Below are 58,432 nucleotides of genomic sequence, written 5' to 3'. Positions count from 1 at the left end.
CGCATTTCCAAGTCCACCCTATGATCGCCATTGATGCCGCAGTGCCCAGGTATTCACTGTTAAATAAATTCGTGCTCTTTATTATTGATGTAATGTTGAAGCTCATGGATTTCCGCTACCATCTGCTGTTGGGAGCCCCGGCGAAGAGTATTTTGTAAGCCCTGGAGCGCTGCTTTTTAGTCACTGAAAAAAGGCAGGGGTGACTTCTAATATAAAAGCAGCGAGAACAGTAACGCTCATTGTCAAAAATGCAGATCTCATAATACATCAGATTAAATATATAAATGGCCCTACTGGTCACGTAAAAGTGCTAAGTGCATTCGCCGCATAAAGTGACATTCCCGACTTATGCCATTCAATTATCTGAACCATTCCAATCACTCTACTGCACAGCAATAGGATACATAATCACTTGCAAAAAATGATTGCATTCATCGAAGCTCAGTAGTAAAAATGCATTCTAATTCACACCAGAAGTACCCGCACAACACACGTGAAAATTCAAGCTCGGTGAAACATACTGTCGCCCTGCCTATTTAACCTATATGCTGAGTGCATCATCAGGAAGGCCGGTCTAGACGAGTCTTCAGCTGGAGTGAAGATTGCTGGGAAACGTATCAACAACCTTAGATATGCGGATGATACCACTTTAATGGCAGAAAGTGAAGTGAAACTCAAGAAACTTCAGATGCGCGTACAAGAAGAGAGTGAGAAGTTTGGGCTTAAACTGAACATTAAAAAGACAAAGATCATGGCGTCTTGCCCTATCAAGTCCTGTAGCATCAAGGGAAAACAAGTGGAAGGTGTGATAGATTTTCTCTTCTTGGGCTCCAAGATTACCCCGGGAGGAGACTGCAGCCATAAAATTAGGAGACGCCTGCTTCTGGGAAAGCCAGCCATGGCTAGCCTTGACCGCCTAGTAAAGAGCAGAGACATATACACTGCCAACTAAGATCCGTATAAGTCGTTGCAGTTGTGCAGTTGTGGTGTATGGATGCGAAATTTGGACTGGGAAGAAGGCTGACCGCCGAAGAATTGACGCGTTTGAATTGTGGTGCTGGCGGAGACTCTTCAGAATTCCTTGGACTGCCAGAAGATCAAATCAGTCGATATTGTCGACAATAAACCCTGACTGCTCATTGGAGGGTCAAATTCTAAAGTAAAGCTCAGCTACTTTGGACATCTGATGAGAAGCGAGGAGTCGCAGGAAAAAGATATGATGTTGGGAAAGGTTGAGGGTCACCGGAGAAGGGGTAGGCAGCAGAGGTGGGCATTTGACCTCAAAAACCTCGACCTCACCTCAAACTCGAAAATTATTTGGCGACCTCACTCAACCTCAACCTCATCAGTTGAGGTTGAGGTCCCCCAGGCGACCTCACCTCACTTTTCAGGTGACTATTGGCGACCTCACTCAACCTCACCTCAAACTCAAAATGTGAGGTTGAGGTCGGGCGCTCGACCTCAAAAAAAAAAAATAGAATCATTAAATTAAACCGTAATTTAAAGCAAATATACATTTCTCGGTAATCCTGGGGTATATATATATATATATATAGGCTAGCCAGAATTTTGTCGTATGAAGGCTGTATTTTACTCCTAATTTTATACTACAATTAATATCCTGGATAAAAGCAGAGAAACTATGGACACTGCATGTCCAACTCTGCACTAAAGTGGCAATCCTCTCCCCCTCCTCGCCTAAACTTTTGTGGTCGGTTTCAATCTAAGGCCTAAATGGGTACCACGTTACTACGCATAGGCCCATAATGCAATACAAAGAGTTTATCCCATCTGACCCACGTGAATAAGATTCGTATTAGAAATAAAACAAGCCAGTTCTTACTATAAACTGAAATGACAAATGCTGTCGACCCTAGTGACGACAACAACAATGACGATATGCTCTTTTTCTTTTCTTGCCACATAGCGCTAAACAGACAGGGACACAGCGAGACACACGGGACGGGCGCTTTTTTTTATCGCCCGTCCCGTATGTCTGGCTGTGTGTCCCTGTCTGTTTAGCGCTATGAGGCAAGAAAACCGACACCAACGCGCCCAAGCTTTCATCCTTGCTCTTTTTCTTAATTAAAAAAAAAATTTGATGATTGCCGAGCTTTTTTTAATACACTGTACATTTTTTTGCGACACAATACATTAAATTAAGAAAAAATAGGAATACAGTCGTGCCTCGTTAGTATGGACGCTTTGGTTTCCGACCAAAACTGTCCATAAAGCGAGTCATCTATAATAACGAGTCATGAATAAAAACGAAAGGTATATATCGAGAAAAAAATTTATAATTAATGGCTGCTGTTTTAATTAATTTGGGTATATAAACACAGCCGAGATGTCGATGCTACCCTCTTCTCCATAAATCCGTCGACCCGAAACGTCATGTCTGTTATTAAACCTTGTCAGCCATCCTCTTTAGTAGCTGAAGTCAGTAACGCCTAGACAGAGCGTAGAATAATATAATATTTCTCAGTAAACATCTCCCTGTTTTACAGAATAAAAATTCCGTAAGTCATCACTGGTAAAACCTATCAAGACGGAGGAGAAGAAGCACCCATAATGTTGCCGAGGCAGCGAGCCTTCTCTTGAAGCATTTCGTCGCTCACGACAGCACCATTCGCGTGCACATTCCCGAACCACATTAACAAGGCTGACTCCATTTCTTCGAACTGTGCTGGGCGTTGTCGGACTGTGGCTTACGCTGTGATGCCGACGTTGAGCCATTTATCGGAGTCCGGTAGTATATATAGATGGTATACCGTCGACCTGACGAGGCTGAGGCCTAGTTGAACTTGGGTCCAGTCTTTCACGGCTTGGATTGACTGAGATTACTCTTGCTGCTTGTATTCACAGATTTCCCGCTTCGCGCCTAAGTTCAGCTCCATTCTTTTGCGTTTAACTCCCACCATGCCAAAAGTCAGACTAAAGTTGAGAATTGCAGGCTCCTGCTTCTTTGCACTTTTTTTTCCCTAGTTACCCTCCCTGACTTTCCGTTCTTCTGATTCTCTTTCTTGTCTTGTACTGTTTTTGTAAGGAAGCAAGGGAGTCAAGTTGGCAGGCTACTATACAGAGGGCTATCAAACAGCCCTTTTCTGTTCCGTTTGTATGTGTTCCTATGAAACAAACACTGCAAGCTGAAGTACAGTTTAGAATGACGGCTAGCTGACTACGAAGAGCTCAGACCTTGTCAAGGCCGCATTGTTGACTCAAGGCGAAGCCGACATGCGGATCGCTGTAGTGCAAAAAGTGGTAGTTCGGCAGCGCTACAGTGACGAAAACCAGGAGCATGAGAAGGAAGGGCGTCCAGGACGGGACTCCCGGTCCTGGTTGCGTGGTCGTCGCGTTTCTTTTGTCGCTCTACTTCGTGATTGTGTCTTAACCCTGACCGAAAAGCGTTAACGGCTTCATGGAACACACTTTGTGTTCTGGGATAGAAAAACTTCAGGTCCCACCCCCAACTTTGGCGCTTGTCTTTCCTCTTATTGTTTCTTTCTTGCGCTTTTACCGGCCTCTCTTCTGTTCACGTTCAGCAGAATTTATTGCGACCACATGTTTCTGTTTTCCCGACTGCGGCTTCTAGTTGCGGCGCTGCCGCTGCACCCAGAAATCTTCCGGTTCCCTCCTTTTGGGGTCTTTCTTAGTTAGCTGACCCTTGGTTTGCTGTGTACGATCCCTGTCATCCACCCTTTTTTTCTCCTCCTCCTCCCTTCCTTCCCCCCCCCCCCTTTTCCCTCCTAAAACGACGACACGCCCGCTTTGGTTCTTTCCAACTCCACAGGACTCGTTCAGGCATCCGACCGTATCGGCTGCCGCATAGGTTCCCGGCCTGCGCACCCTTCTTTAACTTGCGTTCGGACCCCCCTGCTTTTTTCAAACGATGTCCATATTAACGAGACAAAAATACATGGGCCGAATAGGCTGTGTGCATTCATCCTATCTCCATTGTTCAGAGAGCGAGTTTCTATATTAACGAGACATAAATACATTGAAAAATCTTCGCCCCTTGAAAAACGGTCCATAATTCGAGTCCTCCATATTAACGGATGTCATATTAACGGGGCACAAATTTTCCATAATAGCCACTCATGAAACGACTTGTGAAGACTAAACTAAACAAACAAAAAAGGAAAAGACAGCAAAACACCAATTAACCATAAAACTCGGCCAACGCCGAAAAAACCTTCAGAAAATTTCGAAGAGGAATGGTGTTTATCTTATGAGGTCCCAACCGGCCACTTCTGGGCGTTAGTTTATAATTCTGTGATCCCGTGTCGTATTACAAGAATTGGCGAAATTGCTTCTTCGAACACCACGCTTACATTAAAAAATTTCAAGTGTCGAAACTGCTAGGAATAAGGGTTAAACTTGAACCACTTTGCTGTCGCGAACATCGGCTCACCCGTCAAATTTCGCCGGAGCAAAATGTCCAACTCCCACTCGACTAAAAAACACACACACACACAATATAAATACTTGTACGTCCGAACCGAATACTGGATGCCATTTCGCCAACAATTCTAAGACGAGCTTCTTTGTGGTATTCACTTGTTTTCCTTTGAAGACTGAACTAATAAATTGCACGGTGGTGTCTCCGAAGCTGCTTCGCCGCAAGCACCGTAGGTTAATCTAGACAAACCGTTTCCCCGTTAGTGTCGTATAGTTACAGCACATAAACGTAAAATAAAGACAAGAACAACAGAAAGGAGGCGAGCAAGCAGCCCGGAGGGACCGCGCCCCCCGCTGTGCACGCGCTCCTCCCTTCGCCGTTCGTCTGTAGGCATCTGGTTTTGCTCATGCGGTGAATGCCGAACTGTCACCAATACACACCAAACGGCAGTGGCGCATGTGTGCCAGCTCCGCTTTCAGAGACTAGATCGCGATTTCCAGTATTTGCAAAAGAAAAAAAAAAAAAACTAAATGACCGCGCGGGTAAGTGGAAAGGAGGGTCGGGCTATGTGCCTCTGAAAAGATGCCAAAGAAAGAGCCTAATGTGAGGGAAGAAGCCTGTTCTCTTTTCGGTAGTGTACGAACTTAATTGACATACAAGAAAATATATATAAATAAATACCATGTTGACGAAAGTAATAACAAATATCGCACACTAAAACCAGAAGAGAACTGCGCTTCCCAGAGCGTATAGAAGGTTTGAGACATCGACTTAATACTGCATTCCTCAGTGCTAGCATGTAATTGGCTTCATATCACGTACATCTAAATTGATTTTTAAAGAAAAAAAACAAATATCTGAAAAAATTATTCCGACATCTGGCCACAAAAATTTTCATCCGATTGATGTGTCCGTCTCAAGCAGACGGGAGCACAAAACAGACATGCACGTTCAGTTCGCCACACCAATTCGTCCGTCTAGACACCAAAATGTCGACCCAGAAACCATCTCAATACTTTCTAGCTCATAAAAACATGTAGGAGAACGCTTTTCTCTTTTTTTTTTCCTGCGCCTGAATAAGAGATTTCAAGATAAACCTAATATTATGAAGTTAAGAATCCCTTACTCTCCTCCTTCCTCCTGCATTGCTTGATTTCACTAGAATTTGAGAGAGAAATAAAGGGCCTTAGCGGAGCGAAATCATTTTGTTTTTTTCATTGCGCTTGACTGCATACAAGCCCCATATATTTTTTTGTCTCTTCTATCTCGGCAAATGGTTAACATGCGCAGGCTTTTTAATGTATACTAGTTGCGTCCATTTCATCCTGTTGCATGTTTTACCGCTACACTAGCACCTTCATCCCATTGCAGTTGTTCGGGGCCACCTGTGAATCTGTTAGAACAAGAGCACAAGACCAAAGAGAGGTTGTTCTGGAGAATGCAAGAATATAATTTACAGGACCGGAATATCGAACGATGACGTACAATTCGAAAGGGAGGACTGCGAAAAAATGCCCAGATGGTATTGTGCCGGTTTTTCTGGTTTGTTCATGTTTTTGTTTTTTTTTATCTGTCAGTATCACGTCCCCTAACAATTTCGCTGCACCATTTTCTGTTAAGTTTCCGTGTAATGTACAGCGGGGTCCTTTATCGAGTGTAAGGCAGCAGCCGTGACGTTAGCGCCTGGAAACGGGCATGCACAAGACACAGTTCTGCTCCGCGCCGTCTGCGCAAAGACAATTTGCTTCGCTTTTTAGTTTGCTGGTTTCTTCGCGGCATCCGACAAAAGCACCGCAGGTCAACGTGAGTTATGTGCTTTGCGCGCTCCTGGGTGTTTGAGCCTGCGGCAAGCATCGGCACAAACAAGTCAGAGGAAACGGGGGTAGCTGGTGGGGGGCATGAGGAGTTCGTGAAGTAAAAAAAAAATATATCTCCTTCCAAGTAGACCAGAGGGAAGCGTCCTCGGGCTGCGGAAATTACGGTGGAATGCCGAAAGCTGGGCAGGGGCTGCGGCTTCCGGTCGTCCGACTGGGGGGTAACCAAACACCAAGAGTCGGCGGGCACACCGCGGCAGTACGCTTGAGCTCCGCGTCAAAAGGGGCGCTCTTCGAAGAAAGCCGCGGCAACAGCAAAAAGCCTGGACCTCACAATTTCGACCTCACACAATGACGACCTCACTCAACCTCAAACTCACGCGTGAGGTTGAGGTCCAATTTCGTGACCTCACTCAAAAAATTTCGAGCTGTCACCGACCTCACCTCAACCTCACCTCACTCCGTGAGGTTGAGGTCATTTTGAGGTTGAGGTCGACCTCATGAGGTCGAAACCTCATGAGGTTGCCCACCTCTGGTAGGCAGCGAACGAGGTCGTTAGATGGCATCCTCGAGGCACTACAGATGAAGTTATGTGATTTTAGGAAGATAGTGAGAGACCGGAAAGCGTGGCGTGATATAGTCCATAGGGTCACGAAGAGTCGGACACGACTGAACGACTGAACTGAACTGAACTGAAGTAACGATGATATGTGACTCAGAAGATGACGTACACATTCGTTGGACATTCCATGCCCTTTCGGGAACACGGCTTCCGGCGACCATTCTGCGGACCCTTCTGGCGACGGCCTTCCTTTCTTCTCGTAAGACATACGAGGCTTCCACCTCAATGAAGATTGCGCTGATAGACCACCCAGAAGCATTTCTGTTGCTGTCATCGTTTTTTGCTTTTCGGGCCTTTTTACTTCTACCAGGCGTGCTCTGTGCTCTCCATCACCATCGATCTTCTTCTAAGAGCCGCCAGACATTTGCGAACTTGTCTGCTTTGCCCGCGCGACAAAGTTCTATGAGCGTCTCATACAGGTCAAAATAACAAGATGGTTCGCACTAAAACTTTCAAAGTGTTTCTGCTTTGCATGACAGCTTTGCAATTAGCGGCGTTTTCGTTCAGCTCCAGCATCGCGAAAGAATACGCAGGTTTTTTCTTGCATGGTACTGTTTTTAGTCGGGCTAACCGTGTCTCAGGTTTCATGATTAGCATTCGCATGAACTGTCTTAATGGAAGAAAGTTTTTAACCCTTTTACTCACGTAGCGAACACATTTTCTTTTACATTGTCAATCCAAATTTGACCGTAGCCCTAATTAAAAGAGTTAAAATGTTCAGAATAAGGTTTTGAAGGGCACTTAGGCAGGTTACGTGCTTATAGTGCTAATGCATGACTGATGGTCCGTGAATTTGTTTGCTTTCTCTACTGTTTGTTTTTTCTTAAAACCTTTGTATTTTACCTCTGTATTTTGTATATAATTTATTTTTCATTTATTTTATATTTTGTTTTATGTTAATTGCATTTTATATCTATAGGTCAACTGCTAGCTTCAATGCCCAAACGCCGAGGTGGTTCGAGTGGCCTAGTTGGTTTAGACTTTAGTTCGCAGCCGAAGTGCCGTTTGTAAAAATGCAGCCTTTAAAATGAAAATTTCCTTCAAGTAAAATCAATTACATTAGGAAGGCAAATTAGTTCCAACTTGCAGCAAAAATAACTGGCACTGCGTGTCTAGTTTCAATCATTTTCATTGCACGCTTCCCGTGGAATTAAAGCCCTTACAAGTTTTATGCCGGTTGCCGATTGGTCGCTATGGTGATGACGTCACAATCCTGCTTGACCACTTTGCGGTTTTCTGAACACCGACGCCGCAGGACTTCGTGCTAATATGGCATAGAAGCTACTCGCTTTGCAAACAATCCAAGCCGTAAAAAGTGAAAAAAGAAGCACGCTGGTTCTAGCAAACTCTTCATCTGGCACCACAAACTTCCTAAATAACGAAAAATACATCCTTAATCAGAGTGTTCATGTCTGAGAAAATAGTCAACAACTTTTATCTCGAACCAGTATGTATAACTAGCTTAATGGAAAATATTGCTTTCAGTATGGAGAAACAGTGCAATTCTCCCTATCAAGAGTCACAACAATTAGGCCGCAGCCCAAGTGCAATAAGCCGCCCCAGCCATTAATTTGCCACGTCAGGCAACCAAATCCTGTTGCAGCCTTTCCTTCTGTTCCGGTTCTTGATGGAACTTTCTTCGTTGCTCGTCTCGCGGACTAATGCGCAGTAGTCATAATTCTTGTCAGGCACAGTAAAGGGTACGAGTCGCGCATATGCTAATATCTCGCGCTCGTCCTGTACCCTGCCATGTGCCTTGGTTCTTTCGCGAACCTAATTAGGTCTGCCGAATTACACTATCTAACCCTACATGTTCAACTCAACTCTTGTTATTCCACTGGTCATGCTTTTTAGCATTGCTTAGTGGTTTTCGTATTCAAAAATGACTCGATCTAATATTCGTTATCATCAGCAATACACCGTGTGGCAAAGGAAACGGGTAAGTTTATTACTAGAAGAAAATCATGCTCCACTCTGTAAAAGGAAAAGCAGAGGAACAGCATTCATTATGCCTGCGCGTAAATTATACGGCTGAATGGTTTAACTACCGCGAGTAATTTTTCCAATTGTTTGTGTTATTATGATGCGGTTTATTTTAGCAGTCGTTTTCGTCATTGTATTCCTGTTCATTGTGCAGCAGGAAAGGTGTGCGTGCTAGATAATGTAATTGCACTTTCAATTGCCCTAGGTCGCAATGTATGAAACGAATGAAGTTTGAGTCAGCTTCCTGTACGTCCAACTTTTTGGTCACGTTTTCAACCTGTTTTACACAAGAAACAGACGAGTGTAAGGCCGCGCTTTGCACAGCGCCAGTGCGTCCGACAGCGGCAGACATCCGAGAAAAGTAGCAGAAGACTTGAAACACTTCCCCTGAAGCCTTGTTTGCATGTGCTACTGAGCTTTTATGTGCGGCCGCACAGAAGGTATTGGCGGTCCGAAGTGCGCAGGCGCGTACTTCATTTTCTCTCTACGCGTGACAAAACTCAATAGATTTTTATGTGAAAGTATCGCACGTCGCCAACGAAACCAAGGGTCGTGCACAAAAAGTAGCGCCCAGAAGTCCGTTGATGTCACCAGTGCTCATTAGATAATTCATGGGTTCACTATAGTTCTGAATAAAGAAAGTAACAAAATGCCCATAAAGAAAGATGTCAGGCAAGGGGACACGTTCGCTCCAGTACTATTCACAGCTTGCTTACAGAAGTATTCAGAGGCTTGGAATGGGAGCATTTAGGGATAAGAGTAGATGGAGAATACCTCTGTAATCTGCGATTCGCTGATATGACATTGTCCTGCTAATTAACTCAGGAGATTAACTGCACAGATTGGTGGATGACCTAGATAGGAAGAGCAGAAAAGTAGACTTGAAAATCAATATGCAGAAAACTAAGGCAAATGTTCAACAGCCTCGGGAAGAAACAGCAGCTCACAATAAGTAGCGAAGCATTGGAAGTGGTAGGCGAATATGTCTTCTTTTTCCAAAAAAACAGCGCGAACAAACGGGGACGAAAGGAAGAAACCACAGGAACAGGCGCTGACTCTCAACTAAAGTTTAATCACAGGAAACCTGGATCTGGATTGGATATCACATAAAAACACGTGCGTTCTGGTATTGATGTTTTATTGTTTTCCGTTTCCTTATATAAGCGTGGTTCCTGTGATTAAACTTTAGTTGAGAGTCAGCGCTTGTTCCTGTGGTTTCTTCCTTTTGTCCCCGTTTGTTCACGCTGTTTTTTGGAAAATGTATCACCAACTCGCCCGCTTAGCTATCCTGTTGAATGTGTCTTCTTTGGACCGGTAGTAAACACAGATCCAGACCATGAAAGGGAAACACCTATGAGAATAAGATTAAGATAGGGCGCTTTCGGCAAGTATTCGCAGATTATGACTAGCAGCTTTCCGGTATCGCTCAAGAGGAAAGTTACAACAGTTGCATCCTAACTGTAGTCATCTATGGTGATGTAATGTGGAGTCTAACAAAAAGAGTCCTACTTAAAATGAGAACAACGCAGATGGCTATGGAACGAAAAATGGTAGGTGTAACGTTTAAAGATAGGAAGCACGCAGTGGGTCAGAGAAATAACTCGAGTTAATGAGGTTCTAGTGGAAATCAAGAAGAAATTGGCATGGGCAGGGTGTGTAGTGCGTAGAAAGGAGAACCGATGGTCGCTGAGGGGAACAAGCTGGATTCCAAGGGTTGGAAAGCGTAGCAGGGGGCGACAGAAAGTTAGGTGGGCGGATGAGGTTAAGAAGTTCGCAGGGGTCAAGTGGATGCAGCTAGAACAGGACTGGGTTAAGTGAAGGAGTATGGGAGGGGCCTTCGCCCTGCGGTGGGCATACTCGGGCTGATTACAATGAATCAATAACTATAGATAATCATAATGAGAGTAGATGCTACTAAAAGGACGCGACTAAATAATCATGAGGGCCTTTTATTATACGAGCTTTGTTTTTCAACTGGAATGTTTAGAAGTTTATTGAAATGGGCTTCAATTACATTAGAAAAGTACAAAAAGGAGATCCCGAAGTTAGCCTAATGACCTCATGTCAAAATATACATGATATGCATAACGTATTATCAACAGCGAAGTGACAAGGCAGGAAATAAAAGTCACACAAGTTTTCATGAACGAACACAGGGCCTTATGATAAGGCCGTTTTGGTTGAAGGCCTTCAGGGCACAATATTTTTAGTTCAAGGCTTCTGTTTCTATAAAAATTAGGCTGAAGGCCTTTACTTGTTCAAAGGCCTTTAAGTCCAATGTCTTTAGTATGAAAGAATTCAGCACGAAAGTCTTTAAGCAAAGTTCTTTAGAATTAACGTTTTTAGAGTAAATGCTTCAGGGCAAACATTTTGGTCGAAGGCCTTTAGTAAAAAACAAATCTTAAATGGGTCTCGCAACAAAACTCACGGTGGGACATTAATGTTTCCCATTCACAGCAAGCATCCTAAGTAGTCATGGTAAATTTTTCCAAACTATTCAGGAGTTTAACTTTGTTTTTAACTATTTGCATTTTACCGGAGATGTAAAACATGTCAAAGTCAAGACCGTTCGTTTCATAATGGATTCAAAATGAGTAAGCGTTCTAAAAAGAGGGGCATCGTGGACTTTAAGGACTGTGACAGTAATTTAAATAGAAAATAAAGTAAAACCTGCCACTAATATTTGATGAAATGCTCTCCAGATTATCATTGTCCCAAACGTTGCTAACGTTGTTCAGTTTCCAATAATCAGTTAAACCACTAGCTCTTCACACTAATCATCAGCATTAGAATAGCCGTACTGTGAAACTAAACCTCAACCAGAAACACCCGGTACAATGTGGTGACGGCCCCCAGAATTGCACACTCCCAACTAACTTTCTTGGCTATAACCATAGAGAATCTAGGATTTTAGGACGATCAGTCCTGTTGTGTTCGAATGCGTATGAAACGTTGTGTAAAGCGATGATGCTTAACAAATGTACGCACTGTACCCACCTTATTTTCAATAACAAGTAAATAAAATGACCAGAATTCCAGTTCTATAACGTTCGTTTAGACGTCTCCATTAATAGTCCACTTCGACTTTTACTTTTATTTGGGCGTGTATTAACATTTATTTATTTATTTATTTATTTATTTATTTATTTATTTATTTATTTATTTATTTATTTATTTATTTATTTATTTATTTATTTATTTATTTATTTATTTATTTATTTATTTACTTATTTATTTATTTATTAAACGTGTTGGGCATGCTGAATAATTCTTATCTAAATAAACTTCATCCCAAAATCGCACTCTATCTACAAAGGTCTTTTTTTGTATTTCATCGCAAAACGTTCATCATCGCGTACTGAGCGCTTTCAAAGTAAGTGGAAGCCTGTCCACATATGGCGCCACAAGCATTAAGGCCCTCGGTCCCATCTCACTATCACTCTATTGTCTAAGGTGCAGAGTCCCTAAAGGACTACACAAAATAGAAGTTTACAGTAAGCCATAAATTATATGATCTGAGGAACATTACATCCCGCAGTGCCAAAACTAATCAATGTGTTTTAAATTTGAAGGTGGTTGTGAAAAGACAAATGACAAAAACGGAACAACCATGCTTTTGGTTCAATGACGCACATCCGACACATCATTCGAGCTGTCGAAAAATAATAAATTATTTCAGCAGAATAACGTGTTTTCTTTTACGCAAGTTCGCTCTTCAATAGCGGCATGCGACAGCCATATAAGTAATGAATTATCTTCATTACAAATGCCAAAAATCTTTATTACTTGAGAATAAAGACAAACAAGATAAAACCGAAGAGTTCGCGAAGTCTTCCAGTCATAATGTGCGACGTAAATGGGAAGTGTGTGATGGAGATTCAAGCACGCACAAGAAGACAGCGAGACATCACCCATTCTTTTCATAGGCGAAGGGGGCGAAATGAAAACCTAATTCGAGAACTTGCGCGTCCGGCACTAATCAGTTTTTAATTAGGGCACTAGAATTAGCGTGCAGAACGCCGGTGCAAAGCTCCTGAGACAGAAACGGGTATCTAAGCAACGATGGCTCCAAAAGCAAACCTACTAATCCGAACAAGTCACGAGGTCCTGAGAAGCAATTTCTATCTTTTTCTTTTACTTATTTGTAGGCGCGTGGTATATTTACTGTCTCAAAAGAGTAACGCTTCTTTAAGAGGCGAAACTTTATGGGTGCAAATAGGGCTGCCGTCAAGTTTCTACCGTCCTCGCTACAGCCGATGTTGTGTCAGCGCAAAGGAAAGGGGGTGACAGTATGTTCCACTGCGCACCATTTAGTTTCGCAATTGGCGTAGGACCCATGAACCTCTAAAACCATCTTGATGCCCCAAGGTGCAAATTACGCGTACGCAAACCACGCTTGGAACAGCAGTAGCCAGACATGCTACCTCGCATGCCAGACGAAGGCTTTTGTCCCTGTATTGAGCTTCCCGATATTCGTCAAAATTTCTTGCCTAATTCAATTAGTTATTAGAAATTTGCTACTGAGATTAGGAGCATAACAAGAAAATTTATATCCAAAAAGTGCAGAAAAACTGTCTCGCCCACAAAACAATTAAACAACGGCAGAATAGTCACATATTCTTAACCACGTCAGGCAGTTACGACCGAACCCACTTTATCGCATGATAATGGCATAAACGTTCACAGTCACTGTTAGAATGCTGATTCAACAAACCGCTGTTTTAAGCGGTGGCGCAGTGGTTAACATGTCCGAATACTATGCCTGAGTACCCAGGTTCGAACCCCACCGCCGAGTGATGCGTTTCGATGGGGGCATAACGAAGTGGCGTCCGTGAATTGAGTTATGTCAGTGCAAGTTAAATAATTCCAAGTGGTCGAAATTTCCGGTTTAATCCACTACGGCGCCTCTTATAGCCTGAGTCACCTTGGGACGTTAAACCAAACAGTTTAATACATTCATTTTTCCCACTGGCAATTCTAGAATGGAATAACCTACCGTAATGTGTAACTAACCTATCATTACAAATGTTTACGTTTAGATAGGAACCGAAGCTATATACTGATGCTGCCATGAAAATTGCCAACCGCATTTGAAATCATCTAGAACTCTATCTCAAGGAATGAAATGTGTTACTGCCAAGTGTTTTACGCATAAACTGTCGCTTTAGACATTCTCTCGTAGTTCAGTTCAGTTCAGTCGTACAGTCATGTCCGACTCTTCGTGACCCTATGGACCATATCACGCCACGCTTTCCGGTCTCTCACTATCTTCCTAACGTCACATAACTTCATCTGCAGCGCCCCGCGGATGCCATCTAAATATCGCGTTCGCTGCCTACCCCTTCTACGGTGACCCACAACCTTTCCCAACATCAAATCTTTCTCCAGCGACTCCTATCTTCTCATCAGATGACCAAAGAAGCTGAGTTATTGATATAAACAGCGCGAACACGAAAACAAGGGACAAGAAACACGAAAGCCACAGTACATGCGCTGACTCACAACTAAGCCTAAGCCGTTTACTGCAAGGCCCAGAAAAACAAACATGAAGAAAACGAAACAGTCACGTGAAAAACCCCTGGGTTCACCTGCTGCATAAAAATTACTTTAAAAAATCACTTAAAAAAGACACCTCTTTCCTTGAAAGAGCAAGAGACGTCTTGCTGACACACTTATTGTCCGTTGAAATAAAATACGCTTCCACTATCTCTCTCGTTATCTTCTGTTTGTGGCGATATAAAATCTTAACACTGTCAAACTTAGGAGTGCATTTCTTCTTCTCCTTCTTCATTATTTCACATGACTGGCAATGGGACACTAGAAACGTTTTGTCCTTTCCAATTTCCCAGCTGTTACAGTGTTCCTGTAGTCTCTTATTTATACACCGTCCGGTTTGTCCTATATAACTGGCTCCACAAGAGAGTGGAAGCCTATACACAACACCTGTCTTACATCCAACATAGGGGTTTCTATGTTTCACCCCACATTCTTGCTTCTTCTCTTCGGTGTATAAATAAGAGACTACAGGAACACTGTAACAACTTGGAAATTGGAAAGGACAAAACGTTTCTAGTATCCCATTGCCAGTCATGTGAAATAATGCAGAAGGAGAAGAAGAAATGCACTCCTAAGTTTGACAGTGTTAAGATTTTATATCGCCACAAACAGAAGATAACGAGAGAGATAGTGGAAGCGTATTTTATTTCAACGGACAATAAGTGTGTCAGCAAGACGTCTCTTGCTCTTTCAAGGAAAGAGGTGTCTTTTTTAAGTGATTTTTTAAAGTAATTTTTATGCAGCAGGTGAACCCAGGGGTTTTTTCACGTGACTGTTTCGTTTTCTTCATGTTTGTTTTTCTGGGCCTTGCAGTAAACGGCTTAGGCTTAGTTGTGAGTCAGCGCATGTACTGTGCCTTTCGTGTTTCTTGTCCCTTGTTTTCGTGTTCGCGCTGTTTATATCAATAATGAATAAGTACCAACTCGCCCAACAAAGTATCTTGGCAAAGAAGCTGAGCTTTAACTTTAGAATTTGACTCTCCAATGAGCAGTCAGGATTTATGGTCGACAATATCGACTGATTAGATCTTCTGGCCATCCAAGGAACTCTCTATAGTCTTCGCCAGCACCACAATTCAAACGCGTCAATTCTTAGGCGGTCAGCCTTCTTCACAGTCCAACTCTCGCATCCATACATCACAACTGGAAAGACCATAGCAAGAGTTATACGGATCTTGGTTGGCAGACTAATGTCTCTGCTCTTTACTAGGCGGTCAAGGCTAACCATTGCTCTCTTTCCAAGAAGCAGGCGTCTCCTAATTTCATGGCTGCAGTCTCCTTCCGAGGTAATCTTGGAGCCCAAGAAGAGAAAATCTGTCACAGCTTCCACTTCTTGTACATTGATGCTCCAGGACTTGATAGGGCAAGACGCCATGATCTTTGTCTTTTTAATGTTCAGTTTAAGCCCAAACTTCTCACTCTCTTTCTGTACGCGCATCAGAAGTCTCTTGAGTTCCACATCATTTTCTGCATAAAAGTGGTATCATCCGCATATCTAAGGTCGTTGATACGTTTCCCAGCAATCTTCACTCCAGCTGAAGACTCGTCCAGACCGGCCTTCCTCATGATCCACTCAGCATATAGGTTAAATAGGCAAGGCGACAGTATGCAGCCTTGCCTCACTCCTTTCTCAATCGAAAACCAATCAGTAAGACCATTGCAGTAAGACCCGATTGCAATGCAACCGGACATGAAAATAGGCAGTGTTAAACGTGGGCATAAGAGGAAGGGTGGTCGGGGCATGATGGATCGCGACGGAATTTGTAGAGATATAGCCGTGCCGGTGCAGGTGTTATAAGTGTGTTCAACTGTATTTGCCGAAGGATATGAGCCTCCCGAACGGAAAGATTAGGATGAGGGTTGGGGTAGAGCTTGCGGTCTAAGCGAGCAGTATTGTAGTATTCGCTGATGGTGGCGCGATGAGACACTCTTGACCCCCCTCCAAGGATCTTGGCCAGGGGATGAACGGTGCCCGGTTACGAATTTCACGGGCGAGCTAGTTCTGACTGTGGCCTCTTGCCCTTCATACAGGTTCCTGAGGAGACGCATGAGGTGAATTGGTACTCCCAACTCTTAGAGAGCTTGCCACAATCTGCTGTGATCTACGCAGTCAAACGCTTTCGCATAATTAATAAAGCAGAAGTAGATGGGTTTCTGGAACTCTCTTGCTTTTTCCATGATCCAGCAAAGGTTGACAATCTATTGCCTAGTTCCTCTGCCCTTGCGAAACCCAGCTTGCACGTCCGGAAGCTCCCGCTCCACGTACTGCTGCAGCCTACCTTGGAGGATTTTCAACATCACCTTGTTAGCTTACGAAATAAGCGCGATCGTGCGATAGTTGGAACAATCTTTGGGACTGCCTTTCTTTGAAATGGGAATGTAAACTGACCTCCTCCAATCCTGCGACCACTGCAGGGTTGTTCACATTTGCTGACATAATGTATGCAGAACGTTAACAGCGTCGTCGTGGTTCAAGTTTTGAAGCAACTCAGCTGGAATGCCATCAATTCCGCTAGATTGGTTCCTAGCAAGGCTGGCTAAGGCCCATTCAACTTGACTCTTCAGGATGCCCGGCTCGAGACCAGTAATCAAAACCGTCTTGTGTTGGGTTTCCACATCCGGGTCCTTCTTGTACAGTTCTTCTGTGTATTCCTGCCACCTCTTCTTTATCTCTGAGGCTTCAGTGAGGTCCTTGCCTTGTTTGTCCTTTATCACGCCCATCTTAACACAGAAGCTTCCTTTGATATCTTTGATTGTCTTATACAGAGCTCTTGTGTTCCTCAATTGGCTGTTGTCCTCAACTGCTTGGCACTGTATGTTCAGGAAGGCATTCGTATCTCCTCTTGCTATTTTCTTAAAATCCGCATTGAGAACCTTGTATCTTTCTCTTTCCCCTATAACTTTTGCCATCCTCCTTTCCTCAGCTATTTGCAAAGCCTCTTCAGATAACCAATTTGCTTTCTTGCATTTCGTTTGCTTTGGAACTACCTCAGTAGCAACTTCTAGTATTATATCACGTACATCAGTACGCATCTCTTCAGGCTCTCTTTCTCCTAGATCTAATTCAATTAGATTTCTCACTTCCACAGCATATTGTGATGAAATTTAATCCAGATCATACCTGAAAGGCCTGCTATATTTCTGCGTTTTCCTCAATTGAAGCTTAAATTTGGCAACAAGAAGCTGATGATCGGTGCCAGAATCGTCCCCAGGCCTTGTTTTTACTGCTTGTATAGCGCTTCTCCATCTTTGCTGGCAAAGAATATAATCAATCTGATTCCTGTACAGACCGTCCGGTGAAGTCCATGTGTACAGGCGCTTCTTGTGCTGTTGAAATTGAGTTTTCGCTATGGTCAGGTTGTTTTCTTGACAAAACTCTACTAGCCTCTGCCCACCTTCTTTTGGCTCACCAAGACCGAACTTTCATGTAATTCCGGATATTTCTTCACTCCCCACCTTAGCATTCCAGTCTCCAATGAGAAAAAGGGCGTCTGATGATGGAGTGCGGTCTAAAAGGCATTGCAGGTCAGCATAAATCTCTCAACGTCAGATTTTTCAACAGTAGTAGTTGGTGCATAGACTTGGATAACTGTTATGTTGAAAGGGTGACCTTGGATCCGAAGTGAAATCATTCGGTCGTTTTTAGGGTTGTACCCTAGCACTGCTTTGCCCATTCTTCTGCTTACTATGAGAGCGACCCCAATCCTTCTCCTTGATTCGTGCCCACAATAAAAGACATAATGGTCGCCGGAATTAAACTCTCCCATTCCGGTCCACTTGAACTCGCTGGTACCCAAGATATCAATGTTCAATCTGTCCATTTCTCGCTTGATGACATCCTGTTTACCTTGCGTCATAGACCTTACATTCCATGTTGCTATGTGATATACCTCCTTGCAACATCGGACTTTCCGATCGCTTCCCGACACATCCACAACTGAGCGTCCTTTTGGTTTTAGCCCAGCCGCTTCATTCGTCCTGGAGTTACTAGGAATCGCCCTTTGTTCATCCCCAGTAAATGTGGGACGCCTTCCAACCTGGGGGGGGGGGGGGGGGGGGCTCATCTTCCGGCGCTATATCAGTAATGCCATTGTGACTGGTCATAGGGTTTTCTTGGCAGGGAATATGAATAAATAAATAAATAAATAAATCCTGGAGTGGGTTGCCATTGCTTTCTCCAGTGAATCACATTTTGTCAGAACTCTCTGCGTGCCCTGTCTATCTTGGGTGGCCCTACACAGCAGAGCTCGCGACTTCATCGAGTTTCGCAAGCCCCTCCGCCACGACAAGGCAGTTATTCATGAAGGGGTCTCTCGTAGTTACTCTGATGCTATTAGCCATTCCCTTATTAAGAATGTTATCACTCGGACTACCTCTGTACACATACCGATGCATTACTGTTTTTGTGCGAATGCACTATTTCACGAGGTCTAACCAAGCCTTCAATATGTGCACGACAGATGGTGCGCGTTTCTTTCCTACAAACCAGTTACTAATGAAATAATTAGTTCGCACAAAGGTTGGTTGGTTGGTTGGTTGGTCGGTCGGTCGGTCGGTCGGTCGGTCGGTCGGTCGGTCGGTCGGTCGGTCGGTCGGTCGGTCGGTCGGTCGGTCGGTTGGTTGGTTGGTTGGTTGGTTGGCTGGCTGGCTGGCTGGCTGGTTGGTCGGTCGGTTGGTCGGTCGGTCGGTCGGTCGGCCGGTCGGTCGGTCGGTCGGTCGGTCGGTCGGTCGGTCGGTCGGTCGGTCGGTCGGTCGGTCGGTCGGTCGGTCGGTCGGTCGGTCGGTCGGTCGGTCGGTCGGTCGGTCGGTTGGTTGGTTGGTTGGCTGGCTGGCTGGCTGGCTGGCTGGCTGGCTGGCTGGCTGGCTGGTTGGCTGGCTGGTTGGTCGGTCGGTCGGTCGGTCGGTCGGTCGGTCGGTCGGTCGGTCGGTCGGTCGGTCGGTCGGTCCGTCGGTCGGTCGGTCGGTCGGTCGGTCGGTTGGTTGGTTGGTTGGTTGGTTGGTTGGTTGGTTGGCTGGTTGGTTGGTTGGTTGGTTGGTTTATTGGTTGGTTGGTTGGTTGGTTGGTTGGTTGGTTGGTTGGTTGGTTGGTTGGTTGGTTGGTTGGTTGGTTGGTTGGTTGGTTGGTTGGTTGGTTGGTTGGTTGGTTGGTTGGTTGGTTGGTTGGTTGGTTGGTTGGTTGGTTGGTTGGTTGGTTGGTTGGTTGGTTGGTTGGTTGGTTGGTTGGTTGGTTGGTTGGTTGGTTGGTTGGTTGGTTGGTTGGTTGGTTGGTTGGTTGGTTGGTTGGTTGGTTGGTTGGTTGGTTGGTTGGTTGGTTGGTTGGTTGGTTGGTTGGTTGGTTGGTTGGTTGGTTGGTTGGTTGGTTGGTTGGTTGGTTGGTTGGTTGGTTGGTTGGTTGGTTGGTTGGTTGGTTGGTTGGTTTGTGGGGTTTAACGTCCCAAAGCGACTCAGGCTATGAGAGATGCCGTAGTGGAGGACTTCGGAAATTTCGACCACCTGGGGTTCCTTAACGTACGCTGACATCGCACAGCACACGGACGCCATTCCGTTTCGCCTCCATCGAAACGCAGCCGAACTCTTGTTAAAGGGAGAAGGGTAGTAGGGTCAGGGAGGTCACATTTTGGTGTCAATTTCTGACTCACGTGCAAACTCCCACAGGGATAGCAGCGTGGGTCGGGGCCGAGTATTAATGAAAGCATTAGTAGGGTATGCAAAAATGATGAATGGTGATGACGGTAATTAAAACAAATATCAATAAAACAATAATCAATAATAATTAGCGAGATAAAAGAATAAAATAAAAACTCTAATAACAACTAAAATATTAAATAAAAACCGTTTTAAAGTAGAGAAACAAAGCAAATAAAATAAACACTAAAATTTATTCAGTAAAGATTAATAAAAAGTAGCGGTAGCGCTAATGTTCGCATTCTCCCAATACAGTTTCGGAGAGAGAAAGAGTAGTAGTAGTAGTAGTACAAGACTTTATTGAGGCGCAACACTTAGGCGCCTAATACATCGATGGCCTGCTGGACGAGCAGGCTCTGTTCTTCTTCACCCTCTGCACCAAGCCAGTCCACCCAGGTCCAGATAGTATGAGGGAAGGTGGGAAAGAATCCCGATTACAATGCAACCGGACATGAAAATAGGCAGTGTTAAACGTGGGCATAAGAGGAAGGGCAGTCGGGGCATGATGGATCGCGACGGAATTTGTAGAGATATAGCCGTGCCGGTGCAGGTGTTATAAGTGTGTTCAACTGTATTTGCCGAAGGATATGAGCCTCCCGAACGGAAAGATTAGGATGAGGGTTGGGGTAGAGCTTGCGGTCTAAGCGAGCAGTATTGTAGTATTCGCTGATGGTGGCGCGATGAGACACTCTCGACCCCCCTCCAAGGATCTTGGCCAGGGGATGAACAGTGCCCGGTTACGAATTTCACGGGCGAGCTGGTTCGCCAGCTCATTGCCGTCAATCCTCGAGTGTCCAGGAATCCATCGGAGGAAGCCGGGGCAGGGCTGCAGCGCAACAAGTGCAACCTCGAGCTCCGTGGACAGATGACGTGTTAGACTTTTAGATGGAATGGCACGGATAGCAGCCTGGGAGTCGGTGTTTATACTGAGGCACAGGTGGAAGAGAATGGAAACTTTGAATTGCATGAATGATGGAGAGGACCTCAAGCGAGATAATATCCGAAGGGTGGAGAAAGGGCCGCTAGTGTGTGTGACAGGGGTAGATAGACGAGGATGAAAGAGGACCTGGCTTCCGGACCCGCGAGGAGCCACATAAGAGGCATCCGTGTAAGCGACTTCATGTGTATTGAAGGGCGGACTATAATGAGAGGCAGCAGCATGCCGGCGGCCAGCATGCAGGACCCGCGACATATTGGCTGGAAGAGGAAGTATACGGAGGTTTGTGGCCTCTGGAGGGGAAGGAGCTGGCAGAGGGACTGACTGGATGGGGGAAATGTTAGTTGGGTTTAAAAGCCAGCGTCCATGAACCGTGCCGGAGAGGCGAGCTATCTGTCGGTCACAGTGAAGGGAAAGGCGACTGCGAAGAGGATGAAAAAGCCCGCTGGCATAAAGCTTATCGGTGGAAGTGGGTATGGGAAGACAAAGCGCAGCTTTATAAAGGCCGTGAAGAGCTGTTGCAAGTGTGTCTAGCTGGCCCTGGGTGAATGAAAAGTATGGTATAAAGTAAAGGAATTTGTTAAGAGCCAGCGTCTGAGCCAGTCGACAGGCGTGAGCTTCCCTCAGGCCAGAGCACCGTCTCACAACTCGGCGAAGTAAATGGGTGACGGACTGACAGGTAGCAACAGCCGCATGGAGAGCCCGGACATTTTTGGCGGCACGCAGAGGCATGCCAAGAACGCGGCACTGAGAAACTTTGGGGATTGGGGAGCCGCCCAAGGTAAGGGATATCAGTGCGTTGTGAGCTCGTTGATAAACGGAGTGAGTCAGAAGTAGGAGTTCTGACTTCTCGGGCGCGGGAGACAGTCCTGCATGGTCAAGAAAGCAAGAATTGATATCTACTCCCTCCTGAACGGTGTCTTGAACGTGACCAGGAGATCCACGCTAGCACCACAGAGTGATGTCGTCGGCGTAAAAAGAATGCTGAAGATCGGGAATAGACGATAACTTAACCGCGAGAGGAGCCACGGCGGTATTAAAAAGGGTGGGTGAAATAACGGCACCCTTCGGGGTACCCTGGGTGAGTCTGTGGGGTGTAGAAGTGAAGTTCAATGCTCGGAAATGGGCCTCGCGATTAGAAAGTAAAGCTCGAATGTAGTTATACATGCGGGAGCCGCAGCCGGTGCTGGAAAGGCAGGTAAGAATATGGTCATGGGAGACGCAATCGAATGCCTTGCGGACATCGACTGTGACCAGGGCGGGAAGCTGAGAGCTACCACAGGCTAAGAATGTATGCTGGAGTATAAGGAAAAGGTCCTGTGCAGATACGCGGAAACGAAAGCCATTGAGGGTATGAGGGAGTGAGTTTGAAACCTCCAAATGCCTATTAAGCCTAGTGAGCGCCATTCTTTCCATTGTCTTGCCGACACAGGAGGTCAGAGAAATAGGCCGGAGATTTGAAAGGGCTGGAGGCTTACCAGGTTTAGGGAAGATAGAAATAAGTGAGGAAGTCCAGGACAATGGCAGAGTCTTCTTCCCAGGCGGTGTTATAGAGTTTGAGAAGGTGCTCTTTTGCGTTATCGGGAAGATTGCGAAGAGCGGAGTGATTCCATCTTCACCGGGAGCCGACCGACTGGCGTTAGGAAGAAGTGCAGATTCAAGCTCGCGCAGTGTAAAAGGGGTATCGAGGTCATTGCTTGCACAGCCTGTAATTGTTTAACGGAATAGTGTGAGTGGTTTTCTCTGTTCAGGTTACCAATGGCTTGGGCTGCCTCCCGGGCCCTGGTGAGCAGTCTGCGCTGCTCAGAGAGACCCGTGTGGGCCAGCCCTGCCTCCCACTCAGCTTGGCTGAGTGCTCGAGCTTTATATTTCTCTAATTGCTCTTTGCAGTTCTATATCATGTGAAGGATGTCCGAGACTTCACCGCATGCAGTGCATGTGTTATTTTTGAATTTTTCGGGCCAGATTTTGTGGTACTTTGCTAGGTTTGGGAATGTACTGGCCTGTACGTTCCTCCAGGTTACTGCCTGGTCTTTGTGTGGTTCTTCCTATCGTTTTCTTTCTAATTTGAAGTATTGTATTAGTTGCCCATAGGTAAGAGGGGTTGAAGGCTCTGGGGCAGCGGGCGCAAGTGCCCGGAAAGTATGCCTTCGGGCTATCCTGTCGGCAGCCTAGATCATTGCCATCGATTCCCTCGTGTGCCGGTATCCACAGGATTGTGTGCTTCATGTTGCCTGTATTTTTTTTTCTGCTTCATTATTCGATGTGCCTGTTTGCATACGCGTCCCAGGAAGAAGGCACGACAGGCCTTTTGGAAAATCGCTGAGTATTATGTGTTTTCTACCTTGTCTGCTGGCGTGTTTAACTGATTGGGCGATTGCAACTTCCTCTGCATCTTCTATGTAGTTATTGGTCTTGATCGATGAGCTGGTCACCTCTCTTCTGGTGAGGTCAACTCACCTCTAAATTTTAGTGCGCGTGCACTCTTTCCTCCCTGTTAATGGAGGTGGCCAGGGGCGGCGCACCCGACGTCTTTAATATAACACCTATAGGTGTGTCGGCAGACGCTAGCAAAAGTCCCCTGCACCACGCCTGGGGACAGGGGTCTTTATCAGATTTGTAGGACAACAGGGTTGTCTTGCTCGCGTTGCACCAACAGTGATTTAGCTTGGAGATGATGTGACTGGCATCTTGCTGCGCTTCATGGTTGCCTGCATAGGCGCATCGCGCAATTGGTATCGCACGTCAGACCACGCCAGGATGGCAAGTGAGCTGTGTCCTTCTACTGTCTCGGCCGAAGAAGCGCGCCGCATCCGGCGGGCTGAGTTGAAATGGAAGAGAAGACGCCGTAAACGGGAACACGTTGCCTAATGTCTGTATATCCTAGAGCTTAACAAGCAACAAATCGAAACTTAGAGGGAAAAAAACAAATAGCAACTAACAGCAAACCGAATTAAACACTGCTTTCATAAGTTTAACTCTGTTTAACCTTGGTTGAAGCCCTGCTAATTTGTTTCTGTCAATTTTGACGTCTTTTCAGTATTTCGAAAATGTTATGGTCCTTCCACAACAATCCCGAATGCGATTGGCATTATTTATATATAATTGATAAATTAATAAATATAATCGTTACATATAATGCGAAGACATCTCTTGCCTCGTGAGTGGCGTGTACACGGAAGAAAGTATACGAAAAACAAGAGAAACGCGCCCATTCCACGACTCCAGCCACCATCTTTGCGTTCCCCTGCAGAGCGCGCAAGCCACTATGCGACAACATTTTCTATACTTATCCTAAAAAACCAGTCCATATTTCTCCCTGTCTAACGCATGGAGGCGAGAGGGAGCTCAGGGAGCAAAAAACAGCGGCGGTATGCAACAAAGAAATCGAAAATGAAAAAAGAATCATAGTAGTAAATGAAGAAATAATAGAGAAAGTATAAACAGATCAAATTGATAACAAAAAGTAAAGATAAGAGCAATAAATTTGCAGACATCGGAAAGCAACGAAACGCAGAACGAGCTAATAACTAAACTTGGTCAGGAACTCGCAGCGGTTTCACCTTTACACACTTAATAAGGCTAAAGTGCATCCCTGAAAGTTTATTTCTTCTCCTATCAAATCCCCCCCCCCCCCCCCCCCCAAAAGAAAAGTGTCAAATATCAACACACTGAAACGCGGAAGATGACCAGAGTTATAGCTCTTATTTGAGTGTGATATACATATCAAAAACACTTTAGCGTGTATCGGTATTCCACCCTATACCACCGCTTTGCCGTTCAACAAGAAGCCATGTCTGCCTGAAGAACAGCCGTACAATTGCTTCTGTTCGCAACCGTTTAGGATGCACTACAATTTCATAAGATCAGATATTAAGAGTGAAGTGTTCAGGGGGAAATACGACAGTGCCGGCGTGGTGTGAGCAGAAAATCGATATTTCTCAAAAATATTCGACGCCAGGTGAAGGATTGGCGTAAGAGCAAACTAAAGAAACTGTCCTGAATAGCTAAGCCCGTTATACCTAGTGGCACGGGCAGAGGCAAAATATTTTGTTTTTTTTTTGGGAAGCCTCACCTTATTATATGTCCTGAATAGCTAATTTACCGAGGGTAAGATGGAAATCGAACCTGGCACCCTTTGATCCCGACTCTTAGGACGCAGAGACATATTCCTAGGGGTCGATTTAAGCTGCCCTTTGTCTTATGACACATTTTGGCAGCCAACGACTGTGTGAGTATGTAGAAACTCAGAGAGGCAATGATTAGGAAAGAAAGCGTGAGATCGCAACCGCGCGGGAAACTCATAAATTGCTAGAAATGTATGCTAACCACATATTTTATGCTAACAACATATTTTAGCATTGATGTGTCACAGCAAAGTATACGAAACTGCAGGAGGATGGAACCAGCAGCTTAAATTTTAACAGATATTCTTGTAAGCGCGGGTCTAGTTCCCGTCAGTAAGGACTGAGTGCATAAGAATAAGATGGCTCATCAGACGAGCCACTCACAACAGGCGGTACCGTACGGCTGTCACGACATATACGCTTTAAGGCGAAGCTTAAATGTCCACAGTTTTCTTCCGCCTTTCAACGCAATTAGCATTAAGCCACCGAGCCAGCAATTGTGTCCAGAGTCGCACATTTCAAAAGGGAATCGATTAGTCTTGAGAGACAATGAAGAGAGAAGTGATCGCGATAATAGAAATCATCAACAAGTCTCAAACTCAGCACGCTATTTATGAAGCGGCTCTAATGCTAAAAATCATCCATGCAGCCAGCAGCTTCTGAGCAGAGTGTAAGAGTTGCAGAGAAATACCTTGAATCAGTATGAGGCAAAGTGGTCTGTAGAACGCATGTAGGGAATTTTCTTTTGTGCCCTGACATTTCCTTCTGGCGCACTTTATGAATTAGATTGGAGCTTGATGTCGTTGCACCGGTAGGAGGGCTAGTGGGGGTGGTAGTGGTTTATTAAATAATCCTAAAGGAAGTCAAAGAGTATTGCCGGCCGCGGAAACTGCTATCTAAAATCTGAAACACCCGAGCTGCGCCCGACGGGAACAATTGTGATGTGCTTTTCTCGTCCGATCTTCATCATGTATCTAACGTCCTTTTTTTTTTGGGGGGGGGGGGGGGGGGGGGGGGGGGGGCAGAGCGCACCCTTCTCCTCCAGCTTATAGCGTCATGGGGTGGCACTGAGGGTGTGTATTTATGCCGTTTCTAAAAAGAAAATCAAAGCACGAGTAGTTTGCATGTGATTTAACCACAATTGAATGCAGTATTCCATTGTGCTTATATCCAACATTTGTATTTCAAACTCTCAGCCCCATTCAAGAGATTTTGCACGAGCGAATGATCATATAATGCGAGAGCAACAAAATGTAACACACATTAATGTACGTAGTTCTGCAGATAGAATGTGAGCCATTTAACCAAAGTAACAATGATGATATAAAAATAAGTAGAATATACAACCCTTTCAGGCTTATTTAAAATTCACTGATCGTTTCTGAAGAGACACTGCAGACATATCAATGGTTCATACATCGTAAAACAACTATTTATAATGAATGTCACACTGCCACCCCACTCAGGGTAATAATTAATGTGCTAATCATGCTTTGTGTTGGGAGGAGGGGCCCATGGCAACAAGGTAACGTGTTCGCTCTTGCTAAATTAGTACGGCAGTGGAATAGGTGATTCTCACGCTAAAAGTGCTTTCTTTCTTTTACTTATTTTGAGCTTTTCTCTCCCTCCTCTCCCCTTTTCTCCCCCTCCCCCTCTATCTCTTTCTCTCTCTAATTCGAAGCATTGTTCGGATCTTCGGTAGAATCGTTGTGATTTAGGCAAAGTGGCTATTTGTATGCAAGACTGAGACCCCAAGCGCCGCTAATGCCATACCAGCGGCCGACATCTTGTTGCTAAGAGCCCACTATGCACGCTTAAGCCTTCGATTAAGTACGCCCTGATACAGATCGCTCGTTCAATGGCGGATAGCAGATAGCGAAGCTCCAAGAGGACGAGATCGGGTGGAAGTGCTGCCTCTGAATGCAAAGCAGATCAAAAAGAAGAAAAAGAAAGAAAATATGGATTGCCTGTCAGCTAAGGCTGTGAGAAAAAACAGGTGGTCTTAAAGCGCTAATAATGCTTATAAAGACCATCGTTACCGGACCTTCTGCACTGGTCGAGTGCTTGTCACTGCTAAGGTTCGCGTTCTCTACGCATCTCCTTGTGTTGGTGCTCGCTCAACAAGGCATTCTGTGTAGCAAATATGCTTTCATATAAAGCGAGCGCTTCTGGTGGAGTTACGAGCCCTTGATGCATGGAATGTGCAGGGCATTGCACACCACTACACGATGGGCATTTCCATGATGCCACTTACTGCAACCACACATTTACGGTCTAATACCTCTAGTGTCTTGGAAATGACGTTCCAGGCCGTCGACAGGTTGGGGATACCTATCCTTAAAAAAATTGTCCTCCACCAGTCTGTGGTAATAATGTTAAAGCTTTTTTATTGAAAGGCTAGAGAGTTCTGGTCAATCAAGGGCCACTTTTAATTGAGAAGAAAGTAAACACAATTTTGATATCTTTATTAATATATCGCTTTCTTACACAGCATTCTTGCAACCAATATTACCGAATAGCACTGAAACACACTATCCGAAGAATAATTTCGAAACTAAAAAATAAAAAAAAAATCAAGCACAAAGCAGAGCAAAATTAGGCTTTGTCCATCCTTTATTTAGATATATTTTGAAGATCTGCGTTACTTTGTGTTCAGAAAAAAATTATCTATAAAAGTGGGACATTTCCTTGGTTTACTCCGGGTTCAGTTAAAGGCACAGATCTGTTTTGTGTCGACCTATCTATACCCCTGACCTGTAAACTATTAAGCTCTAATAAGAAGCATTTCAAGCATTTTGCTTCATCATCTTGATAATTACATCTTACAATTCGACGCCCTTTACGTCTGATCATTGCAGTAGTTGTCAAGGCCCAAGAGTTGACGCGAACCTCTGGTCAGAATACACTCTGATGCCATTAACACATGCCACGTACGTTGTCCCGAGGGTAAAAGAAAATGAGATTCCAGGTTCATATGAGATTAGGCGCCACCATAATTTATTTGTCCCGCGGCACAAGGCTGCAGCTCTTTTTTTCTGCTTGTGATTTATTTTGCTGCCTCCCCTTATTTTGTGACGCGTGCCCTTTCCGCTGCTTTCGTGCGACTCAAGTGGCAGAGAGTAATGCGATTCGCGTCGCAAAGTAGCACGCCCGAAAACGTTGTCGAGCTGCGACAGCAACTGTCAACGTGCTGGCTTACCTGCTCTGTTCTCGCCCGTCTTGACTGTCAGCCGCCGCATTTGCATAATAAGGACGGTAAAGTGGAAAAATAAGGAAACATCCGCTGTTGATGCTTCATGCGTGATAAGCTTGAGCTGCTTTTCCTGACAAGATTCCTGGCGTCTTCAAGGGTGCAGGGCCTGACTTCGAAAAACACATGCGTACCATTTGTGATGAGCCTTCTGGAGGCATATTTTGCATTCTAACTGCACACAGGAGCCTTTGTGGCATCTTTAAAGACCAAAAGGTTTTGAAACGTGATAGTGAGGGTAGCTCAGGAGTATTTAGTGCGCCAGGCGTTCCATAAAAGTATACAGGCACCCCCCTCTTTACAAAGTTCAAGAGTGAACCACGTGACCCCAAATCTTTTCCCTGTTGCTGCATCTCCATCCTCCAGTCAGTGTGTTGTTGCCTGAGCCTATAATTCTTAGCTGCTCTTTCTTCACTATAGGCTAGCATCTCCTTGATCTCGGTGCCATATACATCTCTGAAGGCCAACTTGCTTGCTAATGAGCACAAAGAGTGACTCAAGCAAGCAAGCATACTAAAGCCCAACAAGACAAAAAAAAACGACATTTTTCAAGACCAAATATATGCACGTTGTGAAAACTTGTTTTTCTTTATTTGATCTATACACCTTCCTATTTTCTCTCTCATATTCCAAGCTCCTTTCCGTCTTGGTATTGATAACGAATAGGGCCTCCAAAAATTCACCTACGTTTTCCCCTGTTTTCTTGCCAAAAATTTCATGCGTGTGCCTATTTTGTCTTTACGCAACTGCTTCCCAGCTGAAGAAACTGCAGCGCACTGAAGTAGAGGTGTGAGAACAATCGAAGTTTCGGAATAGCGAATCCAATGTCCTCCTATTCGATTCTTTGACCGAATAGATAGCGCACATCCAAAATTATTCATAACGAATTGAGGATGTTATCAAGCTTGCTCAACAATTTCTAATAGTTTTGAGGTATTTCAGATAGCGCCCGCCAAACCTTCTTTCGCTTGTCGTTGTTTTTTTTTTTTTTTTTTTCGACGCAGGTCTGACACCAAAGCTACTACCATGCTGTTGCTAGCGATCTACGCTAAATAGAGCTTGCATCTGCGACACAACCTATTCATGCGGCATCCTTAATAAGGCTCACACATAGCCTCCAAGGTAAACAACGCGAAAGACCTCAGAGACGTTTACATGATTATACGCGATGCCCGATTTCAGAGGTTAGCGTTCTTAGCTGTCGCTTTCTCTCATCTCGTTCCGTTCTCGGGCTCTTGAAGAGTTCGCTGTTTCGAAAGTTTATTACTTTCGCGCAAATATTCTAAGAGGCACTTAATGTTCTTAAATATATTAACGCTATAAATTAAAAGTCCTTGTTCTGCGGAAGATCCGGCATCGGCATTGTGAGCTAAAAATCATGGGCACGCCTCTGACAGGTGGTAGTTCGAAGTTGGCATGACCTTGTACTGATTAGTCAACGGGTTTTGTGACATTACGGTGCCACCGGAGATAGCTGAATTTGTAGCCACGGCGCTCTCGGGCTTCACATTTAGGATGGGCGAGAGTGATCAGAATCCTGCCCTCCAAGGCCCTAGGACCTCGAATAAGATATGCTTCACCCAGGTCACATAGAGTGTGGCAATCCACAAATGTATGCTATCGAATATGTGGGGTCTAATAACGCATACATTTAGATATTAGTAGTTAAGCGAGCAGCCATTTACATGTACATGAACGCGAACTCTCAAAGAGAGCCGGCAGCTGCTTATACTCCCAGGTGAAAAGAAAATAAAACTTAGTTATTTTCAATATTGCAGCAAAAGTGCGCAAACAACGTTGACGTAGAGAGATCTAGCTGGTGTTTGTTGTCTTCACTCAATAGGAAGTTCTTTCTGTGTGTACACACCCGACTACTGTGCCGGAGTACCCGGGTTCGAACCCCACCTCGGCGGCTGCGTTTCGATGGAGGCGAAACAAAGAGGCGTCCTTGTGCTGTGCGATGTGAGTGCACGTTAAAGATCCCCAGGTGGTCTAAATTACTCCGTAGCCCTCCACTACGGCTCCTCTTTCTCTCTTTCCACTTTCACTCCCTCCTTCCTCCCTTTTCTTGCGGCGCCGTTGAGGTGTCCACAGAAAACAAGTGAAACACTTACCGCGCCTTTCCCTTCCTATAAAATAAATCAGTTTCTGTGTGCCTCAATTTCTATAAGAAAGAATAAAAAAAATGCGAATTTAGTAACTTTCCATTGCTCGTAATTGGCACTCCTTCTTTAAAAGGTAAACTAGTTGATCATATCTAAGCGTCTGTATTTCTCACGATAAGAAACTATCCATAAGAGGCTTCGCCAACTTCTCACTAGGCTCCGGCTAATCGATAACAATTTCGATGTTCAACGTCGAAGCAACACCATGGCCGAAAGGCTTGCCTGTATTTCAGGCGTGGTTTCACAACGCATTGCATGGGACTCCAGACAACGCTCCGTGTCAACGCTGAAGAGAAATGTTGGCAAGCAGGCCATAAAAATAATTGCTAAGCGCTATACAAAAGTTGATCTAACTGTTCTAACTACCATCGCACTGCGCAGAAAAACGATAAAGAAGAAAAGTGTCCAAACTTTTTCTGTGTGTGATTCTCCGGTTAGTTTACGCTTTTCTGCTTCTCACTTCATTTTTTTACTATTTTTATTCCTTTGGAAAACAAATTAGCAACGTACCGTTGAGAAGAAAAGAAAATTCGAAGCTATAGATGCACGAGTCACGGCTTCCTGTCTCAGAAGCGTGGCGCCCTACTTTCAAGACTTGAAGCATTAAGCTGGCTGCTTTCCCTGTATTAACATTTCACTCGCCATAGCCAGAGCAATAACAAAGCCTCTTCAACGCAGAGCACAACCTTAAAACGACTACTTTATAATTTTTTACCAAGGATTTTTCCTTGTCAATTGCCTGAGGCGCTTGTTTAAGGGCATCCTGACCGCTTACATCCGATAGCTTGTGGAACAAATAGGATTCTGTTAGCGCATAAAAGCCCGTCTATGCCTAGCGCGATGTGTCTCTCAAGTAAACAAACGTGTCTCGGCTGCCAAGTGGCGCTCCCTCTTAGCGCCGTCTCTGGAGCCTCTCGGGTGACAACTTTAGCGTGCGACGGGTGTGACTCGAGCGTTGTGATTTGTAGGCAGTGCGAAGCGAAGCGCAATCGGCACTCGGTGCAGGCCAGAGCCGTTTGTCTGCTTTCTTTTGTATGAATAGAAGCGGGAAACACAATTTCGTGCGTTCTCTTGAATCTGCCGGGAGGTCGACGTGAACGGAAGGGGTAAACCTTCCAAGATTCATCCTCGAATAAAGACAGGTGGTGGCTTTCGTTTTGCTATTTCCTGTGTCAGCTGGCGGCACGCAGACGTGTCGCGCATCGACAAAGAGCAATGAGCAGCATCAAGAGAAAGTTAAAGCGTGGTATTGTTTTTGCTCTGTTTTTTTTTTTTTCGGTGTACAGGCGCGGACATAAGTAAACGGAGCACGCTTTTCCGTACAAATTAAAATCACGCTTTCTGCACTGGAGATAAGCAAACAATATTTCCCCAAGTAAAAGGGCACTGGTGTGCACTACCGTTTCGCACATACCATGAATGCCAGTTTCAATTATGCAACGCGTGAAAAATTTTAGAAGCAAATCGCGTGCTCCGCTTACGTTTGTTTACAGGGGTACTGTTCTGGCCACGGCTGTTCAATCATCTGCTTTTCTTTTCTTTTTTTTTTTGAGGGGGGGGGGGGTAGGTTACGTTTGACCTTTCCTTTCTAGTAAAGTCACACTTGGGTGTGTTCACCAGCGCCACCCTCTTGCATAGCGGCGGACGTGGAACATTCTATTATCCCACGAGTGTCACGTAGAACATGATATAACGGCGAGGGTGGGAGGTGTGTGATATCCTTCTTACGCTATTCATGGCATCAAGGCTGCCAGATTCAAAACTCTGATTCGGTAATCGCAATCAGATGTAGGAGAAATTATCGCTGCATCTAGTTCCTCATTAACTATATTCTTCGCCACTTTGCTGCTTATTTTATATCTTGCGTGCAAAATCATAAGCGACATGTGGTAGGTGCTGAGTTCCGGTCACACCAGCGGCACAAGGTCACCTTTCTTCTTATATCTCTAAAATTGTAATCTCTTTGAAAGAGATGTTTGTAGAAAAACTTTTTGTTTGGCTAGTTGGCCCTTTGTGAAATAAACAAATTCAGCGCAAATAAAGTAGCCCAAAGGCGAAAAGAGGAAAGGACAAGAAAGAGCACTGATCGGCGAAAGGAAGAAACAATCAGATGCAGTCAACATCACATGGTGTGAAAGGCCTTACTTGTCCTTTCTTTTTCCTCCTCTGGGCTACTGTGCTTGCACGGAATTTCTTTAATTCAATAAGGTGTGTTTTTTTTTTTTTCAGTATTTGAAAAGTATAAACGAAATACGAGCACCATTTCGTGTCGCCCTCTCAGCTTTATTGTACCTCTTATTTTTTGTTTCTTACTTCAGGCACTGTATCGTTTGCAAGCGCCGTCCTTTGTCTGTCCGATCTGTCCATGTGCACTAAAGGTTTTTATAGTTTTAATACAGTATTAGTAAATAAATAAAATACCTGCAACCCTAAACAAATTTCAATGAATGCTAGACTTTTAATGTACAGAACGTGCGTTTAAACGTCATATTATTGAAATATTGCTGTTTTCTGCTAAATATTTCAACCAAGAAAATGAGGTAACCAGACTGATTTTCGTCAGCTCCATTGCGTTTCCGTTTTTACTCCTCGGTAAGGGTGGTTCTATCTACGCGTTACCTGAATCTCTCCTGTATGAGTCCGAAGAAGGCTTACAGCATTGCCAAATTGGGAATGGAAATTGGTTGACGTGATAGAAATTAACTCATGTTTAATAAGCTGGTTGTAACGCATTCGAGCAAACAAAAGCTCTTCACATTATGCGCAGCTGCGCAGACGGCGGAAGAGCTGCAGCGCCAGGCCAACGAGGACTGCCGTTCACGCCAGCTGGAGCCCGGCCATTCTTACATTCACTGGCACGCGGTTGCCAACGTGACCTCGTACTATTACCGCTGTGAATACGACACGGGCGTCAAAACCGACTGCGCCAATGGCAAGCGCACTGACGGTTCCCGGGACGTCGTGTGCCAGGTGCTCTTCGATGGTAAGGATGACGTCACAGCGTGTCACCTCAGCCGCTTTGTTGCCAATAGCTGCTCTTTACTGCAGCATGGGTGCGGATGTCCAACAATAGACCAGCCGCATTAACGCCCTGAACGTGATAATCACTTTTTTGGTGATCATGCTAGTAGCTTAATGCTTGCCTTTTAGTTGCATGTTGCATGGTTCTTTGTACATATGTTTGTGTTTACCGACTAGCAGTAAGCTGGAGGGGTTGTTCCAAGTTATATGTACACTGATAGGAAAGGCCACATTGACGCCCATACGTTCAAAACATGGCGACTCATGGGCACTCCAGCGGCCCTTGAAACATTGGTTGCCAACCACGCCCAGCTTTCCGGGACACGGGTCTTTAGTTCGGAAAACTGGCACAACGCGGTGTACCACCGTGAACTCCTCCTTTCCATTTTCTTCTGCCCTTCCCTCTCTCGCCTAAGGAAGGACACGAGTAGCGGCCAGAGCTGCCGGGCTCAGCGGTGAGCTTTTTTACGTCGCTTCGCAGACGGGAGGGTGTGGAGAATAAAAAGAGACTGCACCACGCACTTATTTTTTTTTTTCGCGCCCCCCCCCCCTTTTTTTTTTCTTTGGACGCTCGACCACCGACCACCAACACCACAGGGGGTGGTGGCACGGGGAGACGAAGCTCACGCGCGGGCACCAGTCCCTCGCTTTCTCGCCACTGGCATCGTCGCGCGCTTGCTCGTCGCAGCAGTCTCCTAGGCAGCGAACGAGGTCGTTAGATGGCATCCTCGAGGCACTACAGATGAAGTTATGTGATTTTAGGAAGATAGTGAGAGACCGGAAAGCGTGGCGTGATATAGTCCATAGGGTCACGAAGAGTCGGACACGACTGAACGACTGAACTGAACTGAACTGAAGTAACGATGATATGTGACTCAGAAGATGACGTACACATTCGTTGGACATTCCATGCCCTTTCGGGAACACGGCTTCCGGCGACCATTCTGCGGACCCTTCTGGCGACGGCCTTCCTTTCTTCTCGTAAGACATACGAGGCTTCCACCTCAATGAAGATTGCGCTGATAGACCACCCAGAAGCATTTCTGTTGCTGTCATCGTTTTTTGCTTTTCGGGCCTTTTTACTTCTACCAGGCGTGCTCTGTGCTCTCCATCACCATCGATCTTCTTCTAAGAGCCGCCAGACATTTGCGAACTTGTCTGCTTTGCCCGCGCGACAAAGTTCTATGAGCGTCTCATACAGGTCAAAATAACAAGATGGTTCGCACTAAAACTTTCAAAGTGTTTCTGCTTTGCATGACAGCTTTGCAATTAGCGGCGTTTTCGTTCAGCTCCAGCATCGCGAAAGAATACGCAGGTTTTTTCTTGCATGGTACTGTTTTTAGTCGGGCTAACCGTGTCTCAGGTTTCATGATTAGCATTCGCATGAACTGTCTTAATGGAAGAAAGTTTTTAACCCTTTTACTCACGTAGCGAACACATTTTCTTTTACATTGTCAATCCAAATTTGACCGTAGCCCTAATTAAAAGAGTTAAAATGTTCAGAATAAGGTTTTGAAGGGCACTTAGGCAGGTTACGTGCTTATAGTGCTAATGCATGACTGATGGTCCGTGAATTTGTTTGCTTTCTCTACTGTTTGTTTTTTCTTAAAACCTTTGTATTTTACCTCTGTATTTTGTATATAATTTATTTTTCATTTATTTTATATTTTGTTTTATGTTAATTGCATTTTATATCTATAGGTCAACTGCTAGCTTCAATGCCCAAACGCCGAGGTGGTTCGAGTGGCCTAGTTGGTTTAGACTTTAGTTCGCAGCCGAAGTGCCGTTTGTAAAAATGCAGCCTATAAAATGAAAATTTCCTTCAAGTAAAATCAATTACATTAGGAAGGCAAATTAGTTCCAACTGCGTGGCCGAGAACGATTCCGTCAGATAGATAACGTATCCCTGACGAACATTTCTTGAGCTTTGACGTTGGTCACCTTACATGAGCTTCTGGTTTTGCGCGAGTCTAACAGTATACAAGCTTGAATTCGGCTTTGCATGCACGAGTTGGAATGTTTAGTTGCACATGGTCCTATTTTGAGTCATTCCTGTCATGTTATCGTTATGTTGACAATGTTGTACAGCTTGAAGTGATGGTTGCATAAAGTTTTGTGAATGTTAGTCGAAGTAACTGTCATGCGAGTGTCATTGAGAACGGAGGCAAGGCGGCAAGGCTCATTGCTGCATGTAGTGCAGTGAGTGTGTGCTGGTTTAACGGCCGTTGCTGTGCTTATTAACACACGAAGAATTTACGAAGTGGAGCATGAGATCATATTCTGCTTGATTGAGAGCGTAAGTGCGTGGTGAATTCTGAACGTGTGCCTTGAGCTTGCTCCCCGCCCTCAACTCTCGCGGTGTGGGTAAAAAGCACTTACACCTGCGTGCGCGCTCATTGCCATCAGGCCGGTGCATTCCCAATCTAAAGGGGTCTTATTCCTGACCAACGAGATTCATGTAGTCGCAAAGTGACGGATGCCCATGCTGCTTTCCGAGAATCAAACGGAAAAAATAATAGTGAAAAAGGAAAAAGTAAAGCTTTCTAGTGCGGTGCTGTGAGCTCGGCAGGCACAGGAAAGGCAAACTGAGGACTGCCGGCCTATTTTTGGCCGCCAAGTGGATGTTGGCCGTCTACGTAGATTTTTCGGTGTGGCGCTCAGGGACCGCTTCAGCGGGAAGCTTCCATTCTGTTCATTATTCGTTACAGCCTGCCCTGACAGACTCCCTTATACGATGGTTATCACGCGTAATTTTTCAGGGCTGTCTTTCCTGACAATTACCATGGCGAAAAACCAGCCATTTTCAAGCGTAAGCACCGTAATCTGAACGCAAATACCTCCATAATACAGCTCGTCAGAGTGCTGTTATTACTTAGTGAGCTCTACCGGTCTAGTAGATCTCATTACGCCTTAAAAGATGCTACATACAGTCCACCTCAGGGGTCTTTTCTGGCATCTTTATTTTTATTAATACATAGCAACACTATTGTTCATAAAGTTTCACGGAAAATTCGCTTGTACGCACAAGACTGCACCATGTGCAGCCCGACACTCAACGAATAAAACATTTGCGGCATACAGTAAACGATCTAGACAGCTTCCACCAATTGACGCGTTATGGGGAAATGGACATCCAATTGAAATAAATGCAAATATACTCAATTGACTAGAAAACGTATATCAAGAAGCTCAACATACGGTTTAAATTCCAGTCCTTTGCAAAAAGCTTCCGAATCTAAATAATGGGCGTGCATACTGAATTATGACATTTCATGAAGAACTAATGTCGAATATTTAACTAGCAAAGCATACAGGATATTGAATTTCTCGGCAAAAAATTTCACACAGCCTGAGCTGTAAAAGAGCTGCTGTACCTCCCACTTATTACACCAATTCTTAATAGTGTCAGCACAGTGTAACATCCGCGTACGGTAACATTATCAGACTCTCAGAACGCACACAGAACCGTGTAGCCGTTTTTTTTTTTTTTTCTTAATGGCTACAATTTTCAACACAACGTTTCAGCAGTGATGGAATCTTTTGGCTGGGAATTTTATAGCACTGCTATTAGTAGGCGGATTTGTTGTGTTTTGATAAAACTGGGATTGATAAAGCTGTGTAGGCTGCTACTAGATCTACCAAGAATTAAACTCCCAGCCAAACTTCTGAAATGCTTTGCTGAAAATTGTAGAACAAAGCCGGTTACGCGGTTTACGCGTTCTAAGATATCTGATAATGTAGCCATACATGAATCCCACACGGCGCTGACATATTCAACAATCGATGTAATATATGTGTGAGGTGCAGCCAATATTTTACATGTAAGGCGGTGGGAAATTTTCATTAAGGTATTCAATACCATGTGTGCTTTGCTAGTTGCATATTCTATATGAGTTCTCCATGAAATGTACTCTCTAATATACACTCTAGGGCATTTAAATTCGGAAAATTTTTCCAAAACATTGGAATTTAAACAGTATGCCGAGCTTCTTGGATTACGTTTTTTAGTCAGTGGAACATATTTGCATTCATTTCAATTAAGCGTCCATTTCTCCGTGATGCGTCATTGGTGATGCTTTCTAGATTGTATAGATCGGTAGAGCTCAGTAAATAACAATAGCACTCTGATGAGTTGTATTATGAAGGCATTTGTTTTCAGCTTACGTTGCTTACGCTTGAAAATGGCGTGGTTTTTCATTGTGGTAATTGTCAGGAAAGACAACTGTAGAAATGACGCGCTGGGACCACCGTTTAAGCGAGTCACGCAGGGTAGGCTGTGAGTAATAATGACGAAAAAAATGAAACAAAGCTTCCCGCTGAAGATATCTCTGGGCGCCGCGCCAACAAATCCATGTGGACAGCCAACATCCACTTGGATACCAAAGATAGGTCGGCATGCAGTCCTCAGTTCGCCTCTTCTGTGCGGCCCGACTGCCAACCACAATGCACTAGAAAAGTTTGCTTCTTTCTTTTTTCGCCATTATTTTTGCCGTTTCTTGCTAGAAAAGTAGCACGGCCATCGGACACTTCCTTACTTCATGAACACCACTGGTCAAGAACAAGATACTATTATATTGAGAATACACCGTCTTGATGTTGATGATGAGCGCCTCGCAGGTGTAAGTGCTTTTTACTCACGCAGCGCAGGTTCGGGGTGGAGCTTGCCCAAGACACACAGTCAGAATTCTCCACGCACTTACGCTCTCAATCAAGCGGACAATGTCCGCACGCTCCATGTTTTAATTTATCTGCGAGTTAGCAATCACAGCGACGGTCATTAAAGATAGCACGACAGTCGCTGCACTCGCTGCACATGGATGCAGCAATGAGTCTTGCCGCCTAGCCTGTTACCCGTTCTCAATCACACCCTCTTGGCACTTATTTCGACTTAGTGCTAGCATTTACAAAACACTACGTAACCAGCACCTCAGGCCTTAAAGCACTGCCAACATGTTGATAACATGAGAGGATTATTCAAAATAGAACCGCGTGGATCGAAAACGAGAACTAAACAATCTAATTGTATATGCAAAGCCGAAGTCAAGCTCTGACAGTGTCGGACTCGCGCAAGACCAGAAGCTCATGAAAGGTGACCAGCGTCAAACTTCAAGAAAAGTCCGTCGGGGCTACGTTATATATATGATGGAATCGTTCTCAGCCACGCAGTACAGCCATTGCACCAACCTCGTCCAGCACGCACTGCACATCATGCAAGTAGCACGTGCGCAAGCCCTGGGGCAAGGTGAGACCGGCGCCAGCCATCACAAACAAAATTCGAACAGTACTCTAGATATTGAAAGTAGCAGCCAACTGAACGCCTACTGTGCGCTTACTGAAGAGCAAGACTCTACAAAAAAGAACAAAAGTAAAATAACGAAAAAACCGACCCTCGCCCAACAAGTTTACACCCAACTGTAGGATTCGCTTGAAAACGTGCCCTTCCCAACATGCGCATATTCCGAACTGCTGCTCGCAGGTTTCCCTCTCTTTTTTTTTCGCCCCCTCTGGGGATGCCTCTCGCGCACAAAGCCTGAGCATCTGTAGACCGACCCGGCAGGAACAAGGCGCTAGCAAGCCAAGAATGACAGCGCGCTCGGAAGAAAAGGGCTTTGTACTCCGACCCCAGTAGCTCCCCTTACTTTTCCCAGAAACAAGGCACCCCCGGACGACACTTGAAGAGAGGGAAAATTACTTCTTTAGCCTCACGCAGCTTTGGGATTAACTTCACTGTGACCTTGTATTGTAAATTTAGGACTACATACCACTGGAGTCATGAAAAGTGCAGCCTACATTTATACAAGCGACATGCTTTGATTCAGCGGAACATAGTAATGACGTAATGTCGTAGGGGAAAACTGAATTAAGTTTACATGCTTATGTTGTCATTGGAACCGTTAAATTAAAATTGAACAATTGAATGCAAGCAAGGGTACATGCATCTGTTTGAAACTATGTAGAAGAACTAAGGAATAATCCTACTCGTGCTCTGTGCAGCTTTTTGCGAAAGCAGTGGTGGTGGTGTCTATGGGGGGGATTATCCTTACTCTGGTTCGTCGGCTATTCCGCGAATTGAGTACTTAAACTTGAAGGTCGTGTTTCTAGCACAGTCCGCTAAAGCCAAAGTTTCCGAAAAACTTCGAGAGTGTTTTTTGTCACTGCTGGCCGCTCATTTCACGAACGCTCAGCGTGCACGAAGCGAGAGACGTCGTTTAACAAAACGTTGTTTCCTCAGCTTGTACCGGAGTGTCTCACACTCGTCACAAAATTCGTGAAGAGCGCAGCTATCCGTGATGGTTGGTTCATGTCAGAAAAGTTAAGTTTCGGACACAAACCTCGTACTAGCATTACGTCGATGAAACAGCTGGGTCACTCAGCCGCAGCAAAGGGAGGCGAAAACAATTATAAAATCTTAGCGGCAGCCTGCAGCTCCCCTGAATGATTTTTGACATTGGTCCGTTAGACGCTTTAATTGCCTTCACGAAAAGATGCTTCTCCAAACCCCCGGTATCCCTGCTTTCAGCATCATTGACTGCGTAAATCTTTTAATAAACTTTAATTTGGCTTCTGATCAGGGGTGTAAATCTGAGTTTACTAAGGTGGCGCTTTGGGCTAGTTGGTATTACGCAACGAAAATATACAGCCCTACGTGGAGAGACATGTCACACTGTGTGTCACTGCGCCCTTTTTTCCCGGGGTGCATCACTTCTCAACCTCCTGGTGACTCATTTTGCAAATCTTACGACTACAGGTGAACCGTTTTATAAGATACGTGCACTGGGGAGCAGGTTTTTTATCTCCAATATCAGAGGGTCCCTTATAAGCAGAATATACAGTCCCATTTTCTAACCAGACCTTATTTCGACCTAGGCATCCTACGGGTAAAATGCGCAAAAATGAAATGTATATCCTTTAGCATAAGCGTTATTATCGCTTTCATTCAGATACTGCATTTCCTTAATGGACCACCGCACACTGAACACACTTCGCAATTTTCTTATATATTTGCGAACGGCGTTTGCAGCGATTGCAAAGTGCCATCACGATGTGACGTGGCACCGCAGCTAGCGATTCCTAACTACGGTAAAGCTATGTGTCTCGTAACACTACACGAACTCAAGTAAAAAAAAAAGCGCCACGATATTGTGAATGTAGCCAGCTTACCCCGAAGGTGCTAGAAGCAGCCGGAACTATAAAACATCACCAGAAGAAATATCACTCGGAAAGTTTTGCATTTTTGTCAAAAGGTAACATCGGCTTTGAGTAACAAACTTGTGAATGTCGCTACTGAGACGAAAAATAAATGAAACGCCAACAGTGCGTTTCTGAGTGAAGTTCAAACCATGTTTGTATAGCAATCAGAGAAGTTTATTTGTCTTGGCTAGAACAGAACCACTTCTGATATGTTGTTTGTTTTGGTCTTGGCTTTGCTATTTCTTGCTTTCTAGACCAATGGTTTGTTTACGTCAGCAGCACCAGCTGATCGCTTTCTTCGCATTTACCGGATAGATTGTAGTTTATACTGAAATGCAACGTATTTCATTCCCGCTGTATTTGTTCTTCTATCTAGCGGACACAACATCTACAGTACGTCCTAATAGGCAGCTCCAATAAAAAAAAAAAAAAAAATTGCGGTTTAGCTCTACTTAACCCTAGTTGAATTGCGAAAGCAAAGGCGGAAGCTTCTTTCTACATTATTTGCCTATCACGATCTGTAAGTGTAAGGTGCTACATTATTGGGGACGCTTAAGCTCATTCTTTAAGGGTATGAATGAGCTCTGAGTGAGCTCTGAATATCGCGTTCGAGGCAGAAATTATCGAATTCTTGGAAAATCAACATTTATGCACTCTGTATACCGTCGTACAGATTCCATATCTGCTCTGATGGCATCCAACAACATTCACGCGCTCCATTCAAGGCGAAAGTTCTTACGCCAAAAAAAGTTTTGTACTTGCTATAGAATCAGGTAACAGCGCAAAAAAAAAAAAAAAAAAAAAAAAACATAGACGGGACACAAGAGCAAGAACACACAACGAGATCTGCTCTGTGTTCTTGCTCTTGTGTTCCATCCATGTTTTTTGCGCTGTTACCTGAAGATACGTTCCTGGCGGGCTCTGGCTTTCGGGTAAGTCCGAGCATGTGCAGAGCTCGAAACCCCCCATCCGCGCGGAACAGGGATGCGAACACAGTGTGCGGGTGGCATTCTTCGCTTGTTCTTGTTTCTTGCACATAGTTTTGAATAACGTAATTAGTGCATATGTAGTTCTGCGCTTGCTTTTTTCCGTGTTATTCCCCTACTAACCTCTTCAGTCTCTTATTTACCATTGACCGCAGCTCAGGTGCTTGCGGAGTAAAACAGCAGCTTCTACGGTCGACAAACACATTTTTTTTTTCGTGTTTATCCTTCTGTGTAACAGCCGCTTCAGAATCTGTAGCGGTTCCTGAGGCTTTCAGTGCCGTGAGTGAATTGCCAGCGCAATGACTGTCAGTCACCAATTAAGCTCCTGTTCTAAACAAAGCTTTCCCCTGAAAATGTACTCTGCTTTCCGCTTGTAAAAAGCGAACGTTCGGACCGGTCCTCTTTGGGTTGTCGCGACTGCTACTGAACAAACACAATCTCCCATTGTTCATGCAGGCCGACCGCTCTCTCCAAACGGTCGCACCCTCTTTCTGCCTGACTATTTTTTGCTCTTGTGGGACCCCAGACCCCCGTCGCCCGCTTAGTGTGAAGAGGGGGACTGAAAGAGAAAGAAATGGGGAGTCTTCTTACTAAAGAAGCTTTGCTGCCTGTATTTTTTGTGCCCGTTGGCTCTGTGCGGAACCAAGCTTTCGCCACTGACTCCTTTCCGCTGGCCTGCGCCCCTCGTGTGTCCTACAAAGGAAGAAAGCATTTGCAGCCGAGACAGGCAATAAAACTGACATCTCTTGATTTAAAGCCCAGCTTATTGCTCGCCTGACGAGTCGGAAACATCGGAAGCCCAAGTAAAGAATGTGGGGCCGAAACGTCTGCGCTTGATCTGAAGCTACAGAACTGGTGTACAAACTTCCTCCTTGCAGCTAACAAGAATTCGAGCACGCGACCAGCTGCAGGAAGAGGTCGCCTGCATTTCCTTAAGTTTACGAAGGCTATAATAAAAAAAGACACACACAAAAAAAAACGGAGATGTCTGTCTCCGCAAACTGGGGTTCGGACACTTGGGCCACTGCGGGCAGGGGAATTGCTTTTTTCTTGGAAGCGTGTATTCGCACATTGTGAGATTCCCTGCTGAACGCATGGTAAAGGGGCTTATCCTCGGGTCTTGGTTTATTCTTTTTTTTTTTCGCTTTAAAACCCGGCTACGCCCGTCACAGGCACCAGAACAAAGAGCACCATACTGTCCCTTTTTTCTTCCCTGCATCGCCATTCGTTTTGTCAGTTCTATGTGACTGACATGGCTGCCTGACTTGGCCTTCCCGATGACATATTGATCTATGACACCAAGAGTCAGGATAAATGCGCGAAGAGAACGAAGAGTGCAGCGTTCGAGTGCTTTAAGTAGGCACGATTTACTGCCCAGCTTTTATGGGTGGAGAGGGGCGCTTCATGTACACATACGAAGAAACGAAATGGGACATGGGGCTGAATCGTGCTTTTGGGAGTAGCGAACGTGCAGTGTGTATATTTAGATCCTCTAAAGAAGCCTTCTAAGCTACACACGCCTGCCCTCCTTGCTCATAGCGTAGCACAGGCGGCGATTTGAGACCAAGAAGAAAACTCTCTCTCTCTCTCACACACACACACACACACACACACACACACACACACACACACACACACACACACACACACACACACACACACACACACACACACACACACACTTGCGATGCCGAAAGCTAAATATCTAAAGTCAGTGAGACTGCGGAGACGTCTCCGGCGAGGGAAAATACACCAATCAGGTACAGCAGGACTGAAGATATATAGAAGAAAGCACTCCTGTCAGGCAAAAAAGGCGCCAAAACTACGCCCGAGGTTATTTAAGAGGGCCTGACTCCTTTGTCCGCTTATTCCTGCATGTGATAGTCTGCCGTTCTGTGCCGTTGTTTCTGCACCATCTGGGGAGCTCGAGCCACAACATTTGAAACTCTCAAGGATATTGCTACATTGTCCGACATAAGCTGCATCTGTATAAACCGTGAGCATATTTATATTCAAATTATGTCAACTTTTGCTGACTGATATTCCTTGCTAACCGACGAGAAGTTTGCCTTCCTTTTTTTTCTTAAAGCATTGCTTCTTTTATGTGTCCTGTCTGTTGTGAAATGTTTATAGCTACATTCATATTATAACGACATCTGTAGTGGACTGTTTAGGTTGTATATGTAACAGCAATACATTGTAATGACGCGGTGATTCTGACTGCACAAATTTTGTTTCGAATTGTTGCGTAGGACAGTGTGTATTGAAATATTTTATGTTCGCACTATATTGCCATTTTCAAAACGAACTGCCTTTTTTTAGTGAAACTAGCATCTAGCGTAACAGGGGCGATGCGGTTGACTGCGACGGCATGGACAGAGACCTATTCCACTGCTTCGAGTGCCTCCTCTAAAGGGTATACAGTAGAACGAAATGTAACATTCAGAGCTTGAAATGTTTGTAAATCATAATTATGCGCGTTTTATTTACAATAAATAATCTATATGTGCACTCATTTTAAACATGTTTGTTTTGTTTGCATGAAAATGATTAAAAGTTGTGCGTCAAGAACTTTAATTTTTACAAATTTGATTCTGCGGCTAGGTTTCGCTCCGTTTGCAAACGGCGGCCACGTTGGAAAAATTTTTTCCGCTAAAACAAGGCCAGGATAATATTCATCACAGTAATACAACAGACCATAATCTTTTAAAAAGAAATCGAAGATGGTCAAGTGCAATGTCTGGATGCGTTGGCTTGGAATGACCCCGTAGACTCTACAATCCGCATTGCGCGCTGAGCCTTGCAGAGGGACCTCATTAAAGAAGCCGTAACTATTAGTGCAATGAAATTACGCAATAAGTTTCTAGTGATTATGAAAGTTGATGTAGAGGATAATACGTGGACAAATTTTAAGAAATACAAAGTATTTTCATTGTTGCCCGAACTTTCCATTGCGCAGCGTTTCTTGAAGTTAGCCCGATCATAACGCTTAATCGGAAACGTTAGATAGGAGCGCTGGCAGTTTGATAGATAAGTTAACATGAAACATAATGCGCATTTCTGTTGCTTTGTAGTAACCTTTTTTTTTAGATACGCAAAATAGCAAAAAAAAGTCGTTTCCTTGGGTTGACGTTTCGTTAAAAATTTCGCTATAAAAAACAAAAATAAAAATAATTGAGCGGAAATAAAAACATTTTGATATGTAGTCAAACGATTTTATTTACATAACTTTAACATTTTATGTCATTCATAAAAACTTAGCCAAACAGCAGAGCATTTAATCGCGGCGCTAGACCTCTTGGCCATTAATTATATCCGGTGGTTATAGAAAACAAAAATGGATTAAAACCAGTTGCAGATATTTTTTTTAATTAAACATCAGGAAACATCACATAAAAATTTCGATAAGCCACGCTTTGATCCATCTGATGTGGAATCACCCAACCATCTCTTCTGTGTAACTGCCCACTGCAGGCGCCGTGTTTCATATGCGAGGCGACATCAGGTTGCACATAAAACGGCCCCAGGAAGCTGCATGATTAAATCTATGCCAGATCGACGCAAACCATTTTAATCAGCATATGTTAGGGTACCTAAAACCGGGAATCATTTTCGATATCTATCCGCGTTACGACGCTATACAGTTTCAAAGTCTGAAAAAGAGGGAAATTTTGGTGCCTTGCCATAGGAAGCAATGCATAATATTCAGACGCGCTGGGAAGCTCGTGTAATAAGAGAAGAGATTTGAAACTTCGGCACAATCTTCGACTAACTCTATATTATATAAATCCCGGAATCATTTTGCGTACGTGCTTTTGTTCACGTTTTACGTATTTTTTTGTACCCGTTCCCATTAAGTAACGCGCTTTGTCGCCGCCACCTGCCGGTAGATGGCGTGAGTAGTACATGTCCCAAAAAGCTGGGCATGTAAAGATTGTGGCGTTGAATGACATCAAGACAACGTTAACTTTGGCGCGAATTATCGAGCGGAAAATGTGCAGGTGCATCACTCCACATTTTCGAGGCCGTCCTTTCAAAGTCAGTGCTCGCCAACCTTTGTCATTCAATTGGGCTCTAACCCTGCTGCTTGAGTGCAGCCGAGAATCAAACCTGGCAATTAGAAGACGGCACAAGAAGTGAGCAAACCAGCACCTTTTCCAAAGGGACAGGCTCAGCATACTTGTACAGCACGACCTGCAAAGCGTTGGCGTAACCGCACAATCCGCAATGGAGTACCGAAAATATCAGTGCTTTATTATATACCGTCCGCATATACAATGATACAGCATACTAACAAAAATTTCTGAGTCCTCCACTATGGCGTCTGCATAGCCTGAGTCGCTTTGGGACGCTCCACCCCTAGACCAGACCATACTAACAAAATGTACAAGCCATAAAGCACTGACCAACGTATACAATTTATCTATGAGCATACGTAAGACAGAGTAGTCAAATAAAACTAATTGCTGTGCTAGTTAGTGCATTACTCATAAAAAGAGTAAGGCAGACTACACATGCAGAGGGAGTGCACGTGTGAAAGTGCCGCGGGAAGTGTGACACAGACGAAAGAGTGCTCGCTTTGCACGATGCAGGTGCATCAGTGCTTCACATACCGCGAGCTTAGTTTCATAAGCGTCAAGCGCTTTGAAAGAAACGAAAAACGTACTACAACGGCGAAACAAGACTTAGCGCTGGCCGTACGTGCATGAGAAAACTACGAGCATACTAAACTGGGAAGCATCCTCCAAATAGCAATTACTGAGAAGCAACTTGCATGCAGACAACAACTTCGCAACCAGCACATTTAGGCGAGCCAACTTCGTTACCATCCCTGAGAGCACATGCGCAAACAGCTTGACGGACGCGATAAGAAACTGCTTCGATTGTTGCCTGCTTTGCAAGCACCAAACAAGGCCTGCAAAGTCTCACCAAGGCCGTTTCAACATGAAGAGATTGCGGAACAAGAGCATTGTAAAATTGAAAAAAGAAATTAAGCGTTAATTAAAATGGCTTAGTACTTTCATAAAGCAAGGTATCGAAATATTTATTATTGTTTTATTACTACATAGCTTTTTCTCTGTCGTTTTATGATTCCTTTCTTTGAGTGTTTGGCCCTCCACCTATACCTGTGCTGCAGTCGCGCTAAACCGCTCTTGGAGCCAGCCTTCGCCAACAGTTTACTATACCTCTGCGGTTGTTCTACCTCTTCCTCCTCTCATTTCATAACCAGACAGTAAGCTCTCATTTCGCGTACCTCACTCAGTCTTTGATGCTTGCTTTTTTTTTGGAGTTACCCTCACAAGCGGTAAAAATAAATGTTCAAATCCATAAAAATATGCCTGGACTTATGACGCCGGTTAAAGGGACAATGAGCTCAAGTGCACCGATTATTTTTCACAGCAGACATCGACTGAGGTTAATGATACTTCAGCTGAGAAATTGCACATTTTCACTTAGTGAGTCCAATTTAGATATATTTTCGCGAGTAGGTTCAAGCTTGTGAAATCCGTACCAAGAACATCAGGCAACGGATAATCATGAAGGTGGGCCTGCGGTGGAATCGCGATAGTGATTATGAGAAATGGACAATGGACAATCGCTATACTGCCAACCTTCTGGACTGCACTCCTTCTTTTAACTTTCTATCTCCTGCATCCCGTTCCCCCTTTCTCAACTTATGCCTTGTGTCAAACTCTTCGAAAAAAAAAATGTCAATGGCGGTGCGGCATATCCTCTGAGATCCGGGCCCTAAAAAAAGCATGAACTCAAGTGTCTAGGATATATGCGAACTATAATGAAGATAGAGACATATGTATTTCACTTACTGGTTTTTTTTTTTCTAGTTTATGAAAACTAGCTTTTGTTAATCGTTTTGTGCTTAAAACGAGATATCTCGCAGATACAAGCCAGCATAAAATGATCGTCAGTATCCTTTCAAAAGACCGCCCATTTCTATATGCCGAAATGACACCAAGAAATAAAAGACACGAGTGAAATGCCTACCCGGCCTGTTCCTTAATGAGTGCTCTTGAAAATGGAAGCTTTTCTTTCCTTTTGCAGGTGCCGTCGACCCGTATGAGTTCAGAGGGAAGTGCCAATGCTCATGCGCAAAGGAATAAAACACGTCAGCTATCATAACCGCCTTATAGCTTGAAACACTTTCAAGCTCAGGATTATACCAGACCTTTTATTTGTGAAACAACTGTATGACATATCGTAAGCTACTCTTATGCTGATGACCGGAAGGGTGTAACCTTCCGATGTGTGCAGAATTCTGGATTGAAAGCTTTTTTGCCCTCGTAGGGAGTAGTAAAACTTATAATTATGTTTAGTGGCTGCTCTTCTAAAATGAATTGTTAAGCATCAGAAGAACATGTTAAGATACTTCTATCAACATATTGATGGGAATGTATTACGCTTACGATACATAGCAAATATTTGCTTCTCATGTTTGATCTGAGTTAAAAATTGGTTGCCATAAAAAAATTGGACTGCAAAAAAAAAAAAACCATTCTATGTCTTTTTGAAAATTAATAACAAAAACCCAGAAGCCTACTGATGGCATATTTGCGGATATGATGATTATTATTCGTGGGCTTACACAATACGTGAGGAAATTGAGTTAAAAACAATTCCTCAACGACGTCCAAAATTTTTGGACATCTTTATGCTGGCAGCCTGTGCCCGCTGTAACTATGGTCACGCCTGCAAGACAGAGCACTTCTTACGGTTTTAGCAAATATTTTGCTCTACAATCATCATTCCACGCAAGGCTCCAGTAATTAAGAAGCAATTACTATTGGACATTTGTCCATACCCAGCCATACGGCCACAATCTTACAATCTATTAGAAATTTACCACGATTTATTTTAATTGCAAAGTTACTAGAACTTGGTTCCTTGGTAATTATTCTGAACAAATCACAAAGAAAGCGCTACAAACGTCATTACTCTATTCACGCCTTTTGCTTACAACAGTATGTCATGCCCTGCTTGTGATTACTTTGAATTTTACATGACACCTCAGAACACAGCCACCGCAAGGCGCAATTTTGTCTAAACAACTTCTTTTCCTGGAAATAAATAAAAATCGCGTTGCTATAGTGCTCGATACATGACTGACATTGCCACTCTAAAGACAACACCGGCTAGTAGTACCAAAATTATTCTTACACTAACAGCACTCTCATCGCGAAGCATGTGTGTGTTAAAATTGTGAGGACGCTAACGTTGGTTCGAAAAGGTGTGCAATATGGGGCACAGCAAGAATACTCAAGTCACAAAAATAAAGACTGGAACACTCATTTTTTTCTTCACTGAGACCAACCTGTTAGGTTGAGTTTTGTTTCTTTTTAACTGTGTACAATAACTCTCGCACCAATGAAGCGTTGTTTCTTTGGTGGCTACGCAGAACCTTCTTCACAGTATTCACTTGAAGCTGCCCAATAAAAAAGAAAATACAGTTCATGCTCATTAAGCCTAAACTGGGCTTCTTTTGTGTGAGCTCAAGCAATGAACGTCACAGACACTGATCGGCCACATTTGAAGCAAAGGCTTCAGGCTGCCAATGCTTTCACCAGCTCCGAATCGTGGTCCCTGTGCCAGGCGGTGTAATGCTTCCGCTGTTCCACAGCTAGCGTGAAGGCCTCCGACACGAGCCGGTTGTTCGTCGTGGTCGCCAGCGCCGCCGTGAGCAGGCTGACCTCGTGCGTGGTCTTAGCGTTCAGGGACACCATGCTGAATAGAGTGTCCCGAACGTTCTTATCGATGATTCCCGTCTCGTTGTTCTCCACAGCTTGCCACTTGGACAGAAGGAAATCCAGCATCACTTCGCTCGCGGTCTTGGACGCTGCCAGGTTGTGCAGCACGAACAGGCGGTGCTCTTTGAGCACGGACGATACCAATGTCTCGTTAAGAAGCTTCCACTGTCGGAAATGGTCCGAAGTGCAGCTCAGCCCTTGTAGGACAGCATCAAGCGGTACATTCGAGTACTCCGGGGTGAAGGTAGAAAATAGCTTAGACCATAACATGTCCCATAGTTCGACGGAACCATGGAGTATGGCGGCGCACAAAAGTTTTCCATCAGGCAGCGGAGCTCCAATCACCGTCTTCCTCTGGCCAGTCATGTAGCCGTTGAGCACCTCCCGGGCAAGCTGAAGACACTGCAGCTCGCCGTACCAGCAAGCGCGTTCCATAACCTTCTTCTGGAATGTTTTGGGGTAAGTGTGGTCCTTCTCTTTTATGATGCGCCCAACGACGTTTTCCAGCAGCCTCTGGTTGTAAGAGCGCCACAACTTCTCAAACTCGCTTTGAAGAAGCATCGAGTCGAAGTTTGATGCAATATGCTCATATGCTGCCCAGATGTTGTGGTCGGTCTCGTTTTTAATATGTTGTGCGGCCACGAAAAAGTTGGCGTATGGAGTCACTCCTGCGTCAGCGAGCTTGAAGATATCATCTAGCAGGCGGATTTTAGTGGCAGCGTCGAAGAAACTGGTGTTTTGAAGTGCCTTGATTATTGAAGCCCACTCAGCCGGTTCGTAGTTTACTCTGTAGTATCCGAGGCCTTTGTAATTGAACAGAGCCACGTCATCATCTGTAGCGTTCAGGAAGAAATTGATCTCAGACTGTAGCAACCACAGCTTGCCTTCACTGATATGGCCCTTACTCTTGTAGACAATGTAGTGCAACGGAATTTGCCAAGACTGGTTAAAGCACCTTACTCCCCCGTAACACACCGACATCTGGGACAATCGCCTGAAGCCTGGCCGATGCGCGTACTTTTTCACTGTGACCAGTGGATATCCAATGTTGTTGATCCATGCTTCCATTTTGTCCGCTATATCGGACGAGCCATTCAGAAGGCGGAAAGCGAGCAGCAAATCCTTTACTCCCGTTGCCCGGTAGCGGGTATTGTTCAGAAAGGTGGCTGCCGCGCTTACAAAATTCTCAACCGAGAAACTCTTCAGTATAACATCCATGATCATTTCCGATTTTCCCATCAGCGGATGGTCGCAGAGGCCAGGCAACCACTTGCGAGGCCTAGCGAGCCTCTTCTTGACGTCCTCTGCCCTCAAGACATCGGCTACCCGCTTGGCAAAGTAACCCTCAGACACTTCTTGCTTAAACATGCTGTGAAGCACAAGCCGTTGGAAGACAAAAGCAAGTCCTTCAAACATCCAAACGTCATCCCAATGTCGCGAAGATACAAGATTCCCGAACCACTGATGTGCCACCACATGAGCTAGTCGAGAAATTATTGCCTCCCGCCTCTCCAAATTGGCGGATTCTTCGTCGTAAGCCACGGCTGGCGCACCTAGGATTATAAGTCCCCAGTTTGGAGATATGCTCTCTTTCGTGTCCGGTATCGCGATAATGTTGACTTTTTGAAACGGTAGTGGCACCTTCAGCAAGCGGCTCAAGTAGTCAAACATCTTGACGAAAGACTTCAGGGCCAGGTCTAGGTACGGCAGGTCATACCGAATGGCGAACAGCTTCGAAAAACCGTCGTTTATCATATCGAACCCAGACAGCACGGCAAAAGAAAGCATGGATGGTGAGATGGGAACCGACATTTCGAAAAAGTCTCGACGTTCGTTTCTTGAAGTCACTGTGGTGTTCTTCAGCTCCCAAGTCGACAGGGCCTCGTGGTCTTTGTTGCGGACCACGGACAAGTTGAAAGTAGCTCTAAGGCCAGCTTCGTCGAAGCAAGGAAACGCGTACCTTGCTTTGCCATACTGCAAATGAGCTGCCATCACTTTGCTCGCTTTGCCATTCTCTCTGGTGAAGTTTTTGACCAAGAGACCCGCTTTGTCCGCCCGGAAAGTCCCAGAGAAGGTGGCCGTCAAGTTGTAAACTGTCCCGCTGACAAGTTCGAAGCCCAGGTCAAACACTACCGTGTCCAGCAGCTCCGACAGTGACGGACGCTGCTTGATGACCACGTTACTTATCTTCTGATTACCCGAGTACGTGCTGATGTTGGCCTCGTGAATGGTGAGGTTCACGGCGTGGGCCGTGACAGTGGTGGAACCCCTCTCCACGCAGTCAACGACCACGTTTATCCTACCGCTGTAAGCAGCGCCAACCTCGAAGTCACTGACGTTGAGCTCTAGGTCATAGTGGACGGGAACAACGTTCTTCGGAAGCGTGGTGCGTTGCTCGGTTTGCGAGGACACGCTGCCCTGCGAGAGTCTCGAGTCGAGAGATGGTGCGGATTGCGGCATCACTTGCGTGGAATTCTTGGTCTTCGATCGACTTGGCACGGCGAAGAAGGACATGAGCAGCACGAAGCTGACGAGACAGGCGAACAGAACAAAATTTCGCACCTCGTGGTCGGCACTGTTCGTGGACGCCTGCAAGCTCCTGGACAGTCCGAAAGGCAGCCGCTCGAAAATCCGCCGCCGCCTCGGCTCTGGGGGCGGAGCAGGCTCCGGAAGGAGTCCTTCGAGTAACGTATGGCTCTGTCTCTGCATCTCATTTCATGTCGTCTTCTTTGTCTTCTCCCTTATTTCCGGCCATGAGTACTGATCTCGCTTAGCTTAAACGCAGAAGGGGTTGTTGTTGTTGCTGCTGTTAACCCCACAACACAGGTAAATGCCCAGAAAATAGGGGGAAGAAGGAGGGTCAGCTTCATATTTACGTGGCTAAAATAATGTATTAGAAGGGTAGAGAGAGCATCACAAAAAGGCCAAAATAAAAAAGCACGTGGGAGAGAGCAACACTGTGGGATCTGTAGTCAAGTAATACTGGAAAATTTAACTAGGCAGTTCATTAGATTAAAGCAACAAATTTTTAATGGCGGAGCAAGTTTGTGGATGTACTCAAGCATGCTGGCAATTAACCCATCCTCATCATCAGCTACACGATGACAATGATGGTAGAGGAAAAAACGGCAGAGAAATAAGATTAATAAATTGTTAGAATTAGCCAGATGACAGAGAGGTGTTTTTTTTTTTAATCTAAGAGTTGAATTCATTTTATTTTCCTGACCAATGCTTAATTCTTTGCGGCACCGTATTTTAGCGAATTCACTTGTGCAAGGCGGATAGTTTTGAACATAAATTATTGTTAGAAGCATTTGCTGTAGGATCTTTAGTTAATATACTGTAAGGCTTTTTAGGAGCACTACGACCATAGCTGCGTGCAAAAAAACCTACGAAGTGAGGCACTAGATTTCAACTTTTATAGCTTTCAAGACGTCAAAATTCTGTTTTCAGCACATTAATTCTTAGCATTTGCGCTTCCACCTCAATGTTGTTTTTTTTTTCTCGCAGTGGAGGGGGGGGGGAAGGGGAAGCCTGTAGCCTAGAATTGATATCTACACATTGGGAACAATTAAGCTTATTCACGAATTGATTCTTTACCCTCATTAGTTTTCTTCACAGAGCATACTCGGACGAGACTAAAGTGTATTCTCTGTTCTTGTTTTGTCCCACAATAAAACTATCTGCGTATAATAAAGGAGCTCTTAGAAAGCACAGAGACAAACGGACCTCTGTACTTAAGATTCCATATAGAAAAAAAGACATGCCTTATTCCCAGCCACAACAAAACTGAAATAAACTTGGAGGAAAATTTGCTTCATGGAAATAAAACGCTGCAGAACAACTTCTGCATTTCTTCTCTGCATCTGCATTTTTCCTCTTCTCCTTGCTTTTTTTCCACTTCTGTCTTCCATTTCCAAATGCGCTGTTGTTCTGCGTCGAAAATGCCTTGGAGGTACAACACATACGATTGTCTTCAATATAGCGTGTGTATTGTCTTAAATTGCAAGTCACATTGCTAACACCTTCTTCGGATCAGCGGAATCATTGGTGTCGTATAAAGTATGGGGCGCTAATTTTATATTTCGAACACAAGGAAAAGCCACTGCATATTTGGGAGACCTCGCGCTAATTTCTTACACTATGAGAATTGCAAGCTTTATTATAATTGAAGTATAACCTAGTAATACACGCCAATTTGCTCTGGGACAGCATTAGGAAAAGCATCACGCGAAAATGTCGACGTGGTTAGTCATTAAATAAGTTAATAGGTTGAGATAGTTGTGACGTCGCTGGGTCGTATGACGTGTCCTAGCCCTGATTTAATGCCGTGGTGTGTGACGTCAGGATACGATATAGCAAAGCCGACTTTTCTGATACGCTGGTCACTGACATGACCGATCCCGGCGGTGGCCTCGGCGTCAATTGGCAGCTGCACTTGCTCATGTGTAGACGTGCCTAGACAACTCTAGACATCATGTTTTACTGAAATTAGCGGCGCTAATATAACCGTAGTGAAAAATATATAGCTCAAGGTTTAGTTTGGTTCTACCTAGTGTGTAAGCGAAAGCTTCATTACTAATGGTTACGCGTCGTAAAGCTCTTTATTTACAAGAAAAGAAGACCGTCAAATGAAGCAAGACGTTTCGGAAGACGCCAAAGAGAAGAAGCTGAAAAAGAAGGGAAAGAAAAAATAACAAGACGATAGCAAGAACATTCGGAAAAGAATAAGGAGGAGGAGGAGGAAAGAACATTTATTATCGGATAGAAATGGCACCTCCCCCACCCCCTCGGCACTAGGCTGGGGACGCAGGAGGTACCGCTTAGATGCTGGCCGGGACATCTTGGGTCCAGGCGGCCTCTTCGGCAAGTAGAACGAGGTAGAGCTGGAGCTCAGGGTCCTAGCACCCAATAGGGTCTAGCAGGATTCTTTCGAGTCAATATCTAGCGCCCTCCCATGAAAATTTGGGCATTCCCAGTTTATAGACCTTTCAACCCTCAGTGTTAACACTTGTCTCAACTTATATACGGGAACATATGGTTAGCCAGAATCAAAATAGACAGAAGTAGGGAAGGAAAAGAAGACGGAAAGCAAGAATATTCGGAAGACCCAAGAAGAAGAAGAGGAAGACAGATGAATGGATAGGATCGGAAAACGTTTATTGTCAGCAATGAGCGATTTGTGGGCGCTACATTTAGATGGTCTCAAGTCCGTTGCTCTCGGCGACCTTTTGAGTCCACTCAGTAGCTAGCCCGAACTTGCGTTAACGGGTCTGAGCTGGCCAGTATAGCCTCCCGCCGCTATAAAGAAGGGTCTGGTAGTAGGTCCGCTGGTGGCGGCGCGTTTTTGCAGCTCCGTAATATATGATCGTATCCTGCTATTTCGCCGCAGTGTTTACAATTTGGATTGTATTGTGCTGGGTACATGTGCGCTAATTTAGAAGGGCTGAAGAAGGCACGCGTCTGGAGCCGACGCCAGATTATTTCCTGCCTTTTGTCTAGTTTCTTGTCTGGTGGAGGATATATCCGCATTTCTAGTTTAAAGTGATTAGTGTAGTCATGAAATGAGATAAGTGCATCTCTCGAGAAATTTAGGGGAATCAACCTAGCTCACTGCTCGGATGACATAACATCGAGCTATACTATATGAGCAAACTCGTTTCCTTTGTTCCCCGAGTGTGCCGGCACCCATATTGATTCCACCTCTTTTTGGTTCCAGTCTTTACATCTTAAAATTCGCTCTGTCTCTTTGGAGATCATGCCCCTCGCAAAATTGTTTATAGCAGAATTGGCGTCGCTAATTATGGTAACCGCTTTGGTACTGACCATCGCCATGGCGATAGCCGCCTCCTCCGCTGTCCCCGAGTAGTTTGTTTTTATTGAACCTGCCATTAATGTTTTACCCGAGTTGTTCACGCCCACGATAGCAAAAGAGTTTCCTCCTTTGTATTCCGCCTCGTCTACATAAACAGTGTATTCAGAGCCTTCTAACTTGATCTCAAGGGTCTTTGCTCTTGCTTTTCTCCTGTTTTCCTGAAAAGCAGGGTGCATGTTTCTTGGTAGCGATTTAATAGTGAGTGCGTTCCATACTTCAGTCGAGAGTTTTACTTGTGCATTTCTTTCCGGAATTCTATCTTGTAGTCCTAATTTACCCATGATTTTCCATCCCGTGGATGTGGTGGCGAACCTCTTTAGCTGTGTTATTATATGTGCCTCGCATAGTTTCATGGTGTTATTGTAGACCCCCAGTTTACGAAGTCTTTCCGTAGGGGTGCAGTGGGGTAGCCCCAGTGCTGCTTTATATGCCTGCCTTATGATTGTTTCAATTTTGTTCTTTTCTGCCACCCCTAACTTAAGGTATGGGATGGTGTACACTAATCTGCTTATCACAAAAGCCTGAAGAATTTGGCACAAATCTTTCTCTTTGACCCCGCATCTTTTGTTGGCTATTCGCCTTATCAACCTGGTTGACATGTTAATTGTTGACTTAGGTCGATTTATTATTTCTGTGTTCTTTCCAATGTCTTAGATTATCAGTCCCAAGACCTTAATTTTGTCCACTCTGGTTACCAGTGTGCCATTTAATTCCACCGAGTTGGTGATCCACTGCGATTTGTTCTTGTGTTCCCCTATCCTGCTGTTTGTCTCATTTCGAGCTTGTCATCGCATTAGAATCAGGCCGATTACACTTCAAACTGGATGTTATTGCACTTTATTAAAGTAATGTATTTTCATCATCAGCATCGTCATCGTCAGCCTGATTATACCCACTGCAGGGCGAAGGCCTCTCCCATATATATTCTCCAATTACCCGGTTCAGTGCTAGCTGTATCCACTTGACCCCTGCAAACTTCTTAAACTCCTCCGCCCACCTAACTTTCTGCCGCCCCCTGCTACGTTTTCCTTCCCTTGGAATCCAGTTTGTCACCCTAAGCGACCATCGGTTATCCTCTCTTCGCACTACATGTCCTGCCCACACCCATTTCTTTTTTTTTTTTATTTCCACTATAATGTCAGTAACGAGTTATTTCTCTGACCCACTCTGAACGCTTCCTATCTTTTAATGTCACCCCTGCCATTTTTCGTTGCATAGCCCTCTGCGTTGTACTCAAGTAGAACCCTCTTGGTTAGCCTCAACGTTTCAGCCCCATAGGTGAGTACAAGTAAGATGCAGCTGTCGTATACTTTCCTCTTGAGCGATACCGGTAAGCTGCTAGTCATAATCTGCGAGTGCTTGCCAAATGCGCTCCATCCCAATCTTATTCTTCTTGTTATTTCCTTTCCATGGTCCTGATCTGCGGTTACTACCTGTCCTAAGTAGGCATATTCGCCTACTACTTCCAGTGCTTCGCTACCTAACGTAAACTGCTGTTCCTTCCCGAGGCTTTTGAACATTACCTTAGTCTTCTGTATATTGATTTTCAAGCCTACCTTTCTACTTTTTCTGTCTAGGTCATCAATCCTTATTTGCAATTCATCCCCCGAGTTGCTTAGCAAGGCAATGTCATTAGCAAATCGCAGATTACTGAGGTATTCTCCATCTACCCTTATCCTTAACTGCTCCCACTCCAAGTCTCTGAATACTTCCTTTAAGCAAGCTGTGAATAGTACTGGGGAGATCGTGTCTCCTTTCCTAAGACCTCTCTTTATGGCAATTTTGTTACTTTCTTAATACAGAACTATAGTTGCTGTGCAACCACTATATATATATATCTTCCAGCAATGTATTTTAGTGTCCTTTAAATCTTCCCTCTCTTTCAGGGTGCGCTCCTTATGTAACACTTAAGTGATAAGTTATTAATTATGAAACAAAAAATAAATTGCCCATTGCTTACTCCATCATACATTTATTCCCGCAGCGCTGATGTATGTTTAAAGCAGGCGTTCCATTATGTCGTACTCATGCGTGCTCGCGTTCATTTTTGCCACACATGAGTAGCATTTGGCGCCGGCGTCGTTTGCCTCACCGATATCACCTTCAGAAAGCTGCGACCGATAGGATCTGCTGTATTCTCCTTTACTGACTCTTCTCTGTAATGTTAGCGGGAGGTGACAGCATAAAAATAAATAAGTGAATAGGAGGCTAAATGTTCGCTCTACAAACTCAGGAACTACGATATGCAGATGGAGCCATCTTGTAAGAAAACATCGCATTTGAAGATACTGGTTGTTCGCCAAGCGCACATGAGAAAAGAACGTTTTGTATTTAATTTTGATACATTTTGGCGCCAATATATTTTCTAGCAAATGTTAGGCGGTATCCTGGAAAAAAAATGTTTTTTGTTTAGCATCCTGGCGTTCTGCGCCGCGCTTTCTTACCGATACCGCTTGGGTGGAATAATAATAACACGGTTATTGACTTTATTACACACTACCAATGATCAGCGACACCCAAGTCACGCTGAGATTCGCTGGCAGGTTCTTGTGGGGTAAGACACCGGTGACGTTAGAAAAGGGCGCTCATCTGAGAAGTAAACAAAAAATAAAATTAAGTAAAGGCGAGAACATCATAGAGCATATAGTATAACCTCTGGAAGTGAAATCAACAGGCATAAAAATTCCTTCTCGTCTACGTTGTGGGAGGTATGTCGTTTCTTATCGACCGCAAGGTCCTTGTCGGCGATGGGCGTGCCGTCTTGTCTGGCGGAAGCCACTATTGAGTTCACCAGCGTAGTGGGTCACCATGTAACCACTCGAGAACGGTCGCCTGCCACACAAAGGTTATGCCCACGCATACCTAATAAGGAACGCTGGAACTAAAGTAGCATGCCTAATTCCGAATACCTGTTGTACGCAAGTAGTAAAGGTAGCGGCATCTTTTTCTTGATAAATTTCTACCTCACAATACTACTACTACTATTAACCTGGTCACGCTAATACTCCTAATAATTACAGACCTATTTCATTAGCATCAATTTCGTGCGAAATCTTTGAACA

The 58,432-nt window shown here is 44.6% G+C and overlaps 2 protein-coding genes and 1 pseudogene across 2 annotated transcripts; 1 reads left to right on the top strand and 2 right to left on the bottom strand.

Annotated features, from left to right (window-relative positions):
- Window positions 1-20,372: 20,372 nt before the first annotated feature.
- On the bottom strand, window positions 20,373-23,808 carry LOC146178088 (uncharacterized; annotated as a pseudogene).
- Window positions 23,809-29,540: 5,732 nt separating this feature from the next.
- Window positions 29,541-47,854, top strand: LOC146178087 (uncharacterized). The gene is made up of 3 exons (XM_084579627.1): window positions 29,541-29,556; window positions 33,305-33,520; window positions 47,796-47,854. Exons 1-3 carry the CDS (start codon window positions 29,541-29,543, stop codon window positions 47,852-47,854), a joined length of 291 nt encoding a protein of 96 aa, XP_084435753.1.
- Window positions 47,855-49,291: 1,437 nt separating this feature from the next.
- On the bottom strand, window positions 49,292-52,204 carry LOC146178086 (aminopeptidase Q-like). The gene has a single exon (XM_084579697.1). It carries the CDS (start codon window positions 52,202-52,204, stop codon window positions 49,292-49,294), a length of 2,913 nt encoding a protein of 970 aa, XP_084435823.1.
- Between the last annotated feature and the right edge of the window lie 6,228 nt (window positions 52,205-58,432).

Source organism: Amblyomma maculatum, chromosome 9 (genome assembly GCF_055883805.1).
Source record: "Amblyomma maculatum isolate TAMU_Amacu chromosome 9, ASM5588380v1, whole genome shotgun sequence".
Taxonomy (NCBI): Eukaryota; Metazoa; Arthropoda; class Arachnida; order Ixodida; family Ixodidae; genus Amblyomma; species Amblyomma maculatum.
This window is presented reverse-complemented; position numbering and strand designations above follow the sequence as displayed.

What these genes read in the sequence shown, in the direction of transcription:
- LOC146178087 (XM_084579627.1), top strand. An exon ending in GTGCCAGGTGCTCTTCGATG is followed by an intron (nt 33,521 to 47,795) that starts GTAAGGATGACG and finishes TTCCTTTTGCAG; the next exon opens with GTGCCGTCGACCCGTATGAG.
- LOC146178086 (XM_084579697.1), bottom strand. Translation starts at nt 52,204, where the DNA reads ATGCAGAGACAGAGCCATACGTTACTCGAAGGACTCCTTCCGGAGCCT.